This window comes from Bos grunniens, chromosome 18 (genome assembly GCF_055505025.1).
Source record: "Bos grunniens cultivar Pamir isolate PY7600 chromosome 18, Bosgru_T2T1.0, whole genome shotgun sequence".
In the NCBI taxonomy this organism is placed as follows: domain Eukaryota; kingdom Metazoa; phylum Chordata; class Mammalia; order Artiodactyla; family Bovidae; genus Bos; species Bos grunniens.
In genome coordinates this window covers 45,713,719-45,785,807 of record NC_141182.1, presented here as the reverse complement: position 1 = coordinate 45,785,807, position 72,089 = coordinate 45,713,719, and the positions used below count along the sequence as shown (strand labels likewise).

General features: G+C 42.9%; 1 long non-coding RNA gene and 1 pseudogene across 2 annotated transcripts; one reads left to right on the top strand and one right to left on the bottom strand.

Annotated features, from left to right (window-relative positions):
* Nucleotides 1–39,297: 39,297 nt before the first annotated feature.
* Nucleotides 39,298–40,707, top strand: LOC147353631 (histo-blood group ABO system transferase pseudogene; annotated as a pseudogene).
* Nucleotides 40,708–45,427: 4,720 nt separating this feature from the next.
* On the bottom strand, nucleotides 45,428–57,015 carry LOC147353630 (uncharacterized). 2 transcript variants are annotated; one of them, XR_015145880.1, is made up of 4 exons: nucleotides 56,885–57,015; nucleotides 56,211–56,473; nucleotides 53,907–54,023; nucleotides 45,428–49,984 (listed from the first exon to the last, which is right to left on the bottom strand). It is a non-coding gene; the product is annotated as an uncharacterized LOC147353630 (long non-coding RNA). The 2 variants fall into 2 exon arrangements; XR_015145879.1 differs by lacking the exon at nucleotides 56,885–57,015 and having other exon boundaries at nucleotides 56,211–56,544.
* Between the last annotated feature and the right edge of the window lie 15,074 nt (nucleotides 57,016–72,089).

The window sequence follows — 72,089 nt, the reverse complement described above, 5'->3', positions numbered from 1 at the left end:
GTCTGCTTTGGCTTTTGTAACCTTTTTTTCCCCTATAAAGTCTGTTTTGTTTGCTATTAGTATAGCTATTCTTACTCTCTTTAGTTATTATTTGCTTGGAATATGTTTTTCCATCCTTTCATTCTCAATGTACTATAGTTGGTTCATTTTAAAAAAATCCATTCTGTCAATCTCTATCTTTTGATTGTATAGTTTAATTTATTTACATTTAAAGTAATTACTGATGAAGGATTTACTTCTGTCATTTGCTATTAGTTTTCTATATGCCATATAGCTTTTTCTTGGTCCCCCATTTCTTGTATGACTGTCTTTTTAAATTTTAATGTGAATTATTTTAATTCCCTCATTTCATTTTACATATATTCTATAGCTATCTTCTTTGTAGTTATCATGTGGTTACCATCCTAAAGTTATAACACTATAATTTGAATTTATACCAGCCTAACTTCAATAACATATAAGAACTCTGCTTCTATACAGTTCCATCTCCAACCTTTTCAGTTACTGATGTCACAAAATTACATCTTTATATTTTGTATATACAAAAACATAGACTAATAATTGTTCTTTTTAATGCATTAGTTTCTCAAATGTACAAATTTTTAACTGGAGTTACAGACCAAAGTTACAATAATAGTAGTTTAAAAAATTGCCAATGTATGTACCTTTACCAGAGATCTTTATTTCTTCATATAGCTTTGAGGTATTCTAATGTCCCTTTATTTCAACCTGAAGGGTTCCCTTCAGCATTTCTTGCCAGGCATGTCTAGTGGTAACAAACTCCCTTAGCTTTTTTTAATTTAGGAATTTATTAATCTTCACTCCCTTCTGAAAGACAATTTTGTCAGATATAAGATTCTTGATTAACAGGTTTCTTTCCTTCAGCAATTTCAACATAACATGCCCATTGCCTTCAGGCTTCCAAGTCTTCTGATGAAAAAACTCTTGTGTATAATCTTATTGTGTATCTTTTGAATGTGACAAGTCACTTCTCTATCATTTCTTTCAAGGTTCTTCATCTCTGTTTTGACTGTGGTTTCTTTTTCTTTTTGGCTGTGCTCATCTTTGTTGTGGTGCTAGGGCTTTCTCTTCTTGCAATGCATGGGCTCTAGAAGGCGTGCGTTCAGTAGGTTTGGTCCGGAGGTTTGTGGGATCTTAATTCCTCGACTAGGGATTGAATCCCAGCCCTCAGCAGTGAGAGCTTGGAGTCTTCACCACTCGACCACAAGGGAATTCCTGAAAGCAGTTCACTGTAGTGATCAAAGGGCAATCTTTCACCATGGTAAATGATATAGATGAAAGATCAAAAGCTAAGATTATATTTAATGGTAAAGAACTATATGTTTTCTTCCTAAGATTAGACAAGAGCCAAGATGTCCATGCTCATCCCTTCTATTCTACAGTATACTAAATGCCCTAGGAAATGCAGTAAAAGAAGGAAATTCAGACTAGACAGGAAGTAGTAAAAGTATCTTTATTCACAAATGACATGGTTTTGTATGCATAAAATTCTAAGAAGTCTAAAAAACCTATTAGAACTCCAGTGATATCATAGGAAAGAAAGTCAATATGCAGGAAAATTATATATATAATTTTCCAGTTATTCAGCAATAGAATTTATCATAATATTAAAAATTATGATATACTTAAGGCTAAGTTTAACAAAATATGTAGAAAACCTGAACACTGAATATTACAAGACATTGCTAAGAAAGATTAAAGGCCTAAATAAAAGGAGATATGTTTATGGACTTGTGGACCTAACAGTGTTAACATATGAATTACCTCCATATTGATCTATAGATTCAGTGCATTCCGTGTTATAATCCTTAAATCCATTGTGCCCTATAGAAATTGACAAGCTAATTTTAAAATGTGTAAAAAGGACCTTCAACAAAGCAATTTGAGATGAGCAGCAATTAATATTTTTTGGTATTAGAAGAATAAGAAACACATGGTACCATGGCATTGGGGAGTTTTCTGAGATATGAGTTTATATTTTGCTAATTTTGAACAAAGCAACTCAATAGAGAAAGGTAATCTCTTCAAGAAATGGCCCCAGAATAAATGAATATTCCTTCTTTTAACAGATATATTGGTTGCATACACTATGACAATTATTGCACAAGTGGTAGGGATAAAGAAGTGAGCTATCAAATTCTGGCTTTTAATCCTGGTTTCCTGTAGGCATTATTTTTCTAATTAATTTTGTTATTTTAAAATTAATGTTCCAATTACAGTTCTTTCTTCATAGAAAAAGTTTTGATACATAGGTATCTCATTATTATTCTTTCCTGAATAGGCTACCATTTCAAATTTATACATACATACATGTGATCACTTCCCAAATGGAGATGTTAAAAATATCCCTATTCAGATCACTAATTACAAAACAGGAGCTGTATGATAGAAAACTCCAGCAGTGACTACCTCGACCAATTCCAATTAGTATTACTAATTACTATTAGTAATTTAGCAATTAGTATTACTAATTATGGGAAACTCTGATAGTAGGTGTTTGCAAATATATGCAGTATTACCTTAGAAGTGTTCTTCAGAATCCACTGAAATCTTTTAAACTTACAATATAGGAAAAACCTGGGGTTGAGGAAAAAGTTAAATGACAGAGTGAGGAAGCAAATCTAGAAAGTGAGGCATTCGGTAAACAACTTCCTTCAAGAAAAAGGTGGGGTTTAAGTGCAAAAGATTAATATTCAGGGGCAAAGTCTACAGCTTCTTCTTCAGTTCAGTTCAGTTGCTCAGTCGTGTCCGACTCTTTGCGACCCCATGAATCGCAGCACGCCAGGCCTCCCTGTCCATCACCAACTCCCGGAGTTCACTCAGACTCACATCCATCGAGTCAGTGATGCCATCCAGCCATCTCATCCTCTGTTGTCCCCTTCTCCTTCTGCCCCCAATCCCTCCCAGCATCAGGGTCTTTTGCAATGAGTCAACTCTTCGCATGAGGTGGCCAAAGTATTGGAGTTTTAGCTTCAGCATCAGTCCTTCCAATGAACACCCAGGGCTGATCTCCTTTAGGATGGACTGGTTGGATCTCCTTGCAGTCCAAGGGACCCTCAAGAGTCTCTCCACCACCACAGTTCAAAAGCATCAATTCTTCAGCGCTCAGTTTCTTCAGTCATGTCCAACTCTTCATGACCCCAAGGACTGCAGCATGCCATGCTTCCTTGTCCATCACCAATTCCCGGAGCTTACCCAAACTCATGTCCTTAGAGTCAGTGATGCCATCCAACCATATCATCCTCTGTTGTTCTCTTCTCCTGCCTTCAATTTTTCCCAACACCAGGGCCTTTTTCCAATGAGTCAGTTCTTCATATCAGGTGGCCAAAGTATTGGAGTTTCTGCTCCAGTGTCAGTCTTTCCAATGAATATTCAGGACTGATTTCCTTTAGGATGGACCGGTTGGATCTCCTTGCAGTCCAAGGAACTCTCAAGAGTCTTTTCCAACTGGTTTTTAAAAATTAAGATGAATTACCTGACGTTCCAAATGATTTAAAAGCAATTGGAAGGCTTTTTAATTCACTTATTCAATCATATTAGAACATGTCATAAATGCTGTCAATATTATGAGCATTAATAATGTTTCCCACTTTTCTCTGAATTGGCCACCAGTATGATGATGATATTCTGATAATTTAAACACAGGAATGACAAGTGAAGGCTTTCTTACCTTTTCTGAATTGAATATGAATTCTCTAATAAAAGATGAGAATATTTTCTAAAAGCCTACCAACATATTTTATATTCAAAAGATTCTCACCAGCACAAATTCTCTGATGTTAAACAACGTTTGAACCATACATAAAGGACTTTCTAAATTCCTTAAATTCTTAGGGTTTGATAGCCATGTGGTTTCTCTGATGTGCTCTAAGGCCTTTATGTCTAAAGGCCTTTATGTCTAAAAGTCTTCCTGTATTTTTTACATTTAAAAGGTTTCTCAACAGTGTGTATCCTCTGATATTCAGTAAGGAATGAATTAAGTCTAAAAGTCTTTCCACATTTCCTTACATTCAAAGGGTTTCTCACCTGTATGAATGCTCTGATGTCCAATAAGTTGTCCATACACAGTAAAGGCTTTGTCACATTTGTTACATTCATAAGATTTCTCACCAGTATGAATTCTCTGATGCTGAACAAGGTAAGAGTCAGAACTAAAGGCCTTCCCACATTCCTTACACCCATAGGGTATCTCACCAGTATGGATTCTATGTTGTACAATGTATGAGGCATGACTAAAAGTTTTGCACATGCTTTACATTCATAGGGTCATTAGTGTGAATTTTCTGATGTTGTATAAGATGTACATGTACTCTAAAGGCCTTTCCACATTCCTGACACTCAGAGGGTTTCTCACTAGTATAAACCTTCTGATGTACAGTAAGTTGATAACAACTAATAAAAACCTTGCCACACACCTGACATTCATAGAGTTTCTCACCTGTATGAATTCTCTAATGCTGAACCAGCTAAGCCAGTACTAAAGGCCTTACCACCCTCCTTACACTCATAAGGTTTCTCACCTGTATGAAGCCTTTCATGTTGAACAAGGTATGAGGCTTGACTAAAGGCTTTTCCACATTCTTTGCATTCATAGGGCTTAACTCCTGGATGAATTCCCTGATGTGCATTAAGAAATGAACTAAGTCTAAAGGCCTTTCCACATTCCTTGCATTCAAAGGGTTTCTTATCAGTGTGAATACTCTGATGTCAAGTAAGCTGTCCATAAACAGTAAAGGCCTTCCCACATTCCTTACACTCATAGGGTTTCTCACTTATATGAATTCTCTGATGTTTAATAAGGGGGAGGGGGGAGCTAGTGCTAACGGTGTTCCCACATTCTTTACATTTATAGGGTTTTTCACAATATGAATTCGCTGATGTTGAATAAGGTATAAGAAGGTACTAAAGGCCTTTTCACATTCTTTACAGACAAAAGGTTTTTCCAGTGTGAATCCTCTGATGCCAAATAAGTTTTCATGCACTATGAAAGTTTTCCTTTCATTCCTTACATTCACAGGGCTTCTCACAGTTATGGTTCTTTGATGTTGAACAAGGTATGAGCTATTATAAAAAGCTTTCCCATATTCCCCACATTCATAGCGTTTCTCACTAGTTTGCAGACTCTGATGTACAGTAAATTGATGGCAACTGCTAAAGGTCATCCCACATTCCTTACATGCATTTGGTTTCTCACCAGTACGAGTTCTTCCATGCTTAACAAAGGCTGAAGTGAAGTGAAGTCGCTCAGTTGTGTCCGATTCTTTGCAACCCCATGGACTGTAGCCTACCACACTTCTCCATCCATGGAATTTTCCAGGCAAGAGTACTGGAGTGGGTTGCCATTTCCTTCTCCAGAGGATCTTCCCAACCCAGGGATCGAACCTGGGTCTCCCACATTGTAGGCAGACGCTTTACCATCTGAGCCACCAGGGAAGTAAGCTTTCCCACATTCCTTACATTTTTAGGATTTCTCACCAACATGCAACCTCTGATGTACAGTGAGCTGATTTCTTTTGCTAAAGTTTTCTCCACATTCTTTACACTGGTAGATTTTCCCACTAGAACATGTTCTCTCATGTTGAACATGCATTGAGACTTGACAAAAACTCTCCCCATATTCCTGACATTCACTTCATTTCTCTCTATTAAAATTTCTCTGATGCAGAGCAAAAGATGCACATTTTTTCATAGGTGAGAATTTCTTTATAGCTGATTATTTCATCCTTCAATGAAAAAATCTGAAAGAAAACAAAAACTTCCCAAATATTTTATTTTCCTATATGAGAAAAATTGGATTTCAATGGAAGGAACAAATTGAAAAGAGTGTCCATTAAAAATGGGTAACCTAGATAATATTAAAATACTGTTATGAAAATTTTAAAAAAGGTCAAAGAGGAATGCAGAGATGAATGAGAGTATGTAAAATAGAAAGGCTGGTGATTAGCAACAAAGGTTTCATTTCTGATACTTAGATATGGATAAGAATCTCTAAAAGAGCCTGTTAAAAAACTGATACTCAAGCACCATCGCAGACCCCATGAATCAAAACATGCAGGGAACATTCCTGGGCACTAATATTTTTTTTTTTTTAACATTTCAAACAGGTTTCTGGTATAGATGAAATTTCATCCCCCACCCCCTTTTATACTTGACACTTAGAATAGAATCCACATATCTTTCCATTAATAATATGGTCCCTGCTTACCTATCAGGCCTCATATCAAGTCATAATTCCCTTTGTTCCCTATTTACCTCACTTGCCCCTTTCAGCACCTAGAATGTGTCACAAATTTTCTCATCTTTGGTTCCATCTGCTGGTGGCTTCAACTCCCCCAAACCCTTTGGCACATGTTGTTTTCAGACTGGATCTTTCTCATCCTATATATGGTGGTGGTGATTTAGTTGCTGAGTTGTGTCCAACTCTTATGATCCCATGGGCTGTAGCCTGCCATGCTCCTCTGTCCATGGGATTCTCCAGGAAAGGGTACTGGAGTGGGTTGCCATTTCCTTCTCTAGGGGATCTTCCTGACCCAGGGATAGTTTAAGGTAAAGCATCACTTCATCAGGAATACTGAAAACTGCTAACCTTGTCTAAGGATGTCCATGCTTTTCTGTTCTAATGCTTCATTCTTGTCATTCCTACCTGTTTCAGTTACACAATTATTTCTCTTTGTTATGATTTTTATTTCCCCCAAACCTCCCTCTAGTAGGTAGTATTAAGGCCTTCATGACCTTTGCTTTCATCATGCCTATGAAGATACTGCATCACATGGAAAAAGGTATATAATCAAGTTTACCCCATTAGCTGATATATCACAAGGTGATGATCCTGGATTCTCTGGGAAAGCCCTTCAAAGAGATTTCTCTTGTCTCAGGAAAGAAGGGGAATCAGAGACATTCAAAGTGAGAGGACGAGACCTTGCCGGCTGTTGGCTTGAAGACAGAGGGGGCCACATGGAAAGCTGAGAAAAGAAATTCTGCCCAATAACCAGAAAGAGGTTGAAAGAGGACTCCATGTGCTGAAGAACTGCAGCCACAGCTGGTACTTTGTTTAGCCATCACATGCTGAACTTCTGACCTGCAGAACTACGTGATAATAAGTAAGTGTAGTTTTAAGCTACTAGTTTCTGGTAGTTTGTCACATAGTGGTAGAGAGATAATATACTTCCCAAGAGCAAGCCCAACCCCTGTTTCATTCAGCACTGAGTGGACAGATAATGCTCTAGCATGAAGTAGGAACTGATTACAAAACAACAACAAAAAAATACCTAGACTGAAGAAATGAATTAGGATATTATTAAAACATACTATTATAAAAATAATTAACTGATAATCTATTAATATGAAATAGGGAATCCTTGAAAAAATAAACAGTTTATGAATGAGGCAGGGAAAATACAAGGTGAGCCTGAGAAAGTAAGGAAAATTTCAAAGATTCATGGCTTGGCCAAGAATCAGAGAAGACAACATGGAGCTCTGTGTGGCAGATACAATAACAAAGGGAGCATACATGATTATTTTGAATTATACATTCTTAGGTGGCTGTGCGGGTGCAGGAGGGCCGAGAGGAGCTACTCCATGTTCAAGGTCAGGAGGGGCAACGGTGAGGAGATACCCCTCGTCCAAGGTAAGGAGCAATGGTGGCGCTTTGCTGGAGCAGCCGTGAAGAGATACCCCACGTCCAAGGTAAGAGAAACCCAAGTAAGACGGTAGGTGTTGCGAGAGGGCATCAGAGGGCAGACACACTGAAACCATACTCACAGAAAACTAGTCAATCTAATCACATGGACCACAGCCTTGTCTAACTCAATGAAACTAAGCCATGCCGTGTGGGGCCACCCAAGATGGGCAGGTCATGGTGGAGAGGTCTAACAGAATGTGGTCCACTGGAGAAAGGGAATGGCAAAGCACTTCACTATTCTTGCCTTGAGAACCCCATGAAGAGCGTGGAAAGGCAAAATGATAGGATACTGAAAGAGGAACTCCCCAGGTCAGAGGGTGCCCAATATGTTACTGGAGATCAGTGGAGAAATAACTCCAGAAAGAACGAAGGGATGGAGCCAAAGCAAAAACAATACCCAGTTGTGGATGGGACTGGTGATAGAAGCAAGGTCTGATGCTGTAAAGAACAATATTGCATACGAACCTGGAATCTTAGGTCCATGAATCAAGGCAAATTGGAAGTGGTCAAACAGGAGATGGCACGAGTGAATGTTGACATTCTAGAAATCAGTGAACTAAAATGGACTGGAATGGGTGAATTTAACTCAGATGATCATTATATCTACTACTGCGGGCAAGAATCCCTTAGAAGAAATGGAGTAGCCATCATGGTCAACAAAAGAGTCCGAAATGCAGTACTTGGATGCAATCTCAAAAATGACAGAATGATCTCTGTTGGTTTCCAAGGCAAACCATTCAATATCACAGTAATCCAAGTCTATGTCCCAACCAGGAATGCTGAAGAAGCTGAAGTTGAATGGTTCTATGAAGACCTACAAGACCTTTTAGAACTAACACCCAAAAAAGATGTCCTTTTCATTATCGGTTCAGTTCAGTTCAGTTCAGTCGCTCAGTCGTGTCCGACTCTTTGCAACCTCATGAATCGCAGCACGCCAGGCCTCCCTGTCCATCACTAACTCCCAGAGTTCATTCAGACTCACGTCCATCAAGTCAGTGATGCCATCCAGCCATCTCATCCTCTGTCATCCCCTTCTCCTCCTGCCCCCCAATCCCTCCCAGCATCAGAGTCTTTTCCAATGAGTCAACTCTTCGCATGAGGTGGCCAAAGTACTGGAGTTTCAGCTTTAGCATCATTCCTTCCAAAGAAATCCCAGGGCTGATCTCCTTCAGAATGGACTGGTTGGATCTCCTTGCAGTCCAAGGGACTCTCAAGAGTCTTCACCAACACCACAGTTCAAAAGCATCAATTCTTTGGCGCTCAGCCTCTTCACAGTCCAACTCTCACATCCATACATGACCACAGGAAAAACCATAGCCTTGACTAGACTGACCTTTGTTGGCAAAGTAATGTCTCTGCTTTTAAATATGCGCTCTTGGTTGGTCATAACTTTCCTTCCAAGGAGTAAGCGTCTTTTAATTTCATGGCTGCAGTCACCATCTGCAGTGATTTTGGAGCCCCCCAAAATAAAGTCTGACACTGTTTCCACTGTTTCTGCATCTATTTCCCATGAAGTGATGGGACCAGATGCCATGATCTTCGTTTTCTGAATGTTGAGCTTTAAGCCAACTTTTTCACTCTCCTCTTTCACTTTCATCAAGAGGCTTTTTAGTTCCTCTTCACTTTCTGCCATAAGAGTGGTGTCATCAGCATATCTGAGGTTATTGATATTTCTCCCAGCAATCTTGATTCCAGCTTGTGCTTCTTCCAGTCCAGCGTTTCTCATGATGTACTCTGCATAGAAGTTAAATAATCAGGGTGACAATATACAGCCTTGGCATACTCCTTTTCCTATTTGGAACCAGTTTGTTGTTCCATGTCCAGTTCTAACTGTTGCTTCCTGAAGTGCATACAGATTTCTCAAGAGGCAGGTCAGGTGGTCTGGTATTCCCATGTCTTTCAGAATTTTCCACAGTTTATTGTGATCCACATAGGGGACTGGAATGCAAAAGTAGGAAGTCAAGAAACACCTGGAGTAACAGGCAATATTGGCCTTGGAATACGGAATGAAGCAGGGCAATGGCTAATAGAGTTTTGCCAAGAGAACGCACTGGTCATAGCAAACACCCTCTTCCAACAACACAAGAGAAGACTCTACACATGGACATCACCAGATGGTCAACACTGAAATCAGATTGATTGTATTCTTTGCAGCCAAAGATGGAGAAGTCAACAAAAACAAGACCAGGAGCTGAATGTGCCTCAGATCATGAACTCCTTATTGCCAAATTCAGACTTAAATTGAAGAAAGTAGGGAAAACCACTAGACCATTCAGGTATGACCTAAATGAAATCCCTTATGATTATACAGTGGAAGTGAGAAATAGATTTAAGGGACTAGATTTGATAGAGTGCCTGATGAACTATGGATGGAGGTTCATGACATTGTACAGGAGTCAGGGATCAAGAGCATCCTCATGGAAAAGAAATGCAAAAAAGCAAAATGGCTGTCTGGGGAGGCCTTACAAATAGCTGTGAAAAGAAGAGAAGCAAAAAGCAAAGGAGAAAAGGAAAGATATCAGCATCTGAATGCAGAGTTTCAAAGAATAGCAAGAAGAAATAAGAAAGCCTTCCTCAGAGATCAATGCAAAGAAATAGAAGAAAGCAACAGAATGGGAAAGACTAGAGATCTCTTCAAGAAAATTAGAGATACCAAGGGAACATTTCATGCTCACTTGGCAACCGGCATCTGTAAGCTGCCAGCCTTTCCCCTAGGTCTCTGTCTCCGGAGGCGGAGGCTGGAGCCACTCTGATCCTCCCAGCACAGGGAGCCCCTGGTAGCAGGAGGGCAAGAGCTGTAAAGCTCCTGGGGCAACCAGCGTCCGCTCAGGTAGCCCTGAAGGCCACAGAGGGTGGGGGGCTGAGGTGGAGAGGAGAGACCAGAGCAGCAGGGGCCTAAGACCCCTCAGCGTCTTCCTTTCAGGCAGCTGCTATAAAGGACATGTTTTTCCTTCCTCTCCTCCTCATACAGTAGTTCAGAGCTCCCGATGCTACCTCCTCCCTGGCCATATCCAGCCCCTCTCCATGCCCTGGTGCCAGGGAAAGGTATGAGCCAGCAGCATTACCATCTGGGCACTGAAGCTTTCTGAGGTGAAACCTGGGACGCTGCTTTCCACAGAATCTTTTCCTGGTAACCATGTTCTCTTTTCCTTCCTTCAAATTTGGTAAAACAGCATATAAGCCTTATACTTATTTTCTAGGTGGTATAGATGATAGCAGCAGCCCAGAACTTTTTTTTTAAATTATTATGATTATTTTTTAAATTTAAATTTATTTATTTTAATTAGAGGCTAATTACTTTACAATATTGTATTGGTTTTGCCATACATCAACATTAATCTGCCATGGGTGTACACGTGTTCCCAATCCTGACCCCCCTCCCCCGCCCCCATACCATCCCTCTAGTTCATCCCAGTGCACCAGCCCCAAGCTTCCTGTATCCTGAAGCAGCCCAGAATTTGAACCCAGTCCATCTGATTCTAGAGCTCCTGAATTTAACCACCTGGGTTGTGGCACCTCATCATGCCAGCATCACTTACAATTAAAAAAATTAGTCTTTATGGTACTTATTGCAAAATTCAGGCTTAAATTGAGGACACTAGGGAAAACCACTAGGCCATTCAGGTATGACCTAAATCAAATCCCTTATGATTATACAGTGGAGGTGACAAATAGATTCAGGGGATTAGATCTGGTAGATAGAGTGCCTGAAAAACTCTGGACAGAGGTTCATAACATTGTACAAGAGGCAGTGACCAAAATCACCCCAAAGGAAAAGAAATGCAGCAAGGCAAAATGGTTGTCTGAGGAGGCTTTACAGACAGCTGAGAAAACAAGAGAAGCAAAAGGCAAAGGAAAAAGGGGAAAATATACCCAACTAATGCAGAGTTCCAGAGAATAGCCAGGAGAGATAAGAAAGCCTTCTTAAGCAAACAATGCAAAGAAATAGAGGAAAACAGTAGAATGAGAATGACTAGAGATCTCTTTAGGAAAACTGCTGATACCAAAGGAACATTTCATGCAAATAATGGGCATGATAAAGGACAGAAACCACAAGGACCTAACAGAAGCAGAAGAGATTAAGAAGAGGTGTCAAGAATACACAGAAGAACTATACAAAAAATATCTTCATGACCCAGATAACCATGATAGTATGATGTCTCACCTAGAGCCAGACATCTTGGAATGTGAAGTCAAATAAGCTTTAAGCATTACTAACTACTAACAAAGCTAGTGGAGGTAATGGAATTCCAGCTGAGCTATTTCAAATCCTAAAAGATGATGCTGTGAAAGTGCTGCACTCAATATGCCAGCAAATTTGGAAAACTCAGCAGTGGCCTCAATACTGGAAAAGGTCAGTTTTCATTCCAATTCCAAAGAAAGGCAATGCCAAAGAATGTTCAAACTACTGCACGTTTGTGCTCATTTTACATGACAGCAAGGTAATACTCAAAATCCTTCAAGCTAGGCTTTAATGTATGTGAACCAAGAAGTTCCAAATGTCCAAGCTGGTTTTAGAAAAGGCAGAGGAACCAGAGATCAAATTACCAACATCCAATGGATCATAGAAAAAGCAAGGGGATTTCAGGAAAACATCTATTCCTGCTTCATTGAGTATGCTAAAACCTTTGATTGTGTGGATCACAACAAACTGGAAAATTCTTAGAGATGAGAATGCCAGACCACCTTACCTGTCTCCCAACAAACCTGTATGCAGGTCAAGAAGCAATAGTTAAAACCAGACATGGAACAATGGACTGGTTCAAAATTGGGAAAGGAGTACATCAAGGCTGTATGTTGTCACCCTGCTTATTTAACTTATATGCAGAGAACACCATGCAAAATGCTGGGCTGGATGAAGCTCAAGCTGGAATCAAGATTCCCAGGAGAAATATCAATAACCTCAGATACGCAGATGACACCACTCTACTGGAAGAAAGCAAAAAAGAACTAAAGAGCTTCTTGATGAAGTGGAAAGAGGAGAGTGAAAAAGCTGGCTTAAAACTCAACATTCAGAAAACCAAGATCATGGCATCTGGTCTCACCACTTCATGACAAATAGATGGGGAAAAAATAGAAACAGTGAGAGACTTTATTTTGGGGGGCTCCAAAATCACTGCAGATGATGACTGCAGCCATGAAATTAAAAGATGCTCCTTCGAAGAAAAGCTATGACAAACCTAGACAGCATATTAAAAAGCAGAGACAACATTTTGCCAACAAATGTCTGTGTAGTCAAAGCTATGGTAGTCATGTACAGATGTGAGAGTTGTACCATAAAGAAGACTTAGCACTGAAGAATTGATGCTTTTGAGTTGTGGTGCTGGGAAAGAGTCTTGAGAGTCCCTTGGACAGCCAGGAGATCAAACCAGTCAATCCTAAGGGAAATCAACCCTGAATATTCATTGGAAATACTGATGCTGAAGCTGAAGCTCCAATATTTTGGCCACCTGATGAAAGAGCTGACTCATTTGAGAAAACCCTGTTGCTGGGAAAGATTGAAGGTGGGAGGAGAAGGGGACGACAGAGGATGAGATGGTTGGATGGCATCACTGACTCAATGGACATGAGTTTGAGTAAACTCCAGGAGTTGGTGATGGACAGGGAGGCCTGGCATGCTACAGTCCATGTGGTTGCAAAGAGTTGGATGCAACTGAGCATGAACACATGCAAACATATGATCTCATATATTCTTCTTTTAGGTTGTAATTAGCTGATCTTTACTACAAACATTGCTGAGAGAAAAGTTTTGCTGCTCTTCAGTTGCTAAATCAAGTCCGACTCTTTGAGACCCCATGGACTGCAGCACACCAGACTTCCCTGTCCTTCACTACCTCCCAGAGTTTGCTCAAACTTATGTCCATTGAGTCAAAGATGTTATCCAACCATCTCATCCTCTGTTGCCCACTTCTCCTCCTGCCCTCAATCATTTACAGCATTTGCCGTTTCCTTCTCCAGGGGATCTTCTGGACCTAGGGATCGAACTTGGGTCTCCCACATTGCAGGCAGATTCTTTACCGTCTGAGCCATGAGGAAATCCCAAGTTTGCTGAGTTCTGATTTCAAATGGGTGTCAGAGTTTGTCCAGTGCTTCTTCTGCATCTATGGATCTGATCATTTGATTTTTCTTTTTTAGCCTGTTGATGTGATGGATTGTATTACTTGATTTTCATCTTGCTGCTGGACTGGTTGTTGCCATCTCTCCCGTCACAACCTCTGCTGTGGCTGCTCTGCTGCCACCTCCTTTGCTCTGTCACCTGCTCCAGTCTACCCACTTTTGGGTGCACAGATGGATGGATTGCTCAGATGTCCTGGTATGCTGGACAGAAGCATTTTTTCCTCAGTTTTAGAGATCTGATGAGTTGTAAATCAAAGGGGAGAGAAAAAAAGAACAGCTCTCACAATCATGATGCTGATGTCACTCCTTTAAATGTTGAACCAGCCTTCCATGATTGGGCTAAATCCCACTTGGTCATGGTGTGTAATACTTTATATGCATGTTAAGTTGCTTCAGTCGTGTCCAGCTCTTTGCAACGGCTTGGAGTGTAGCCCTCCAGGCTCCTCTGTCCATGGGACTCTCCAAGAAAGAGTACTGGAGTGGGTTGCCATGTGCTCCTCCAAGGGATTTTCCTGATCCAGGAATCGAACCTGCATCTCATGTCTTCTGCATTGGCAGGTGCTTCTGCACTAGCACCACCCGGGACGTCCAGTACTTTATATACATTGTTGAGTGTGGTTTGCTTCTAGTTTGTTGAGGATTTTTAGGTCTATGTTCATGAGACATTGTTCTGAAATTTTCTTGTCATAGGTGTCTGATTTTGGTGTTAGGGATGCTGACATCAGAGAGTGGGTTGAGGAAGTCTTTTCTCTGCTTCTGTCCTCTAAAATAGATTGTAGAGAATTGATATAATTTCTTCCTTAAATGTCTGGTAGAATTCCAAGTGAACCCATTTGGGCTTCAGGCTTTGTGTTTTGGAAAGTAACTAACTATTGAATTCATTTCCTGAAGAGATTTAGGCTTATTCAAATGGTCTGTTTCTTCTTGTGTGAATTTTGGCAAACCGTGTCTCTGTCCATGTCATCTAGCTTATCACATTTGTGGGCATAGATTTGTTTATGGTATTCGTTTATTATCCTTTTAATGACCATGTAATCTTAACAATGTTTCCTCTTTCATTTCTGGTATGTCTCTGGGGAGGCCTCCTTCTGAATGGGTCTCCATAGAATTGTTAACTTTTCAGACTTGTTCACACTGAGCTTCCAGAAGCTTGTCAATGAGAGTTCAGGTTTTCCTTCTCTGGCACTGGTTCCCACAGTGGTTTCTGCTCCCAAGTCTTTGTTCCGGTAAGCTGTGACTCCTTGGGTTCACCTGTCTCTCCAGTCTTAGGGGTAACAGTTTGCCCTGTGTGCTCACCCCTTTCCCAGTTTGAAGAAGAGCTGTTGATTGTTCAGTCTGTTTAGCTCTTTCCTTGTTAGGACAGAGTGGCAACCCTTAAATGTGGAACTTGAAGTCTCCTTGTCTTTTTCTTCTTCTTCTTCTTTTTTTTTTAATATTCCATAGTCTGGCCATCCAGGCATGGACTATGGTTATTTTATTATTTTGCTGCACCAAATGGCTTGTAGGATCTTAGTTCCCCAACCATAGATCAAACCTGGGCCATCAGCAGTAAAAGTGCGGAATCCCAAACACCCAACCACGACAGAATTTCCTTGTCTTCGTTTTTGGAGGAGATTCTGAAGAATTGCTTATTAATTCTAAGTTTTATCTGCTCTTTATCTGTCCTTATCTGCTCCCACATCCCTAATAAGTCCTTCAGCTTTAACATATAGTCTTTGTCTTTCCTTCTGTATTGTAAATTCCTTTGGGGCAAGAGATGTCTTTAAACTCTGTATCATTCGGCCCTAGCAGAATGTTTAGTATAGAATCATCACTGGATAAATGTTTAACAAAACATATAACAGCTGAGGAAAATGTTGGTGTTTTTCTTTTTCTCCCAGCTTTAGATAGCTCTTATAACAGATAAATTGTCTTAGACAAGAAATATTTCAAGAAATAAGTCTAGTGGAGACAGCAGGATTATACAGTCAGCCAGATCTGGGTGTCATTGTTCAGTCGCTCAGTCGTGTCTGACTCTTTGTGACCCCATGGACTGCAGCACGTCAGGCTTCCCTGTGAAATTATTACTATTGGGATTTGCTATTTTAGGCCTTTAGAGTAATGCCAGAAACCAATTATTTTTCCAAATTGGTCTTTTCCAGTTATTTCCTTGAAAGAAGGAACTTTTCTTGGAGCATGGAAACATTTCCAATATAATATGTGATATCCTAAACCTAAAACTGCAATGCTTACATGTCGGGAGCCGCATTAGGCATTACTGACAAAATGGAGGCACAGCCCCAGACCCCTCTCCTCATTCTGCAGGCACGGCCCCAGGATGAAGGAGTTAGGCCCAGTAATTCTGACTTGTCTTTTCCTCTCCTCGGCTGAGTTGACCGAAAAGGAATATTAAGGTGCTTATTGTTCTTGAGAGGAGCATGAGAAGGCACAAAGCCTTCTGCAGCTGTGCTCAGAAAATAATTCATAAAGTTAATCATTGACATTTGTTCAAGGACTTTTACAAAAGAGTGTTCCAGGATGAGCACATAGACTGTAGCTTGAGGCCATGGGAGGGATTGCTATTTGAAGCCTATTTGTGAGGAGAATGTTTATGGCAAAGGAGTTTGCTGAATTTAGGGCTTAGAAATAATTAAAACAGTTAGAAGTTAAAGTTAAAGATTTAAGGAATGTTGTAAAGTTAGCATATTTTACTATAGCTTATAGAAGTTAGGAATTTTTAGAGATACTATAGCTAGAAGCCTTTTTAAGAGATAGTGAGCTCAGGATGTTAGGGGCAAACAGGATTTAGGAAGATAAGTAGTAAACTGAGGAATGTAGCATAAGTTACTATGTAATCACAAGTTAACTATAGGACATGTTAGAGGAGGTAGATAATAGATGATAAGGCTGATTCCGAGAGAATCACTGAAGCAGGAACTCTGAAGAGCAACAGTGATTTATGGAGATAATAAATCTGGGAGAGGGGGAACTGAAATGTCAAACCTCTGGCCTAATGTTTTTGTAAAAGTATAAAAGATAATCTTAAACTTGAAATAAACAGGCAGTCCAAAAGAAAACTGAGAGGCTGCCTCATTTTTCTCACCGACACTGTTTGTCTTTTCAGGTTGAATCCCTGGCTGCTGGGGTTGGACTTCGGCACTTACAGAGTGGCTGTGAGAGCCTAGATGCCACATCCATCCTCTCTGGTAGAGTTATGAATACGTGGGGATGAATTGCCTAAGTCTAAATGAAAGAGAAAGACACAGTTGAGACATTTGATTATCTTTAGAAGGCCAGAATTGTTAAGTGTGTTCCCCTGAAATACGCTTCAGTGTGATTTCACACATCAGTGAAATCAGAGGCTTGGATGCCGTGTCTGAAGAGGTGCTGGTTATTGGATTGAGGTGACTGTAGAATCAGTGGTAGGTGAGCCAGAAAAGACAAGGGACACTGGGGAGAGTGGCACCTTCTGCTGCCCATATAGATCCCCAGCTAAACAATGGTTCCTGCCCCAAAGGGAAGGTTGAAAGTTCAGGTAGGGATGCAGACCATAAAAGCAGGTGGGCAAGTGGTGACTGGCCTTTGCAGGGCATATCTGCTCCATACTGGGATAGACCTGGTAAAATGCCAGGGAGCTCACACAGGATCCTGATGGGACCTGAAAATGAAAGCTTGGGAAGGCAGAGTGGTGTCCATGTCAGTTACACCGAAGTCCAAAGGCCCCTGAGAGGTCTAGGCTGCAGATGGGCTGACGGATAGAGGAAGTGATTGCAGAAGCAGTGATGGGCTGGCTGACAAAGTCTGGGATGCTCATGAAAGGGATTTGAAGAGAAGTCTGTAAAGAGGGAGGAGAATCCACCTACCTAGGTGAAGGTGATTCAGTTCTACAGAAGGTAAGCTTTGAGGAGAGAAGGGAGGTTCCAGGCGGTATGGTGAGAGCAGAAGATCCTGCGAAACTATGACTGAGGGACTGGATTGCTGATAGCATCTATTCATTCTCCTTAGTACATGGAACCCCAAATATGGTTGGAATCTGAAGTGAGGAACAGCAGCAACAGCAGAAGGAAAGTTTGAAATTGTACATCTCATTTCATGACTGATATCTGGTGTGGGGGATAGGCATGGGAGCAGACAGGTCAGTCAAATCAGTGGTTACTAATGGGGTAGTCTCTGGAATCTGCAAGGGGAGAGTGGCCAGTGGCAATGGAACTACAGTCCCTGGCAACTACCAGGGCAAAGGAACAGGCAGGTTGAGTGGCGCTGCTATCAGTGGTGGCCTCAGTTTTATCCTCTAACCTATGGTTTTGTTGGTGCTGCGTTCTTCTCCAAGCTCAGGTCTTCAGCAATGACCGTACACTGGAAGGTAGGATGCAGGGCCTCTCACTTGATCCCATGACATGGGTAGTAGCAGCAGCGGTGGCAGCAGTAGTGGCATTGCTGTGTTCTGTTTACAGAGCCCACAACTGACAGGTGTGGGTGGAGAATTTCTCCTTGACAACGTATCTGAAAGCCCTCCTCTCTGAGTCTACTTTGACTTCGGTAAGGCTGAAGAACTGATTCAGTGGTTTTCATCAAACTCTTTCTCAACCACTCCAGCTGTAGGAAGCAGACTGTGGCTGGGCCAGACAGGCCGGCTGCACTTGGATCACTCTTGCAAAGAGGCCAGACACCTCCAGTAGGGCTGTGTGAGCTGCTGATGGTAGGTCCTTTGGGAAATGAGCTCATAAAGCTGCCAGTGATATCTTACCTAAGCTCTCTTCTTGAAATAGAAGTTTCCCTTCAGAGGCTCAGGACTGCTCCCAAATACGTGACAACTTGTCACCAGGAGCCTAGGTCCTGGTGGTATACTTTCATTGCTGTAAGGACCCCTTTTCTGAAAGTCCTGCATTTTGGAAACTTTGTGACTCCTTCCTCCTTAGATATTCCCTTCTTTCACATTTCCAGTGTCTTCAGCTCAGTCTTCTCTAAGTCAGGCTTTGGAGGGTGATCGGATAGCCCAGAAGGAGAGTAAGTTTGTGCCCCTGAGGGAGAATATTGACCATTTCTCAGTGGCTAGACTCTTTGAGATACAGCAGACACCAGAGGCTTCTTCAGAGAGCACTCTCCCACCCAATTCAGGACCCTCAGAGAGGAGCACTCAGGCTGTCTCTCTGATACTGCCTCTTAAGTAACATGGAGGGGCAGAGGCACTGGATCCATATAGAACTGCCTAAGAAAAGGGCCAGGAGAGAGACAGGGCAGTGGGATTCCTTCAGCCAGAAGGGAAACACAGATGTAACCAGGGGTGGGGAAGGGGCCGGAGTGAAGCTTGTTGAGCAGGTTGCCCACAAGGGGCAGTTCGTGCACTGTCTGATCCCGGGAGTGTAGAGTTGCGACTTGGGAGAGTTCTCTTAGCGACCTGCTCCTCCAACGTAAAGCATGCAGTGTTTGGTCTGATGCTTGAGACACAGCACCGGAACATGTGAGAGAGAAAGAGCACCAGCTGGGCACACACCAGCAAACAGCATAAGGGAAAAGTGCCAAAGGCAAAGAATGAGGCCCAGAGGCCAAACCCCAGCAGGACCTTTTAGCGCTTTCTGACTTTCTGCTGCTGGTTATGAGTGTTTGGTTTGACAAGATTGTTCAGTACTGTGACTTCCAAGAGCCTGCATACCTGTCATCCCTAGGTACGTGTCCCCGCGTCGAGGGCAGCAGAGGCCGCCTGTGCCTGAAGGTCCACCAGCCCTTTCTCTGTCATCACTAGTGAGCGGAGTCTGCTCAAAGCCAGAGCAGGAGAGGAGCCTAGATCCTGCCAGTGTGGGGGCCTTGTTTGTGGGAGGATGGGGCAGAGAGACCGAGGTTGGGGAGATGGGGGTGGGGGCAGGGTGGGAGGGCGGAATGCTCAGCCCTAGCCTTGTTTCATGTGGTTACTGTGTACCCAGACACTGTGGGATGGCTACAGCAGGGCACATGCTGAGATGTGTGTGTATTGGGGGGGGGGGCGGGGCGGTGAATTTACCCCAGCCTCTTCCTTTTGGATGCCCCCAGTTGACTCCTGCAACCCCGCCTGCCCACTCTGTGATGGTAGGTCAAGGCTCTGAATACTGCCTCCTCCAGAGGCCACTCCAGCTCCACTCCAGCTCCTGGAGTCAGGTGTGCCTTTTCTGTGGCCACCCTGGAGAGGCAAGAGTCATGAGGCTCACCAGCTGGACTATGAAGGTTTCTCATGCAGAAATGTGGCTGTTGCACAACACATTCTCTCCTGGCAGGCAGTTTCTCTTAGTTTTACAAATTTGGTAAAACAGCATTTAAGCCTTAGACTGTTTTGCAAGTCACACAGGTGGTTAGTAGCTCAGCCAGAATTTGAGCTCAGGCTGTCGGATTCCAGAGCTCTCAAACTTAAGCACCAGCCTGTGGTACCTCCTCTGCAGGTACGCATCATATATTTCCATTTTTGATACTTAACGTACAGTTACATCCCTGTAATGAACACTGTCACTGCCTATAACAAAGTCTTCTTGGGCTCACCTCATATGTCAGTCATTGGCCACACTGAGCTCCAGTCTCTCAGATGTAGGACAGCTACTGTCAGTTGGTAACACAGCCGCATGATGCAGTTGTCTTTTATATGAGCCTGGCAGCAAACTCTACAACTGTGAGAGATCTTCTCCCATGTGCATGGACACCGGGCACACCAAGTGGGTGGTGGACCCACCCTAGCTACCTACAAGCCTTAATGCCCCAAGGGAACCAGTCACTTATAATTTATGATTCCATATGCTAGCTTTCAGGGTCTTAACTGAGATGAACAACTTAACTAATTTTTCTAGTCCACAAGAGTATGGTATAACCTTCCCTATACTTCAGCTCAGTTCAGTTCAGTCGTTCAGTCATGTCCAACTCTTTGCAACCCCATGAATCACAGCACGCTAGGCCTCCCTGTCCATCACCAACTCCCAGAGTTCACTCAAACTCACATCCATCGAGTCGGTGATGCCATCCAGCCATCTCATCCTCTGTTGTCCCCTTCTCCTGCCCCCAATCCCTCCCAGCATCAGGATCTTTTCCAGTGAGTCAACTCTTCACATGAGGTGGCCAAAGTATTGGAGTTTCAGCTTCAGCATCAGTCCTTCCAATGAACACCCAGGACTGATCTCCTTTAGGATGGACTGGTTGGATCTCCTTGCAGTCCAAGGGACTCTCAAGAGTCTTCTCCAACACCACAGTTCAAAAGCATCAATTCTTTGGCACTCAGCTTTCTTCACAGTCCAACTCTCACATCCATACATGACCACTGGAAAAACCACAGCCTTGACTAGATGAACCTTTGTTGGCAAAGTAATGTCTCTGCTTTTGAATATGCTATCTAAGTTGGTCATAACTTTCCTTCCAAGGAGTACGCGTCTTTTAATTTCATGGCTGCAATCACCATCTGCAGTGATTTTGGAGCCCCCCAAAATAAAGTCTGACACTGTTTCCACTGTTTCTGCATCTATTTCCCATGAAGTGATGGGACCAGATGCCATGATCTTTGTTTTCTGAATGTTGAGCTTTAAGCCAACTTTTTCACTCTTTTCTTTCACTTTCATCAAGAGGCTTTTTAGTTCCTACGAAGGTCTTTTAAAATACTTATTTTGCTGCACAGGGTCTTAGTTGTGGCATGTGGACCTTAATTCCCCAACCAGGGATTGAAACCAGGCCCCCTGCATTGGGAGCATGGAATCTTAGCCACTTGACCACCAGGGAAGTCCCTCCCTATATTTAGGTCTTTTGAAAACATTTTCTCTCAGATATTTTGTAGCAGGGTTCCATAAATTACAGCTTGTGGGTCAAATTTGATCCACAGCATATTTTGTTGTCCCCATGAGCTTAAAATGGTATTAACATTTTAAAAACATTGTGAAAACAAAGTAAAACAGAGGAATGTGCAACAGAGACCATACATAAACTGCAAAGCCTATACTAATTCCTATTTGGTCCTTTAGAGCAAAAGATTGCCAACCCCTGTTTTGTATTAATGGTTTTGGGTGCATAGGTCTTGTACAGTGTTTGCTAATTTGTACTTTAGTACTTCATGAGGTCTTAAAAATGCTGTTGTAAATGGTATCTTTTAAATTTTGGCTTTCAATTGTTTACTGTTAGCATAGAGAATATAGAATTGGCTTATATATTGATTTTGGTATGCTGGAAACTTGTTAAAATCACTCTGTACTTCTGGTAGTATCTTTGTAGATTCCTCATGATTTTCTACATACACATTCATGACTTCTGTGAATAAAGAGAGTTTTTAAAATCTTTTAAGTCTGTATTTTATTACCTTTATGTTTTTTTCTGACACCTAGTAAAATATCAAATATTGATGGAGAACAATGGACATGCTTTCCAGGTCCCAGATCTTAAGGGAAAAGTTTTCAATATGCTGTTAGCTGGGCTCTTTGTATATTTGCTTCATCACATGAAGGAAATTCCTCCAATGTATGTCTGGCTGAGAGATTTTGATAGGGATTGGTATTACTCTGCATACACATTTGAAATAATAATATGGCTTCTTCCTCCTTATTCTCCTAATATGGTGAATTACACTGACTGGTTTTTGAATGTTAAACCAACCTTGATTCCTGAGACAAACCTCATCCAAAGGGCTGGTCATGCTAGATCACCCTCTTGTATTTGATTGGATTTGATTTCCTAAAATTTCATTGAAGATTTTATGCCTATGTTCCTGAGAAATACTAATTTTTACATTTCTGTATTATGTTTTTATTTTAGGGTAATGCTGTCTTCATTGAATAAGTTAGGAAAAATCTCTTCCATTTTCAGAGTTTGTGTAACATTGGGAAAATATCTTAACTTTGTAATAGAATTCATGGTAAAACCCTACAGAAGTGAAATTTTCTTCATGGAAAAGTGCTCATAGTCACTTGTTACCCCTACAGTAACTGTACAATCCATAGTAGTGATGCCTCCACTTATGCCTAGTGGTGTAAGTGATAATTAGTGATCACTTCCGTTTTCTCCTTTCATTTCCTGGTCAGTCTTTCTAGGAGTTTGTCAGTTTTGTTAATCTTTTCAAAGTCCATTTTTTTGATGTTAATTTTTCCCTACTGTATATTTTCTATTATCATTTCTTTAGTTCTGTCTACTTCAGATTTATTTTTCTATTGCTATACTCTTAAAATGGAAGATTAATTCACTGCTTTACAATGTTTTAAAAAATTTTGTAGCCCTATTTAGTGTGAAAAAAGCCCAACACTTCCTGACAGACAAAACTGGGCCTATTCTACTTAGCTATTGATGAGGCAGAGCGCGGGCAGCTGTGACGGTGCACAGATTCCCACGTCTGAGGTCAGGGGCAGAAGCCGGGAGGACCCCATGCTCGAGGGGTGGCGGCTGAGAGGAGCTACCCCAAGTCCAAGGAGTGGCGGCTGTGCGGGTGCCGGAGGGCCTAGAAGAGCTATTCCATGTTCAAGGTCGGGAGGGGCGGCGGTGAGGAGATACCCCTCGTCCAAGGTAAGGAGCAGCGGCTGCACTTTGCTGGAGCAGCCTTGAAGAGATACCCCATGTCCAAGGTAAGAGAAATCCAGGTAAGACGGTAGGTGTTGCAAGACAGCATCAGAGGGCAGACACACTGAAACCATAATCACAGAAAACTAGTCAATCTAATCACACTAGGAACACAGCCTTGTCTAGCTCAATGAAACTAAGCCATGCCTGTGGGGCCACCCAAGACGGGCGGGCATGGTGGAGAGGTCTGACACAATGTGGTCCACTAGAGAAGGGAATGGCAAACGACTTCAGTATTCTTGCCTTGAGAATCCCATGAACAGTATGAAAAGGCAAAATGATAGGATACTGAAAGAGGAACTCCCCAGGTCAGTAGGTGCCCAATATGCTACTGGAGATGAGTGGAGAAATAACTCCAGAAAGAATGAAGGGATGGAGCCAAAGCAAAAACAATACCCAGTTGAGGATGTGACTGGTGATAGAAGCAAGATCTGATGCTGTAAAGAGCAGTATTGCATAGGAACCTGGAATGACAGGTCCATGAATGAAGGCAAATTGGAAGTGGTCAAACAAGAGATGGCAAGAGTGAATGTTGACATTCTAGGAATCAAAAAACTTAAATGGAGTGGAATGGGTGAATTTAACTCAGATGACCATTATATCTACTACTGTGGGCAGGAATCCCTCAGAAGAAATGGACTAGCCATCAACAAAAGAGTCCAAAAATGCAGTACTTGGATGCAATCTCAAAAACAACAGAATGATCTCTGTTCGTTTCCAAGGCAAATCATTCAATATCACAGTAATCCATGTCTGTGTCCCAACCAGGAACGCTGAAGAAGCTGAAGTTGAACGGTTATATGAAGACCTATAAGACCTTTTAGAACTAACACCCAAAAAAGATGTCCTTTTCATTATAGGGGACTGAAATGCAAAAGTAGGAAGTCAAGAAACACCTGGAGTAACAGGTAAATTTGGCCTTGGAATATGGAATGAAGCAGGGCAAAGACTAATAGAGTTTTGCCAAGAAAATGCCCTGGTCATAGCAAACACCCTCTTCCAACAACACAGGAGAAGACTGTACACATGGACATTGCCAGATGGTCAACACCGAAATCAGATTGATTATATTCTTTGCAGCCAAAGATGGAGAAGCTCTATACAGTCAGCAAAAACAAGACCAGGAGCTGACTGTGGCTCAGATCATGAACTTATTGCCAAATTCAGACTTAAGTTGAAGAAAGTAGGGAAAACCACTAGACCATTCAGGTATGACCTAAATGAAATTCCTTATGATTATACAGTGGAAGTGAGAAATAGATTTAAGGGACTAGATAGAGTGCCTGATAAACTATGGATGGAGGTTTGTGACATTGTACAGGAGACAGGGATCAAGACCATACCCATGGAAAAGAAATGCAAAAAAGCAAAATGCCTGTCTGAGGAGGCCTTACAAATAGCTGTGAAAAGAAGAGAAGCAAAAAGCAAAGGAGAAAAGGAAAGATATAAACATCTGAATGCAGAGTTCCAAAGAATAGCAAGGAGAGATAAGAAAGCCTTCCTCAGTGATCAATGCAAAGAAATAGAGGGAAACAACAGAATGGGAAAGATTAGAGATCTCTTCAAGAAAATTAGAGATACCAAGGGAACATTTCATGCAAAAATGGGCTCGATAAAGGACAGAAATGGTATGGACCTAACAGAAGCAGAAGATATTAAGAAGAGGTGGCAAGAATACACAGAAGAACTGTACAAAAAAGATCTTCACGACCCAGATAATCACGATGGTGTGATCACTCACCTAGAGCCAGACATCCTGGAATGTGAAGTCAAGTGGGCCTTAGAAAGCATCACTGAGAACAAAGCTAGTGGAGGTGATGGAAGTCCAGTGGAGCTATTTCAAATGCTGGAAGATGATGCTGTGAAAGTGCTGCACTCAATATGCCAGCAAATTTGGAAAACTCAGCAGTGGCCACAGGACTGGAAAAGGTCAGTTTTCATTCCAATCCCGAAGAAAGGCAATGCCAAAGAATGCTCAAACTACTGCACAATTGCACTCATCTCACACGCTAATAAAGTAATGCTCAAAATTCTCCAAGCCAGGCTTCAGCAATACATGAACAATGAACTTCCAGATGTTCAAGCTGGTTTTAGAAAAGGCAGAGGAACCAGAGACCAAATTGCCAACATCCGCTGGATCATTGAAAAAGCAAGAGAGTTCCAGAAAAACATCTATTTCTGTTTTATTGACTATTCCAAAGCCTTTGACTGTGTGGATCACAATAAACTGGAAAATTCTTCAAGAGATGGGAATACCAGACCACCTGACCTGCCTCTTGAGAAATCTATATGCAGGTCAGGAAGCAACAGTTAGAACTGGACATGGAACAACAGACTGGTTCCAAATAGGAAAAGGAGTTCGTCAAGGCTGTATAATGTCTCCCTGCTTATTTAACTTCTATGCAGAGTACATCATGAGAAACGCTGGGCTGGAAGAAGCACAAGCTGGAATCAAGATTGCTGGGAGAAATAGCAATAACATCAGATATGCAGATGACACTACTCTTATGGCAGAAAGTGAAGAGGAACTAAAAAGCCTCTTGATGAAAGTGAAAGTGGAGAGTGAAAAAGTTGGCTTAAAGCTCAACATTCAGAAAACAAAGATCATGGCATCTGGTCCCATCACTTCATGGGAAATAGATGGGGAAACAGTGGAAACAGTGTCAGACTTTATATTTTTGGACTCCAAAATCACTGCAGATGGTGACTGCAGCCATGAAATTAAAAGACGCTTACTCCTTGGAAGGAAAGTTATGACCAACCTAGATAGCATATTGAAAAGCAGAGATATTACTTTGCCAACAAAGGTCCATCTAGTCAAGGCTATGGTTTTTCCTGTGGTCATGTATGGATGTGAGAGTTGGACTGTGAAGAAAGCTGAGCGCCGAAGAATTGATGCTTTTGAACTGTGGTGTTGGAGAAGACTCTTGAGAGTCCCTTGGACTGCAAGGAGATCCAACCAGTCCATTCTAAAGGAGATTGGTCCTAGGTGTTCTTTGGAAGGACTGATGTTGAAGCTGAAACTCCAGTACTTTGGCTACCTCATGCAAAGAGTTGACTCATTGGAAAAGATTCTGATGCTGGGAGGGATTGGGGGCAGGAGCAGAGGGGACAACAGAGGATGAGATGGCTGGATGGCATCACCGACTCGATGGATGTGAGTTTGAGTGAACTCTGGGAGTTGGTGATGGACAGGGAGGCCTGGCGTACTGCAATTCAAGGGGTCGCAAAGAGTCGGACACGACTGAGCGACTGAACTGAATACTATGGTACTGGCACAAGACAGAAATATAGATCAATGGAACAAAATATAAAGCCCAGAGATAAATTCATGCACCTATGGACACCTTATCTTTGACAAAGGAGGCAAAAAAATACAATGGAGAAAAGACAATATGTGTAACAAGTGGTGCTGGGAAAACAGATCAATCACCTATAAAAGAATGAAACTAGAACGCTTTCTAACACCATACACAAAAATAAACTCAAAATGGATTAAAGATCTAAATGTAAGACCAAAAAATATAAAATCTTAGAGGAAAACATAGGCAGAACACTCTCTGACATAAATCACAGCAAGATACTCTATGACCCACCTCTCAGAGTAATGGAAATAAAAACAAAAATAAACACTTGGGACCTAATTAAACTTAAAAGCTTTCACACAACGAAGGAAACTATAAGCAAGGTGAAAAGGCTGGCTTCAGAATGGGAGAAAATAATAGCAAATGAAACAACTGACAAAGAATTAATCTCCAAAATTACAAGCAGCTCATGCAGCTAAATAGCAGAAAAATAAACAACTCAATCAAAAAGTGGGCCAAAGAGCTAAACAGACATTTCTCCAAAGAAGACATACAGATGGATAATAAACACATGAAAAGATGCTCAACATCACTCATCATCAGAGAAATACAAATCAAAACCACAATGAGGTACCATTTCACACTGGTCAGAATGGCTGCGATTCAAAAGTCTACAAGCAATAAATGCTGGAGAGGATGTGGAGAAAAGGGAACCCTCTTACACTGTTGGTGGAAATGCAAAATAGTACAGCCACTATGGAGAACAGTGTGGAGATTCCTTAAAAAACTGGAAATAGAACCTCCATACAACCCAGCAATCTCACTGCTGGGCACACACACCAAGGAAACCAGAATTGAAAAAGACATGTGTACCCCAGTGTTCAATGCAGCACTGTTTTCAATAGCTAGAACATGGAAGCAACCTAGATGTCCATCGGCAGACAAATGGATAAGGAAGTTGTGGTATATATACACAATGGACCATTACTCAGCTATAAAAAAGAATGCATTTGTCATTTCTAATGAGGTGGATGAAACTGGAATCTATTGTACAGAGTGAAGTAAGTCAGAATGAGAACCACCAATACTGTATATTAACACATATACATGGAATTTAGAAAGATGGTAATGATGACCCTATATGCAGAACAGTGAAAGAGACACAGATGTAAAGAACAGACTTTTGGACTCTGTGGGAGAAGGTGAGGGTGGGATGATTTGAGAGAATAGCATTGAAATATGTATATTACCATGTGTAAAATAGATGACCAGTGCAAGTTTGATGCATGAAGCAGGGCACTCAAAGCCAGTGCACTGGGACAACCCAGAGGGATGGGATGGGGAGGGAGGTGAGGGGGGGCAGTTCAGGATGGTGGGGGGATACATGTACACCTGTGGATAATTCACGTTGATGTATGGCAAAAACCACCACAATATTTTAAAGAAATTAGCCTCCAATTAAAATAAATAAATTAATTTTTAAAAAAGATTATCAGTGAAAGTCTCAGCAAAAATCTTTCAGATGAGAAGGAAGTGGGATGATATATTCAAAGTGCTAAATAAGAAAATAAACAAAAAAAAACTGCCAAACACAAAAGTTATATCCAGAAAAACTGTCCTTCAAAACTGAAGGAAAAACTTAGGTGTCATTGATAAACAAAAGCTGAGGAAGTTAATCACACTGGACCTGAACTAAAGAAAAGTAAAGGGGATGTCTTTAAATTGAAAAGAAAGTTGATCACACAGCAGTATAAAACCATACGAAAACATAAAGCTTTCTGATAAATAATAACTCAGACAAATATAGTCTTTTAGTATTATAATGACGTGTAAACAACTTTTAATTTTGGTACAGAATTTAAGGGACAAAAGCATAAAAAACTATAAACTTATATTAATAAATATACACTATAAAATATATAATTGTGATTGCAATAACATAAAATGGGGGTGGAGAAGCAAAGGAGTAAAGTTTTTGTGTTCCACTGAGATTGTTATCATTTCAAAATAGATTGTTATAACTCTAAAATGCTCATCTTATCCCTATGGTAGCGAAAAAGAGAGTATCTACAAAAGATACTTGAAAGGAAACAAGAAGGGAATGAAAGCATGTCACTACAAAAAAAAAAATCAATGAATACAAAAGAAGACACTAAGAGAAGAACACAGGGAAAAAATGGATGGAGATTAACAAAATGGTAATTAAATTCCCTATGAGTAACTAAGTGTAAATGGATCTAACACTCCAATCAGAAGATACAGATTGGCTGAATGAGCTTAAAAATAAAACAAACAATCCAACTATATGCTGCCTACAAGACTCTCTTTAGATCTAAGGAAACATGTAAACTGAAAGTGAAATATTGCAAAAATATATTCTACACATATAACCAATAGAGAGCAGGGCGGCCACACTGTACAACACAAAATAGGTTTTAAGTAATAACAACATGGAGAACAGTGGAGAAATAACTCCAGAAAGAATGAACAGACAGAGCCAAAGCAAAAACAACACCCAGTTGTGGATGTGATTGGTGATGGAAGTAAAGTCCGAAGCTGTAAAGAACAATATTGCATAGGAACCTGGAATATTAGGTCCATGAATCAAGGTGAACTGGAAGTGGTCAAGCAGGGGATGGGAAGAGTGAACATCGACATTTTAGGAATCCCTGAACTAAATGGACTGGAATGGATGAATTTAACTCAGATGACCATTATATCTACTACTATGGGCAAGAATCCCTGAGAAGAAATAGAGTGTCCCTCATAGCCAACAAAAGAGTCCAAAATACAGTACTTGGGTGCAATCTCAAAAATGACAGAATGATCTCTGTTCATTTCCAAGGCAAACCATTCAATATCACAGTAATCCAAGTCTGTGATACTGTGATATCACAGTATATACTGTGTATCACAGTATACTGTATACTATATCACAGTATATATTGTACATATACTGTGATACTGCCCTGACCAGTAATGCTGAAGAAGCTGAAGTTGAACGGTTCTATGAAGACCTACAAGACCTTCTAGAACTAACAGCCAAAAAGATGTCCTTTTCATTATAGGGGACTGGAATGCAAAAGTAGGAAGTCAAGAGATACTTGGAGTAACAGGCAAATTTGGCCTTGGAGTACAGAATGAAGCAGGGCAAAGGCGAATAGAGTTTTGCCAAGAGAACGCATTGGTCATAGCAAACACCCTCTTCCAACAACACAAGAGAAGACTCTACACATGGACATCACCAGATAGTCAATACTGAAATCAGATTGATTATATTCTTTGCAGCCAAAGATAGAGAAGCTCTATACTGTCAGCAAAAGCAAGACTGGGAGCTGACTGTGGCTCAGATCAACTCCTTATTGCCAAATTCAGACTGAAATTGAACAAAGTAGGGAAAACCACTATACCATTCAGGTATGACCTAAATCAAATCCCTTACGATTATACAGTGGAAGTGAGAAATAGATTCAAGGGTTTAGATCTAATAGAGTGCCTGAAGAACTATGGATGGAGGTTTGTGACATTGTATAGGAGGCAGTGATCAAGACCATTCCCAAGAAAAAGAAATGCAAAAGGCAAAATAGTTGTCTGAGGAGGCCTTATAAATAGCTGAGAAAAGAAGAGAAGTTAAAGGCAAAGGAGAAAAGGAAAGATATACCCATTTGGATGCAGAATTCCAAAGAATAGCAAGGAGAGATCAGAAGTCTTCCTCAGCAATCAATGCAAAGAAATAGAGGAAAACAATAGAATGGGAAAGACTAGAGATCTCTTCAAGAAAATTAGAGATATCAAGGGAACATTTCATGCAACGATGGGCACAATAAAGGATAGAAATGGTGTGGACCTAACAGAAGCAGAAGATATTAAGAAGAGGTGGCAAGAATACTCAGAAGAACTATACAAAAAAGATCTTCATGACCCAGATAACCACGATGGTGTGATCACACACCTAGAGCCAGACATCCTGGAATGTGAAGTCAAGTGGGGCTTAGAAAGCATTACTAATAACAAAGCTAGTGGAGGTGATGGAATTCCAGTGGAGCTATTTCAAATCCTAAAAGATGATCTTGTGAAAGTGCTGCACTCAATATGCCAGCAAATTTGGAAAATTCAGCAGTGGCCACAGGACTAGAAAAGGTCGGTTTTCATTCCAATCCCAAAGAAAGGCAATGCCAAAGAATGCTCAAACTACCACACCATTGCACTCATCTCATATGCTAGCAAATTAATGCTCAAAATTCTCCAAGCCAGGCTTCAACTGTACATGAACCATGAACTTGCAGATGTTCAAAGTGGATTTAGAAAAGGCAGAGGAACCAGAGATCAAATTGCCAACATCCTCTGGATCATAGAAAAAGTAAGTGAGTTCCAGAAAAATATATACTTCTGCTTTATTGACTATGCCAAAGCCTTTAACCGTGTGGATCACAACAAACTGGAACATTCTTAAAGAGATGGGAATATCAGACCACCTTAGCTGCCTCCTGAGAAATCTGTATGCAGGTCAGGAAGCAACAGCTAGAACTGGACATGGAACAACAGATTGGTTCCAAATTGGGAGAGGAGTACATCAAGCCTGTATATTGTCACCCTGCTTATTTAACTTATATGCAGAGAACATCATTCGAAATGCTGGACTGGATGAAGCACAAGATGGAATCAACCTTGCCAGGAGAAATATCAATAACCTCAGATATGCAGATAACACCACCCTTATGGCAGAAAGTGAAGAAGAACTAAAGAGCCTCTTGAGGTTGAAAGAGGTCAGTGAAAAAGTTGGCTTAAAACTCACCATTCAGAAAACTAAGATCATGGTGTCCAATCCCATCACTACATGGAAAATAGATGGGAAAACAATGGAAACAGTAACAGACAGTGGAGACAAAAAATAACATAAGGATTAGAAAGTCAACTTACTAGGAAGATATAGCAAATATAAATATGTATGTATCTAATATAAGAGGTCTCTAACGTGAGACAACAGACAGAAATGAAGAGAGAAATAGTAATGCAGTCATAGTGAAAGTGTTAGTTGCTCAGTTGTGTCTGACTCTTTGCAATCCTATGGATTGTAGCCCACCAGGCTCCTCTATCCATAGAATTCTCCAGGCAAGAATACTGGAGTGGGTTGCCATTTCTTCCTCCAGGACATCTTCCTAACCCAGGGATTGAACCTGCATCTCCTGAGTCTCCTGCATTGGTAGGAGGATTCTTTACCTTTGAGGCAGCCAGGAAGCCCAAACCAACAGCTAGGGATTGGGCAAAATAACTTGCTTGGACCTCTGGATATTAGTCAAAGATCTATAGCAACCAAGCGAATGCCCTATCAAGAAAAAGTCACTCTCTGGGAATTCCCTGGTGGTCCAATGGTTAGGACTCTGTGCTCCCATCTGTGCTCCATTGCAGGGAGCACAGAGTTCGATTCCTGGTCGGGGTAGGAAGTTTTGTGCCATCTGCTTCTGACTCTTATACCATCTCCTCCCCAGCACATCACGATGCACTTTAAGGAAGTGATGGTCAGTTCCCAGTTCCCTTGTGTGATGCACAGAGAGTAGAGTGGATCAAATAAGCAACATTCGAACCTATCTGGGAATTGCCTGACAGACTATTTTCTGGGTCACCTAACTCAGACCTCATACAGTCAAAAATGGCATAGCTAATACTTCAGGCTAGAAGAAGCATAGGGAATCAGTGGGCATGGCTTGTGAAAACCACAGGGACTGCACACCTTCAAACACTTAGGGCAAGAGATTATTAATTGATGGATACAGTAGAATAGATAAGAACCCAAGAAGAAGCAGGAGTGAGAATCTGAGGGAAATTAAGACATTGAGATGCAGCTATGTATATGGAGCAATCAGACAAAAAGCATACAGCTGAGCCCAGAGAGGGTGCAGGCTTTGAAAAGGTCTGAGAAAACCTTAAATTTTTATACCAGGCTGATTGGAGGTCTTACCCAATACCTGACAAACTGCCAACACAAAGGGAGGTGACTATTTTTACAAATTAACGTTTTTCAACAAAAGATTACAAGGCGTATATAAAAAATGACAAAACACAGCTCATTCAAAGGAACAATTTAAATCTCCAGAAACAGTCCCTAAAGAAATACAGGCATCAGACTAACTATAAAAAAGACTTTATAACAATCATTTAAAAAAAATAGAAGCGCTAAAAGAAAGACACAAAAAATTAAAGTATATTTTTTAAATAAAATATACACATAATTGGAGTAACAAGAAAGTATAAAAAAAGACCTAAACAAAGTCTTGAGTTAAAAAATAAAGGCATTGAGAAAACGCACAAATGGTTTAATAGTAGACTCCTTTCTAAGGCGGAGAAGGCAATGGCACCCCACTCCAGTACTCTTGCCTGGAAAATCCCATAGACGGAGGAGCCTGGTAGGCTGCAGTCCATGGGGTCGCTAAGAGTCGGACACGACTGAGCGACTTCACTTTCACTTTTCACTTTCATGCATTGGAGAAGGAAATGGCAACCCACTCCAGTGTTCTTGCGTGGAGAATCCCAGGGACGGCAGAGCCTGGTGGGCTGCCCTCTGTCTATGGGGTCGCACAGAGTCGGACACGACTGAAGCGATTTAGCAGCGGCAGCAGCCTTTCTAAGGAAATAAAGAATCAGCAAACTTGAAGATAGATAATTTGGAATGAATAAGTCTGAGTTATAAAAAGAAATTTAAAAAAATTTAAGAAGAAATTAAAAAAGAAAATTTAAATGAACAGAGCCTAAAGGTCTAATGGGACTCTGTCAAGTGGAATCGTGTACACATTATGGAAGTCCTAGAAGGAAACGAGAAAAGGACAGAGGGCTCATTTGAAGAAATAATGGCTAAAAACTTACTAAATGTGATGGAAGTCCTAATCTACAAATTCAAAAAGCACAACATATTCCAAATAGGATAAACCCAAAGAGAATCACACTGTCATTATAATCAATTGTCGCATATTATAATCAATCACACATTATAATTAAGTTGGTAAAAGACAAAGAATTTTGAAAGCAGCAAGACAAAAGAAATTTTTCATGTACAAGGAATCATTAATAAAATTACAAGAGAATTTCTCAGGAGAAACCTATCCAGCAAGACTGTCCTTCAAAAATGAGAAATAAACACATTCCAAAATAAAGAGAAACTGAGAAAGTTCATTACCACTAGATCTGCTGTATGAGTAATGCTAAAGGGGGTCCTTAAAGTTGAAATATAAGAATGTAAGACTACCTAGAAGACATAAAAAATATAAGGTTCTTCTATAATGATGAACAGACAAATATAAAAGCCAGTATTATTAAAATGAGTGAGTGAGTGAAGTCTCTCAGTCGTGTCCGACTCTTTGCAACCCCGTGGACTGTAGCCCCCCAGGCTCCTCCGTCCATGGGATTCTCCAGGCAAGAATACTGGAGTGGGTTGCCATTTCCTTCTCCATTAAAATATTAAATATTAAAATCTCTCTTATTAAAATATTAGATTATAATGCCAGCTTTATTTATTCATGTATTGAAGTGCAATTCATTTACAAAGTTTTATTAATTTCAGGTATACAAAAGAGTGATTCAATATTTTTATAGATCATGCTTCATTTAAAGTTATGAAATATTAGTTATATTTCTGTCCTATAACATAACTTCATTTTATCCTATGTATTTTATACCTAATAGTGTGTACCTCTTAATTCCCCTTCCCCTATCTTGCCCCTCCCCACAAACCTCTCTAGACCAGTAACCACTATTTTGTTTTCTGTATCTATAAAGTTGCTTCTGTTTTGTTATATTCATTTGTTTTATTTTTTATATTCCATATTAGCAAAGACAGTGTTTGGCTTTCTCTAACTTAAGTCACTAAGTATAATACTCTTCAGGTATATCCATGATGTTCCAAACGACAAAATTTCATTCTTCCTTATAGCTAAGTAATATTCAATCATGTATGATTGTTATATTTTTCTTATCTATTTGTCTGCTGATGGGCCTGGTTGTCCATATCTTGGCTATTGTAAATAATGTTATGAACGTTGGGGTGCATATATCTTTTTGAATAACTGTTTTTATTTTCTTAGAATATACTCAGGAGTGGAACTGCTGGATCATATGATAATTCTGTTTTTATTTTTTAAGGAACATCCATACTGTTTTCCATAGTGGCTGTACCAATTTACGTTCTCACCAATATTGTTTTCTTCACTGTACAAAAGCTTTTACGTTTAATTAGGTCCCCTTTGTTTATTTTTGCTTTTCTTTCCCTTGCCTGAGGAAACAGATCTGAAAAAAAAAAAAAAATGTTACTAAGACTTAGGTCAAATAGTATACTGCCTATGTTGGCAGGTAAGTATTGGAGTCACATTCATTAAAACAGCTCCAAATAGTAGCAGATGCTTCTTGTAGTTTATCAGATCATACCTCTTTAGTCTATCAATTCAAGGAAAACATCCCCGTTAACCTTGGGTGATGGGATGGTTGTAGGAGGGTTAGATGCCCAGTATCCCTAAAAGATGATGCTGTTATTATGCTGCACTCAATATGGCAGCAAATTTGGAAAACCTAGCAGTGGCCACAGGATGGGAAAAGGTAAGTTTTCATTCCAGTCTCAAGGAAAGGAAATACCAAAGAATGTACAAATTAACAAACAATTGCACTCATTTCACATGCTAGCAATATTATGCTCAAAATCCTTCAGTCTAGGCTTCAGCAGTATGTGAACCAAGAACTTCCAGATGTACAAACTGGGTTTAGAAAAGGCAGAGGAACCAGAGATCAAATTGCCAATGTCTGCTGGATCACAGAAAAAGCAAGAGAGTTCCAGAAAAACATCTACTTCTGTATTACCGAGTAGGCTAAAGTCTTTGACTGTGTGGATCACAACGAACTCTGGGAAATTCTTAGAGATGAGAATACATACCACCTTACCTATCTCCTGAGAAACCTGTATTCAGGTTAAGAAGCAACAGTTAGAACCAGACCTGGGACAACAGACTGGTTCAAAATTGGGACGACAAGTCTGTTTATGGTCATCGGACTTAGCAACTGAACGACAAAAATCTCCCTCATGGCACACATTGCGCCCAACCACTAGGTGGCAGTACAGCCACACCTCTTCTCATTCCTCTTGAATAAGACAGAAGCTCAGTAATGTGTTTACATCAATGTGTTCACTGCTTGTTTAACACAGTGACTTGACCAAGCCCTTCCTTTCAAACTCCACCCTTACCGAATGCCCCAGTCACATGAACCAAACTCTCAGTGACAAATTAACATACCACACACCTCTATTAATAGATCCCATCCTTGATGTGTCATCCTCTGTGCATTTCTCTTACTTTAGGACTCTTCCTTGGTATGCAGAGCTAATATAAATCCTGCTCTTCTGCAAGATTTAAGTCCCAACCCATCAACCTACTCCCATGTGCCATCACTAACTAGGCTACCAAGGCAAAAAGCATTATGGTTGGCAATGCAGCCATAACACAATTATTGGACCAATAACACATGATAGAACTTTTAATGTATTAATCCTGTAAATGAAAAGTATGAATAAATATTATGGGCTATTTGAGCCCAGGAACGTTTTTTAAGCATGGATATTTTGGACCAAGGACCATTTGGTATACAACAGAGATGCTCATGGACACTTTCAACAGGTCCCACTTCTGGGTATATATCTAAAGGAAATAAAAATAGGATCTTAAAGAGCAACCTCTATTCATGTTGCAGCATTATTCACAGTAGCCACAAATGAAAACAGCATAAATTGCTCATTACTGTATGAATGGATAAAGAAGATGTGATACACACACACACACACACACACACACACACACACATAATGGGATGTTATTCAGCCATGAAAAAGGGTAGTAGGGTAAAGAAACAGGGGTTTGAACAATGACAGTGGCCAGCGGTAATGGCTTGAACAAGATCCAGGTACTTGTGTTGAACAGGCTGGAGTCAGGGAGGTTACAGCCCAGGGCCTGACACATGGGCCAGTGGTGCCATGGAGACATGAAAACCTGGAGGTTCTCAGGCTAGTGCCCTGGCAGATCTGTTAGGTAGTCAGGACCTACTTAAGTGGTCAAAAGCTACACTGAGTCTCTCTCCCTGGTTCTATACCATTGGTGACTACTCCATCCTCTCTACGTCTTCATCTGTAATGTTCTTTAACCTCCAGGATTCCCAGAGAAGTGCTATGAACAAACTCATGGATTCCCTCTTCCACTGCCCTGGGATAAGCATATCTCCCAGACAGTCACCAAAGCCACAGATACAGGGCTAGACCCACAAGCACATGAAGCCCATGCTCCTTATGACTAGAGAGTGTCATAACTAGACAGGCTTAGAGACACTATAGAGTGTCATTTCCTCATCAAAGCAGTTGTTCAGTCTTCTGGCATTCACAACACCACAGTGTTGTCTACAGGTCTGCCACTACATCAGCATTATGACTAGGCATGACAATCAAGATCGTACTAACATTCTTATGCACACTGGGCAAATGTCACAATCTGGATCACAAAGGCAATGTGTCAGTCCCTGAAAAGACACTTATTAAAATTCACTCATCTTTGCCTCCTAAAATGCTAAGAACAACCCTGAGAAGGTTTCAGAAACCATGGCTCCAGCCACCTACTTCTATGGGAAGGCAGAAACAAGGTATCACAGAGTAGCACAAGAACACCAGGCAGCTTCAGGGTGCAGACGGCAGATGATCCCTACCCACCATGGGACTTTTATACCCACTGTTAGTCTCATAGCAGGCGGGCAGGAGTGTGTTTTAGAGGAGACATATGCTTGGAGCAGCCTAGGACTGCAAAGCAAAGTACATGTGTTGGCAACACGAGAAGCCAAGAGTCAAAAATGGCATTGGATCAGGTTCCCATACCCATCTTAAGGACTCTGCCTCAACTGCTATTGGAAGCATATGGGAGAGACCCAAAGGCACTTGACTGAGAAAAGAGCCTGAGAAAAGGAAACTGCAAAGAACACACAAATGAAGCCATGGATCAGAAAACAGAGTAGCTAAGAACCCAATCCTGGAGTCTGGCTACTTAGCTGGCTTCAGCACTTAGCAGCCGGTCATGCGGTCATGGGCTAGTCACCCACCTCTCTGAGCTTGTCTTACCATCTGGACCATGAGGATAATGTAGCATCCACCTCCCAGGATCACTGTAAGGAGTCAGCAATATAATGTACACAAACTTCAGCAGCATAATCCTAACTGTAACACAAGACCTAGGATCTCCATAGTAAATGTCCAGCGTAATTTTAAATGATTATTAGAGTGATTATTAGAGTAAATCAAGGCTGTATATTGTCACCCTGCTTATTTAACTTATATGCAGAGTACATCAGGCAAAATGCCAGGCTGGATGAATCACAATTTGGAATCAAGATTGCTGGGAGAAGTATCAACAACCTCAGATATGTAGATGATACCACTCTAATGGCAGAAAGTGAAGAGGAACTTAAAGAGCCTCTAGATGAGGGTGAGAGTGCAGAGTTAAAAAGCTGGCTTAAGACTAAACATTCACAAAACTAAGACCATGTTATCTGGTCCCATCATTTCATGGCAAATAGAAGGGGAAAAAAGTGGAAATGGTGACAGATTTTATTTTCTTAGCCTCCAAAATCACTGTGGATAGTGACTGTAGCCATTAAATTAAAAGACACTTGCTCCTTGGAAGAAAAGCCATGACAAACCTAGACAGTATATTAAAAAGCAAAGACATCACTTTGCTGACAAAGGTCTATATAGTCAAAGCGCTGGTTTTTCCAGTAGTCATGTATGGATGTGAGAATTGGACTATAAAGAAGGCTGAGTGCCAAAGAATTGATGCTTTCTAACTGTGGTGCTGAAGAAGACTCTTGAGAGTCCCTTGGACTGCAAGGAGATACAACCAGTCAATCCTAAAGGAAATCAACTCTGAATATTCATTGGAAGGACTGATGCTGAAGCTGAAGCTCCAATACTTTGGCCACCTGATGCGAAGAGTGGACTCATTGGAAAAGACCCTGATGCTGAGAAAGGTTGAGGGCAGGAGGAGAAGGAGGTGACAGAGAATGAGATGGTTGGATGGCATCACCAGTTCAATGGACATGAGTTTGGGAAAACTCCGAGAGATAGTGAAGGGCAGGGAAGCCTGGTGTGCTTCAGTCCATGGGGTTGCAAAGAGTCAGACACGACTTACCGACAGAACAACAAAGAGTAATACAGGAAAACAATCCTTGATCTAAAGATCTTTTATCTCTTCCACTACAATTACCAAATAAAGCCTCCTGAATGATTGCCCACAACAGCCTGTATGCATGTGACCTTGAAGACAGTCTGTTATCAACTTTATTGACTTTTCAGGAAATTAGTGCTTATGTAAATTTCTCACAGTCAGTAAGTATCAAGAGAAGGCCAGAGCACAAGCCCTCTGAGGTCCTGGTCAGGTCCTCTGGTGGCTGCTGCCCTGATCTGCTTTCATCACAATCTCTGTCCTTGACCTGCTCAGTGGCTGCCCTTCGGCTAGTCTCCTGAGCCTGTTTCAGGAGCCCTGCCTTTTCTCCTACAAGCTGGCCTGGAAGTTCTAGTAGACAGTCGACCGAATCCTACCACCTGGTTACTTTGACATGATCTTATATCAAACTTGAATTTATCAAGATTCTGCCAGTCCAGAAGTCTTACTCAGTTTGGTGGTCCTAAACACCCAACTCCCAGGAGCCCCTGGCAGGTAGAATCTCAAAAGGACCAGGCAACATAAGCACCTTGTGGTCAATGCATTCTGCCTTCCTGTGCCCGGGAGAGACCGCTGTGAGTGGAAGAATGAGAAGGGGCAGCTTCTCAGCAGCATTTGGTGATCCTGGCTTTAACAGTCTGAAGTGGAGGCATGGCCCGGCTGGTCAAGACATTGTCAAAGAACCCAATATGTTACTTCATCGAATGAACTTTCTTCTTTTAATAGCTCTTGCCTTGGCCTTCTTTGGCTATTGTTACCCGAATCCAAGAAGCCAGATGTTGGAAAGCATCCTAACCTGGGCAAGCAAGGTTCTTAGAAAAACCCATGGTGAACAAGGTGTAAGATTATCAAACACGTTGAATCTCCAGCCAGATGTTCTAATACTCCCTAGGAAAGATGTTCTTCCTGTGACCCCCTGCCTGGCTCCCATCATCTGGGACAGGGCTTTCAACACTGACATCCTGAATGAACAGTTCCAGCTTCAGAATATCACCATTGGATTAACTGTGTTTGTTGTAAAAAAATACATTTCCACCTGAAGCTGTTCCTGAAGACGGCAGAGATGTACTTCATGGTGGGACACAGGGTGAACTACTATATCTTCACTCACTGGCCAGACTATGTTCCTCGCATTCCCCTTCAGAAAGGACAGCAGATTGTCATTCTCAAGGTCCAGAGCTGTGCCAACTGGCAGGAGATCTCTATGCACCGTATGGAGGGGATCAGAAATTTTACTGAGCAGCGCTTCTATGAGGAGGTGAATTACCTTATATGTGCAAATGTGGACATGAAGTTTAGTGATCATGTGGGCATGGAGATCCTCTCCTCCTTGTTTGGCACCCTCCATTCTGACTTCTATGAGCTTAGTCAAGAAAGTTTCCCCTATGAACGCCAGCCTCAGTCACAGGCCCATATTCCTGATGATGAGGGGGACTTTTATTACACAGGGGCCTTATTTGTGGGGTCCATGCCAGAGGTTTACAAACCCACCAAGGCCTGCCACGAGATGATGGTGGTCGACCAGGCCAATCACATAGAGGCCATGCGAAATGATGAAAGCCACCTGAACAAATACCTGCTTTACCACAAACCCACCAAGATCGTCTCCCCTGAGTACATGTGGACTGAACAGAAATCAAAGGGTATCTGGGATGAGCAAAAGCCAGGCTTGCCTTACAACATAAAGAGGATTAGATTTAAAACTGTCAATTTAAAATTGCCACGAAATCAGGACTTACCAAAGGAAGCTTCCAGAAAGGACTCAGAGAGAGGCGATGGCCAGGCAGTCATCTTCCTCCGGACATTAAATTAAAACCAGTTTTATGAGAAAGGGTGTAACTCTACTTCCTCCCCCCCACCCCTTTTTTTGAGAGAAACTGCAAATGCCTCTCACAGTCCCCTGCAAATTCAGACAGGCCTGTCCTCTCTCCCCAACTCTTCATACACCAAACACACACATTTAGGCTGGCCTGATTCCAGAACTCAAGCACAGTTCCTGAGTTGGCACCACCTTTAGCTTCTGTGTGCTCCTGGCACCCTTCAGGATGGAGGAGGCCGAGGTCGGAGGCTGGGGTGGGGGGATTGGGGAGTCTTAGCCTGCTCTGGTGTTTCAGGGATCAGAGATGAGATTTTTTTCCAGGACAAGTAAAAATGCTCCTAGACACAAAGGCTCTTGTTTGTGTCTAGACAGGAGTCTGTTGTGGTCTGTGCATGAGTTGGAAAAGAATTTCCAGATGTGAGGCAGAATGAAAGGAGAATAAAGTTTATTAGAGTCAGAGACACAGAAGAGTGGGCCAGCTCAAAGGAGAGCTGAACCCTTTTGCAGGCTAGCAGCCAATTTTTATGGCCTCAAGACAGAGAAAATTCCTATTGGAATGGTGGCATTAGGTGATTGGTTAGGATGCTATAAGGTGGGTAATATGGTAGGCATTTTACCTAGTATGAGGTCAGGGAACTGGCTGGCTTAGATCCAGAGGCTCATGGCAATGGTTGCTATGGGGCTTGGTCAGTTCCAGAGATTTTTATCCTGTAGCCTTTGTATAGGGCTCCAGACACCCCTCTTTGGCTACTGCTCTGGTCCTGACCTCATGGTTACTCTTGGATACAGGCCAGCAACTTTTTCTCAGGATCTCCCACTTTCACTCTCATTACCACCCCCATGTCCACTCTACCCTAAGCTGCCTCTGGGAACCTTTTATCTTTTTAAATGGGGTTCCCCCCAAATGTTTTAATTGCTTTTAGAATGAGAGCTGATTTTTACTGTATACTTTGTTGCATTTTCTTTTCTTTTTTAAAGAAAAAGAAGAGAGTGAAGTCGCTCAATGGTGCTCAACTCTTTGCAACCCCATGGACTGTAGCCTGCCAGGCTCCTCTGTTCATGGGCTTCTCCAGGCAAGAATACTGGAGAGGGCTGCCATTTCCTTCTCCATGGGATCTTGACCCAGGGATCAAACCAGGCCTCCCGCATTGCAGGCAGACTCTTTACCTCCTGAGCCACCAGGGAACCCTTTAAAAAAAAAAAGTGTATAATTGCATTACAATGTTGTGTTAGTTTCTGCTGCATAATGGAGTGAATCAGCTACATGTATACATATACCCCTTCCCTTTTGGACCCCCTCCCACCTCTGGGAACCTTTTAAAGCCCTAGCTCTAGGTTCAAAAGCCTCCATGTCTACCATCACATTCAGATAAAGCCCTAACTGCTCAACATGCCAAGCCACTCCAAATCTGTTTCCCGTAGACAGGAGACTTGATAGGAGACTGGCCCCAGGTTTCCCAAATACTCCACTCAAATGCACTTCCAAGCCTTTGCACACCATGGTCCCTCTGCCTGTAACATTATTTCACTTTAATCACATCCAAGTATCTGAAACGGGGGACACCCCCTGCCCCCCGGGACACTCCCACCCCCACCACCACCATGTGTCAAGTCCTGCAGAAACGGCCTGACTTGAAAGTGAAGGGGCAGGCACCACCCATTTGGGTCTTTAGGATTCAGAGGTGGCAGTTCCCATGGGTGAAGTTTTGGAGAATGCAATTTATGCAATTTCCATCAGGGAAAACACCACCAGCCACGCCCATTGGCAGAGCTGAGCGGGGAGGGGCGGGTCACCAGGCCTGGGTGCTCAGCCAAACTCTCATCCCCGCCTGCCTCAGCCAAGCAGCCGCCTGCCTCAGCCAAGCAGCCACCACAAGCAGCACTCTCACCAAGTCCTGAGGTTCTGAAACCACCTCTGTCAGCGGGGACACATTCATTTTCATACCTCCAGTTCACTTTATCTTGGGCCCCACAAAGAATGCTCAAACTACCACACAATTGCACTCATCTCACACTCTAGTGAAGTAATGCTTGAAATTCTCCAAGCCAGCCTTCAGCAATACATGAACCATGAACTTCTAGATGTTCAAGGTGGTTTTAGAAAAGGCAGAGGAACCAGAGATCAAATTGCCAACATTCGCTGGATCATCAAAACAGCAAGAGAGTTCCACAAAAAAACATCTATTTCTGCTTTACTGACTATGCCAAAGCCTTTGATTGTGTGGATCACGATAAACCATGGAAAATTCTGAGAGATGGGAATACCAGACCACCTGACCTGCCTCTTGAGAAACCTGTATGCAGGTCAGGAAGCAACAGTTAGAACTGGACATGGAACAACAGACTGGTTCCAAATAGGAAAAGGAGTACGTCAAGGCTGTATACTGTCACCCTGCTTATTTAACTTCTATGCAGAGTACATCATGAGAAACGTTGGGCTGGAAGAAGCACAAGCTGGAATCAAGATTGCCGGGAGAAATATGAGTAACCTCAGATATGCAGATGACACCACCCTTATGCAGAAAGTGAAGTACTAAAGAGCCTCTTGATGAAAGTGAAAGAGGAGAGGGAAAAAGTTGGCTTAAAGCTCAACATTCAGAAAACGAAGATCATGGCATCCGGTCCCATCACTTCATGGCAGTTAGTGAAGTGAAGCAGTGGAAACAGTGTCAGACTTTATTTTTTTGGGCTCCAAAATCACTGTAGATGGTGATTGTAGCCATGAAATTAAAAGACGCTTACTCCTTGGAAGGAAAGTTATGACCAACCTAGACAGCATATTAAAAAGCAGAGACACTACTTTGTCAACAAAGGTCCATCTAGTCAAGGCTATGGTTTTTCCAGTAGTCATGTATGGATGTCAGAGTTGGACTACAAAGAAAGCTGAGTACCGAAGAATTGATGCTTTCGAACTGTGGTGTTGGAGAAGACTCTTGAGAGTCCCTTGGACTGCAAGGAGATCCAACCGGTCCATCCTAAGAGAGATCAGTCCTGGGTGTTCATTGGAAGGACTGATGCTAAAGCTGAAACTCCAATATTTTGGCCACCTGATGCGAAGAACTGACTCATTTGAAAAGACCCTGATGTTGGGAAAGATTGAGGGCAGGAGGGGAAGGGGATGACAGAGGATGAGATATTTGGATGGCATCACCGACTTGATGGACAAGAGTTTGAGCAAGCTCTTGGAGTTGGTAATGGGCAGGGAAGCCTGGTGTGCTGCAGTCCATGGGGCTGCAAAGAGTCAGACACGACTGAGCAACTGGACTAAGCTGAGACTAAAGCTTAGAGTTCAATTTTGTAAGCCTCAATTTATTTGGTCAATGACAAGAGAGAAAGAGCTCCAGACAATGTCAGGAAAACATTTTTAATTTAAGCACACCAAATTAAAACTTGTGGGATGCAGCCCAAGCAGTACTTAAGGGAATGTTGCTGATTTAACTGCTCATATGAAAAAGGAAGTGAGCTTGAAAAACAAGGATTTAATTTTCAATTCTAAGATTAGAGACAAGGAGAACAAATTAAATCCAAACTATAAATAAATAATAAAGGAGTAGAAATAGAAAGTATACCTTAGAGAAAATTAACAAAATGGATTTTTAAAAATATTAATAAAATTAATAAAACTCCAGCAAGTTGGATCAAGAAATAAAAAGGGAAAAAAATCAAATGGCCAGTATGAGGAATAAAGAAGGGAGCTTCACTACAGTTTTGACAGATGTTGCTTCAGTCATGTTCGACTCTGTGCGACCCCATAGATGGCAGCCCAACAGGATCCCCCGCCCCTGGGATTCTCCAGGCAAGAATACTGGAGTGGGTTGCCATTTCCTTCTCCAAAAGGATAACAAGTGACCTTAAACTCCTTTTGTTGATGAAAATTGCAGATCCAGATTAATTTTATTAAACATGTAAGGATGATACTTTCAGTTCAGTTCAGTTGCTAAGTCGTGTCCGACTCTTTGTGACCCCATGAATTGCAGCACGCCAGGCCTCCCTGTCCATCACCATTTCCCAGAGTTCACTCAAACTCACGTCCATCGAGTCGGTGATGCCATCCAGACATCTCATCCTCTGTTGTCCCCTTTTCCTCCTGCCCCCAATCCCTCCCAGCATCAGAGTCTTTTCCAATCAGTCAACTCTTCTCATCAGGTGGCCAAAGTACTGGAGTTTCAGCTTTAACATCAGATACTTTACCAGTGTTATATAAACTCTTTCAGAGAGTATAGGAGTAAACATTTTCTACTCATTCTACAAGGCAAACATGACACTAATATCAAAGCCCAACAGTAAAGAAATTAACAGTTTAATATCCCTCATGAACACAGACATTAAAAATCTTTAACAAAACTTTAAAATTGAATCCAACCAGAGAGCAAAGGTTGATCTAGGGGTACCAGTGGGATTTGTCCCAGGTATGCAAGGTTGGTTTAACACTCAAAAACCAATCAAAGCAATTCATCATATTAAGAAAATAAAGAAGGAAAGTCATGTGATTATCTTAAAACTGTGGGCAAGGTAATTGACAAAATACAAGGGCCTCTTCAGAAAAATCTTTTGACAAAATAAGAATTGGAGGAAACTTCCTTTAAGTGATAAAATGCCTCTGTTAATATAACAGATTTCATTTAATAGCACACTGAACACTTTCCTCTAAGACCAAGAAAATGATGTCTCTTTTTTCAATATTTTAGGTTGTAGCAAATGAAGACGGTAAGCAAAATAAAGGCATACAAAGTAAAGAGGAGGAAATAGAACTATCTTTATTCATTGACAACATGATTGTGTAAATACAAAATCCTAAGGACTCTGCAAAGAATCTACTAGAAGTAAAGAATAAATTTAGTAAGGTTCCCACATACAAGGTAAATACACAAAAATCAATTGTATTTTCTGCTAATGAATGACTGAAAATTAAAATTTAAAAGTAAAATTTATGATACCTTATAAAATGCTTAGGAATTAGCCAATGTTGTATAATACCTATACACTACAAAAGAGTTGTTGGCAAATTTTTCTGTAAAGAGCCAGATAGTAAATATTACAGGCTTTACAGGTTACATCTTGTTGTATTTTCTTCTGTTTTTATTTATTTTTTAAATTTAGTAACTGTTAATACTATTTTAAGCTCACTGGCATTACACACCCACATTTTACATCCACAAAAACAGGCTGTGGACAAAACATGGCTCATGGGCTATCATTTGTCACCTCCTACTACAAAACATTCTGAAAGAAAATTTAAAAGTCCTAAATATAAAGAAAATATGTACCAATCTGGTAGAGTGGAAAAATTAATATTGGTAAGTTATCAATTCTGATCATGACCCTTAAACTGAATCTATAGGATTATTACAAGAGATACTGTGTCCTTGAGTAATAAGACTTTTCACCCAAGGTGAATCCTGCAATAAATCTGTCCTGCACCCAGGAGAAGACAGCTCACAGCTGCTTAGTTTGCTGCATGGCTCACTTGGCAGAGAGATGCCTGAGGGGTAATTCTGACAATTTCTGCTCTCTGTCCTCTCTGTTCTCTCCTTCTCCCAGAAGATTCTGAAGATACTAGAGCCCACTGTGGCCTGTGGGTACCTTGAGTCTGAATTGGTTGAGTTGAACCAATTCAGACCTCCTACTATGCATTGCATGTGCTCATCAGAGGTGTGCCATGGTGCTGAGTCTCCTAAGGACTATAAAAATGGTCACCCACAATGCCTACATGAAGAGGAGGCACCACAGTCAAGTGGATAACGCATGAGCTCTGGAATCAGACTGAGTTCAAATCCTGGCTTCTCCACTAACATGCATGTGAGCTGAGGAAGGTTCTAAGGGTTAAATGCTGTTTGCAATCTGTAAAGTATACGAAAAGAATTGAAGAGAATTTGCCTGCCTGGAAAGTTATGTTGCAGGGTGCAGTGTCTATCTGGTCAGGTCAGGTCTGGGTGCCCCATCTCAGAAAACTCCCCAGCTCAGGATGCTGGGGACTTGCTCCTTTCCAAGGCGGCCACAGAGAAGGCATGCCTGCTCCTGGACTTGGAACAGTGATAGAGAGGTCCCCCAAGGAGGCACATCTGGTAGCCCTGAGCTACTAGCATGAAAAGTGGAGAGTGTGGAGTAAACTGTGGTGGGTGGTGACCACCTGAAAGGAAGAGGCTGGGACAGAAGCTGCTCATCCTTTCCTCTGCACCTTAGCACCCATTCTCTTGCAGCTATCCCAGGCCTCCTGGACAATGACTGGAACAGAGCTGAACCCTGGTCCCCCAAACCCCCTTTCTTTTACCCTGACTCCTTCCTGCAAGCCAGTCCTGACCCTGGCAGGATCCAGGTTGCTCTGGCACTTTGGCCTCTGGCTTTGGCAGGCTCTGCTCGGCAGTGACCATGGGGAAAGGGCTGAGGGACTCATAGGGACTGGTTGCTGAGCCTTGGTGTGGAGGAACCTGCACACCTGGGGGTGACAGTTGTGTAGGCTCTGGGAGTTCACAGTCCTGAATAGTCCTCCAGACCACAGGGCACATGTGGTGCCAAATACTTGCAAAGGGCTGCTTTGAAGAGTTAAAACACTCCTCTGGGACTGGGCAGCTGGGCTTCGCCCTCTGCCCTCTCGTGCTTTTCCATCACTCCCCTTTGCTGGAGGGCCCTTTCTCTGTCAATGCATTTCAGCACTATGTCACAAGCATCAGGCTGATCTGTGCACACCGTACCTTGGAGGAGCTGGTAGTGAGGACAGCTCAAGTTGCGTACTAAACTCTCAGGTTCAACTGCCCTCCATGGGCAACTTCCTCAGCAAGTTTCACTCCTTCCTGTGCCAGCCCAGCTCGCCCTCCCCATTCCCGCTTTGGGCAGGGATCTCTCTGGAGCACCTGTGCCCTTCCTCCACCCTGTTCCCAGCAGGTTCTACCCAGATCTAGGGTTGTTACCTCCTCAAGTTTTCTATCACCCTGAAGAGGTGTTACCCAGTCCAGTAGGCTCGGGGCTCCTCTCCAAGATCTTTCCCTTGGGATCCTGGTGGCAGTGGTCTGTGGTGGTTTAGTTGCCAAGTCATGTCCAACTCTTGTGACCCCATGGACTGGAACCTGCCAAACTCCTCTGTCCATGGGATTCTCCAGGCAGGACTACTGAAGTGGGTTGCCATTTCCTTCTCCAGTGGATCTTCCTGATCCAGGAATTGAACCTGGGTCTCCTGCTTTGCAGATTCTTTTTTTTTTAACTTTTATTTATTGGGCTGCATGGGGAGTCTTCTGTCTTCCCTGTGGCATGCAGGATCTTCAGTTGCAGCATGTGGGATCTAGTTCCCTGACCAGGGATTGAACCCAGGCCCCCTGCATTGGAACTCGGAGTCTTAGCCTCTGGACCACCAGGGAAGTCTCTGCAGACAGATTCTTTACCGAATGAGCTGTGTCCTGGTAAGACTCTCCAAGTGACAGTATTGTGTGCTTACAGTTCAAAGATGTGTAGCCACTCGAGAATAGTAAAGAGCCCTCCTCCAGGGCCAGAGGGACTCCCCTTGCTTTTCTCCCTGAGCAGGCCTGCCTGTATGAGGCCTGGGCCATCCAATCCATCCCTAGATCCTTGCCTAAAGGAGATCAGGTTGATGGCACTAGGAACTCATGGAAAAGGGACAGCATAGGAGGATGATCAAACAGTGATCAAAAGGCAGACTGTCAGGAAGGAGCCACCACAACAGGGGGAATATCCTGTCAGCATCTAGACCCCTTTGGGTGGTGGCAGTTTTGGGGTCACTGTGTTCATCCCAAACGCCAGTACCATGTCTGGGGCAGGCACCCAGCTTTGGAACTAGGCTTGGGAGAACACCCAGCACTACAGCTCACACTGTATAGGCTTAGACTTGCTACCTGTCAGCCTACAGCACCTGCCACTGAGTTTACAGCGACCAGGTTGTATGGAGTGAAAACTGTCCTGGGAGACCTTTCCTTCCTGCCTACAGTCAGAGCACCTGAGGCCCACTCTGCCCAGTGCACCTGTTCCTACTGAAGGAGACAGCAGCCCTGAGAACAAACTCACTTCTGAGGCATGGCTGCTCCTGCTGAAGTCTGGGTCACCTGGGTGCTGGGCTGCTGGAACACAGCAGATGCAGTAGGAGGGGCCGGCATCATAACAGTGCTTGGGAGATGCCTCGGTTCCCACCCACAGTCAGACCACCTGGGACACACCTGACCAGAGGACATCCGTGGTGCTGAAAGGTCCAAAACCACACCTGTGTCAGAGGCCCTTTTGTTCCCCTACAGTCAGAGCACCTGGTCACTACCAGAACACACGTGTCCCAACAAGCAAGGACAGCACAATACCTATGATGGAGGATGATCAAATAAATGGCTGAAAGGCAGGACTATCAGAGGGTGGGGCACCCCATCAGCATCTAAGCCCCTTTAGGTAGTGGTAGTTTTGGGGTCTTTGTACCTGTCCCCAGACCCACTTCCATCTTTGAGGCACCTGGTTCTCTTCCCACAAATGGACAGAGCATTGGGGGCCCATTGAGCCAATAAACACTTCCAGCCTTCTGTGAGACACCCAGGGGAGCCTGGCTGTTACTATCAGAGGGGCTGGCACTAAACCTGTGGCTGGAGATACTGCTGTTCATGAATCCAGTCAGAGCACGAGCGGCTTTCCAGTCCGGAGTATAGGTGCTGCAGTGGGAGGAGACAGCATCATACCTGTGTTTAGAAACACTTCTGGTTCCACCAGTATTCAGGGCACCTAAGGTACTGATGGCCAGAGCATGTCTGTTACCGCCAGAAGGGACAATACTGTACATTTTAAGGAAGATTCTTCTATTCTCGCCTTCAGTCAGAACACCTGGGGCCTAGCCAGCCAGGGTACCCACTTTTGACTTTGTAGGAGCTGACACCACTGAGAAAATACCCATAATTCAGGCACACTTGTTCCTACCTAAATGTGCCTCTGAGGTGGGCAGAGTCAACAGCGGCCTGCCTTTGAGGCTTCCTCGTCACCTGCCCAGGTCTTCACTGGAGATGCAAACTGTTGAATCACCAACCTATTCATTTTCTTCTAGTGAAAGAGCCAGGAATTCAACAACCAAGAGGCCAAAGCTTCCTGTGGAAAAGGCAGCAGACGACCACTGTCCACCATGAGCAAACCTCCCTCTGCTGGGAAGAGGCTCAGCACAGACCATGCCAGTGATGACGACACATGGAACCGCCGGCTCTTTTTCCTCCTACAGAAAGCTGGAGGCTCATTGCCTCCAGGTGCTTTTGTACAAGCCGTAAGGTATGGATTCAGATGAGCCAGGTCAGAGGTCAATTCTGGCTTGAGAAGTTCACTGGGGAGAGGAGAGAGAGATTTGTAAGTTTCAACTATGCTGCATTTCATTCTTAGCCTGGAATACCCAAGCCCTGGGCCAGTTTTCCTCTAGTCTTGATATTGGTGAGACAATCCCTTCCCCTGCTGCCTACAGATGTCCCCTTTCCCTTTACCCATTTTGCTTCATGGTTCTTTCACTTTTCTTTCCAGATTAAATATATAAAGCCTTCTTTTAAAACTTATTTTTTTAAAAGGAGTATAATTGCTTTACAATGTTGTGTTAGTTTCTGTTGTGCAAGTACGTGAATCAATTATAAATGTGTACTTATCCTCTCCCTCTTGTGCCTCCCTCCCCCCACCCCCATCCCACCACTCCAGGTCATCCCAGAGCACCAGGCTGAGTAAAGCCTTCTTCATATTAATTTATCCCATGTCTATGAGCCTTTGTTCTTTGACCAGTCCGTGGAAGAACTGACCTGTATGAGTGGCAACAGGTGGAGCCTGACTTAACTTTTTCAAGTTTTCTAGGTCTCAGCAAATATAGCGACATTTATGACTTAATGTGCTGACTTCTGAAGTCCCAAGGGGAAGACAGGGTGACTCACCCTTGCTTCTTTCCTCTATGCTTTTCCCTAACATCTGGCCTGTTTGCCAGATCATCCCCACTGTGCAAAGCACATTTTACAATTCTAGTCTTTTTAAAACATTTGAATATCTCTTTTGTATCGTTTTCTTTAAATTAGACTTAGGTCAGGCATTCTACCACATTCACACTGCTCAGAGAGGATGGGCTTGGCATCTGCCTTCCTGGGCCTGGAATGGAAGAAGGAATTCATGCCACTCTGTAATTACTGAAAATGTTAAGTCTAGGATAAAATACGTGACTCATCAATGATTTTTGGTCACTGGAACTATGGAAACAAACTAGGGAGGAATTCATAGACGGGGAAGATAAGAATGGAGAATATACAGGGATGATGCAATTCTCAGTGCATATGGTTGAGATCGTTGGCTCTGTGCATGGGGGTGACATCCTCACCTCAGATCATCACAAAAAACAGATTCTAGAAGGATCCAAGATACCAGATATTAAAAGTGAAGTTATGAATGTTTTAGGACAAAATGTAAGAGACCCTGATTATAGCCTTGGGATATGAAGGAGTTCCTTTTTAAAATAGTTTTTCAATTTTTAATTGAAGGATAATTGTTTTACAATATTGTGTTGGTTTCTGCCATACAACAGCAAGAATCAGCCAGGGGTGTATGTATGTCCCCTCTCTCTTGAACCTCCCTCCCACCTCCCACCCAACCCTCTAGTTTGTCACAGAGCACTAACTTGAGATCCCTGTCTTATACACAAATTCCCACCAGTGATCTATTTCACATATGCTAGTGTATATGTTTCCATGTTACTCTGTCCAGGAGTTCTTTTTAAATTTTTTAAAAAATGTATTTACTTTTTTTTTTGGCGATGTAAGCAGCAAATGGGATGTTAGTTCCCTGACCAGGGATCAAACCTGAGCCCCTTGCACTGTAACCTCAGAGCCTTAACCACTGCACCACTTCAGGGAAGTCCTGAAGGAGTTCTTAAGAACAAAAAGATCATAAAATAAACCAAGAAATAAAATTTAACCAAAACAAAAACCTTTTATTTAAAAACCATGTGTTGTTGTTGTTTAGTGGCTAAGTTGTATCTAACTCTTTTATGATCCTCTGTCCATGGGATTTCCCAGGCAAGTATATTGGAGTGGGTTGCTATTTCCTTCTCCAGGGGTTCTTCTCAACCCAGGGATCCAACCTGCGTCTCCTGCATTGGCAGGTGGATTCTTTACCACTGAGCCACTAGGGAAGCCCTTTAAAAACCATACACAAAACTAAAGGACAAAACATTGACTTAAAAATACTTTTCCAAAAAGATATAATTCAAAAGATGAAAAAGTAGGGCACAGATCAGGGGAAATGTTTATAAAATATATATCTAACAAAGGACTGGTATGAATAAGCATATGAAAAGATGTTCAACATCACTTATCATTAGGGAAAATAAAACCAAAACCAGAATGAGATATTTCACACCTATTAGGAGGGCTCTACCAATGAAGCAGAAAATAACAAATGGTGGCCAAAATGTGGAGAAATTGGAATGCTTGTACATTGCTTGTGGGAGTGCAGATGCTATAGAAAACATTATGGAAGTTCCTCAAAAATTTAAGCATATAGTTACCTATGATTTAATAGCTCAGTTTGGTAAAGAATCTGCCTGCAATGCAGGAGACCCCAGTTCGATTCCTGGGTTGGGAAGATCCCCTGGAGAAGGGAAAGGCTACCCACTCCAGTATTCTGGCCTGGAGAATGCCATGGACTGCATGGGGTTGCAAAGAGTTGGACACGACTGAGTGACTTTCACTCTCACTTTCTTTCAGCAGTTTCACTCCTCGATATATACTTAAAACAATTGAAAGCCAGGACTTAAACAGGTATTTGCACACCCATGTTCATGTGGCAGTAGTCACAATAACCAAAAGGTGGAAGTAACCCATGTCCATCAACTGATGAATGGATAAACAAAATGTGGCATATACATCCAATGGGATATTATTCAGTCTCAAAAAGAAATTCTGATACATGCTACAACATAGATAAACCTTGAACACCTCATGCTAAGTGAAATAAGCTAGACAGAAGGACAAATGTTGTACAATTCTACTTATATCAATCAGGTAGTTAGAATAGGCAAATTCATAGACAAAATAGAAAGTGGTTGCCATGGGCTTGAGGGAATAATGGGGAACTATTGTTTAGCAGGGACACAGTTTCTGTTCGGGATGATGAAAAAATTCTAAAGATGGATAGTGGTAATGGTTGTACAACAATGTGAATGCACTGTGTTACGATTTGTTAAAATGATAAATTTTGTTATTAACATATATATATATATATATATGTTAGTACAATTTTAAAAAAGCTTTATGGTAAATGAGAGAATTCAGATACAAAGAACCACATATTCTATGATTCCATTTACATGAAATGTCCAGAATTGGTAAATCCATAGAAGTTTTCATTCAGAAAGTATGTTAGTGTTTTTTTGGGTCAGGATCATTGGGAGGTAATAGGGGTACAAGGTTTCTTGGGGTGATGAAAATGTTCTAAAACTGATTCTGTTGCTATTTGCACACCTGTGGATACCCTTATAGCCCTTGAATTCTACACTTTAATGGATGGATTGTTTGGTACATAAGTTATATCTTTAAAAAGTTATAACAAAAGTCAATGTAATTCATCATGCTCAGAAATTAAAGGAGGAAAGCCATGCAATCATCTCAATAGCTGTGGACAAATTAACTGACTCAGTTTAACATTCCTTTAAAAAAATCTTTTAACAAAGTTGGAATTTGGAGTGAATTTCCTTCCTATGGTAATGTGTACATCAAAACAAAACACAACAACCTCAGCTAACAGCATACTGCTCACACTTCCCCAGAGACCAGAACTGGAAAATGGTGTTCATTGTCTACTACATTTTACTGGAGGTTGTGGCAAATGTCGTATGTAAGAAAAGTAAATAAAATCATACAGATTAAAAAATAAGAAGTAAAATTGCCTTAGATTCAGAGAAGTCATGATTGTGTACATAGAAAATCTTATGGAATCTAAAAAGAAACCAGAGGAAGAAAGGAGTGAATTTAGCAAAGCTCTGGCATAGAAGATATATACATATATAAAACATTTTTTTCTGCCTACTACCATATGCCAGTACATGTATGTGTTTGTTTATCTGTGTGTATATGAGTGTACATGGGCTAGTGGAGTGGAAAACTAATATTGGTAAACTGTCAATTCTGATCATGACTCTGAAAGCTGGTCTATTCTGTTATTCAAAGAGATATTGGTACCCTTTGGGCATAAGACTTTTCAGCCAGGGTGAACCTTGCACCCACCTTATATGCATCTCCTGTTCTTGCACCTGGGAGAAAAATCACTCACAGACAGCTGTGTGATCTGCAGCAAGACGGCAAGACTCAATCACCTGATGGTGCTATGTTGACAATTGGTGCCTGCAAATGTAAAGGTAAGGAAAAGAAATTCAAGGACATGCAGATTAAAACAGAAGAAATTAAAATGACTTTAATTCTATGAATGCAATTCATAGAAAACCTTCTTGTGGGTGTAGAAAATCCTAAAGAATCAAAGAAGAAGCTATCAGTAGTCAAAAGGGAATTTACCCCAGGTCTCAGCATGCAAATCAATATATTTTTAAATGTATTTTCTATATACCATCAAAGAACTACCGAAAGCTAAAATTGAAAGGATATAGTATTTGAAAATCTCATAAATTTCTTAAAGATAAATTAACAAAATCTCTGCAAGATCTAGTTACAGAAAACTACAAAACAGCAGTTGCAAATTTTCTCTTCAAGGGCCAGATAGTGAATATTATAGGTTTTATGGAACTGATGGTCTCTTTTAAATATTCTTTCATTTTTTAAAACTCTTTAAAAATGTTAGCACAATACTTAGTCATTGGCCTTATTAAAACAAACGGGGGCCTAATTGAGCCTATAGGTCATAGCTTGTGGACACTGCTACAAAACATCGCAGAGAGGAATATATATGCATACGACTTCCCTGGTTGCTCAGACGGTAAAGCGTCTGTCTACAATGCGGGAGACCGGGGTTCGATCCCTGGGTTGGGAAGATCCCCTGGAGGAGGAATGGCAATCCACTCCAGGACTACTGCCTGGAAAATCCCATGGACAGAGGAGCCTGGTAGGCTATGGTCCATGGGGTCTCAAAGAGTCAGACACAACTGAGCGACTTCACTCTCTCTCTCTCTCTCTCTCTATATATATATATATAAAGACACACACACACACACACACACACATATATATATATCACATGGTGCTATGCTGTGCTTAGTCACTCAGTCATGTTTGACTCTTTGCGACCCCATGGACTGCAGCATGCCAGGCTCCTCTGTCCGTGGGGATTGTCCAGGAAGGAATACTGAAGTGAGTTACCATGCCCTCCTCCAGGGAAGCTTCCTAACCCAGGTCCCCACACTGCAGATGGATTCTTCATTGAGCCACCAGGGAAGCCCTCATGTATCATGGTACTCTACTGTAAAAATTAATATTGATAAATTATAAATTTTGGCCAGAACCCTGAACAACAAGAGATACTGGTACCCTTAGGGCACAAGGCTTTTAGGGCAAGATGGACCCTTGACCCACCTCATGTACCATCTCCTATCCTTGGCCTTAGAAGAAGACAGGTCATGGAGATCATCACTGTTTGCAGAGCAAACACTTAGAAATGTCCTAAGGAAAGGTGCCAACAACAATGATGCCAACTCTACATCTTCTGGGGAGACCGAGGCCCCCTTGTAGCTAATGGTGACATCTGAGTTGAACTAAAAGAAAGACTTTCTAGTAAACTCTGTGTGTGTGTGTGTATTCAGTCATGTCTGACTCCTTGATACCCCCATGGACTGTAGCCCGCCAGGCTCCTCTGTCCATGGGATTTTCCAGGCAAGAGTACTGGAACAGGTTGCCATTTCTTGCTCCAGGGGATCTTCCCCGCCCAGGGATCGAACCTGTGTCTCTTGGGTCTCCTGCATTGGCAGGTGGATTCTTTACAACTGAACCACCTGGGAAGGCCAGTAGACAGTGTGTGTGCTCATTATATTAATAAGTGTGCCATGGGGCTAAGATTCCTATAGGTTATGAAAAAAATGGTTACCCAGGAGGCCTCCATGATGAGAGGGCACCACAGTCTGGCCACTCCACCTGTGTGAGTGAATAAAGTTATAGAACTAAATGCTGTTTTACTAAATTTGTAAAAATAAGCAAAGAAACCCTTCTTCCCAGAAAGGAATGATGTGTCATTCAGGCAGGTCAGAACTCAGTTCCTCACCTCAGACACCCAGAAAGCCTAGATGGTGAGGCTCCAGGCTCAAGTCTCTCCAGGGCAGCTTCAGAGAAGTTGCCTGACTTGAGGATTTTGGGAGCTGACTTCAGAGGAGGGAAGAGAACAGGGTGCAGGACAAGGAGAGCAAAATGATGACATCAGTGGCAACTGCCAAAAAGAAAAAGGCTCCAGCTTCTTGTGCCCCATGGCACTCTGGTGTCTCCTTCCTCAGCACCTGTCCTGCAGAAGCCTCCCTGGCCCTCTGGGTGGGTAGTCACCCTAGGATACAGCGCAGCCCTCCTACCCTCCATCATCGGGCTTCTCATACTCACCTATCCCAGTGAGCTGGGTCGCCATCTGGATCTGGGCTGCTCCTCAGACTCGGGGGCAGCTTCTGTCTTCCCCGGTGACCCCGGAGAAAGAGCTGCAGGAAGCTCCGCCACTGACTACAGAAGCCACTGTCCCCAGACCAGGCGCTATGGGCCTGCAGACCCGCGCACCTACGCAGGATGAACGGACGCTGGCCTGAACGGTTCTTAGGCTTCCTCCCGGCGCACTGGCATGTCTGAGTCTGCGCACCCGCAACACTTCGTACCTGCGTGGAGTTCCAGAGGGGCAGAGGCCCGTTGGGGTTGGGCCGTTGGACCTCGCCCTTTGCCCTCTGTCACTACTTCACGCCCTTCTCTCGCGCACCTTCCTCTGTCACGTGTCCCAGGGGTGTTACCCTCGTTGTCGAGTAATCGGAAGCCAGGAGACCTCTCTGAGCTTCCCAGCCCGCTCGGAGGATCCCTCAGCGCGCAGACTTCTCTTCACCGGCAACTTCCTCAACTAGCTCCACACCCCGCTCCCCACTCTGATGTCCCGCCCCCGCATCCCCTTGTCTGGTCTGAATAAATCTCCACCTGGGCTGTTGACTGAGATTATCACCCCAGTTTGACATCACAGCTAAGAGGCTAAGCTAAGACCTGATCTGGCAGGCTCAGTGCTCCTCTCTGTGGATCCGTACCTCAGTGTGGTGTGTGTGTGTCTGTTCTTCTGGTCTCAGAAGCTATCACTGTCTGCTTGCTCTTCCAAGATGTTCCTCCACTCAGGAACACTGAAGACTCCTCCTGCAGGGTGCAAAATAGCTCTTGAGCAGGCCTCTGTGAAGCCTGGGCCATCCAGTCAGCCCTAGATCTGTGCCTGAAGGAAACTGAACTGAACGCCCTACAAAAGGAAGGGCGGAGGAGGACACAAAATAGCATAGGACAGATGATCAGAGAAGGGCTCCCGCCCTGGCTCAAAGCAGTGGGAGTGTACCAGCACCATGCAGGGCCCTGGAGACCAAGAGGGTCTTCACCTGCTTCTGGTAGAGCCTGGGCTTCCTAAAGGAAACCTCTATACCCAGAGCCCGGAAGACAAGTTGAGTAAGAAAGTGAAGACAGGGACTTCCCTGCTCATCTAGTGGTTAAGAATCCACCTTGCAATGCAGAGGCTTCGAGTTTGATCCCTGGTCAGAGAACTGAGAACCAACATGTCATGAGGCAAACTCAGCAGCATGCTGCAACTGCTGAGCCCAGGCTCCAAAATGAAAGATCCTGCATGATGTAAGGAGGATCCTGCATGCCTCAACTAAGACCAGATGCAGCCATATAAGAAAAAAAAAAGTGGAAACACAGTCTATGGGTCCATCACCAGAGGCCATCTCCAGCTCTTACAGCCCTGCTGAAGACTTTATCTGTCTTTGGAGGACTGATCTGGGTGCAGCAGGACTGTCTGGCCCACTCTCATCCTGCCCCTGCTGCCAAAGAGGTCAGCAAAGAAAGAGCTTGATGAAGGCTTTACACCCAGATGTCCAGGCTCTCTTAAGTCAGAGAAGATACAGGGAAGAAAGCTTCCAGATGCTCCATCCAAAAAAACCTCTCTACTCATAGCTGCCAGTTTTAGGCTCTGTACACAAAAATTCCCAACCCCTGCTGCTGCCACTGCCACTGTCTTTGGAAGAAGGAGTGCTCTCTCTCCCTCCCAGGTTCCCTGCATACTAATTGGTGAGGCCCTAGGCTTTTAGGAGAAAGCTGAGCTCCAGTAGAACCACATGGTGTCTGGAGATAAATCTGAGGCCACTGCAGACTGTACTGCCACCTAGCCTGCCTGTTCTCTCTTCCTTTCAGTGGCAACTGCAGACACTCCTGCCATTGGTCATTTTCACCTCACAGATTCTAGCTATTGCCTTATTATGAGACACTGACCTACTGTCCCAACTGCCAGGCTTCCACCTGTCTGCCCCTGTACCTGTCTTCACACAAAATACTGATCATGAAATGAGATGCCTAAACCCTAACTCTCATTTTACTTGTCTTGCTGAATCTCTTTTCCCTTAAGGATAATAATTTAAAATAATAATAATAAGACAAACCACTCGCTATAAAATGGACAAACCATTTGAACAATCTCTTTCCAAAAGGTGATTCACAAATATTCAATAAACCCTTTAAAAAATTGCTCAACACCATTAGTCATCAGGGAAATTAAAATTAAACCACAGTGAGAGATACCATTACACAACCATCAGAAAGGATAAAGGTAACAAGTTGAATACCTCCAAATGTGCTCAGGGGTGTGAAGCAGCTGAAACCCTTCTCACTTCTAATCAGAATATAAAAAGGTACAACCACTTGGAAAAAAAAGTCATGCGGTTTCTCATAAAACTAAACATACATCTATTTTGACACCATAATTTCATATCTAATAATTTAACCAAAAGAAATGAAAAAGTGTGTACACAAAAATGCTTGCACTTTTGCAAAGAGCTTTATTTTTAATAAAATCTGGAAATACCTCTGGTGCCAACCCACAAGAGGATAGAAAAGCAAATCACAAAGAATTCATACTGCTCAACTATCAAGGAAAGAACTCCTGATAACAGGCAACAAACAACAGGGATGAATCAAAATAACAGTTTACTAAATGGAAGATCATGGCATCTGGTCCCATCACTTCATGGGAAATAGATGGGGAAACAGTGGAAACAATGTCAGACTTTATTTTTTTGGGCTCCAAAATCACTGCAGATGGTGACTGCAGCCATGAAATTAAAAGATGCTTACTCCTTGGAAGAAGAGTTATGACCATATAGCATGTTGAAAAGCAGAGACATTACTTTGCCAAAAAAGGTTCGTCTAGTCAAGGCTATGGTTTTTCCAGTGGTCACATATGGATGTGAGAGTTGGACTGTGAAGAAAGCTGAGCGCCGAAGAATGGATGCTTTTGAATTGTGGTGTTGGCGAAGACTCTTGAGAGTCCCTTGGACTGCAAGGAGATCCAACCAGTCCATTCTGAAGGAGATCAGCCCTGGGATTTCTTTGGAAGGAATAATGCTAAAGCTGAAACTCCAATACTTTGGCCACCTCATTCGAAGAGTTGACTCACTGGAAAAGACTCTGATGCTGGGAGAGATTGGGGGCAGGAGGAGAAGGGGACGACAGAGGATGAGATGGCTGGATGGCATCACCGACTCGATGGACGTGAGTCTGAGTGAACTCTGGGAGTTGGTGATGGACAGGGAGGCCTGGCGTGCTGCGATTCATGGGGTCTCAAAGAGTCAGACAAGACTGAGCGACTGAACTGAACTGAAATGGAAGAAGCCTTACATAAGAGTCCATACTTCATGTCCCCATTCATGTGGAAATCTAGAGCAGCTAAAACTAACTTATATTGGAGCAATTTTTGAAGGACTAGGGTGGGAGGGGTTGACTGAATCCAGAGACACAGCAGTGAGCAGATTGGGGAACTGCCAGCCATGAGGAGCCAGGATAGCCCACCCATGAGTGATCCTCCCCAAGGGCTAAACTGCTCTTTCTCTGTGCTGACCTGCCTGCTGATAGGGGAGGGGTGTGTGTGTGTGTGTGTCTGATTGACCTGGCTGAGATCAGATTCCTGAAGTCTAGACATGGGTCCTAGGAGTTTCGGGTCTCATGGCCCATGAAGTTTTTATTAGAGGATGTTGGCATGGCTCTTAAAAGAGCCTGTGGCTCTTGCCTGTATAGTCATTCACCAAGTCTTTCATCCACTCAAGATTGCTTGCTGATTTGCTTCTTTCTTACCTTGTTTTCCCCTGCTTTCCATCTTCCTATTCTCTACTACACCTCTACATTAACATTATTAACTTCATTGCTCAATAATTTTTTAATGTTTGAAAACTTTTGTAACAGTTATGAAGAAAATTTAGCCTTCTCTGCCACAACAATGGTCGATTTCATCTGTGTAGTAAAAATCTACTCATAAAACAATGACTTTAGGATGATACTCCTTACTCTTGCTTCAATTTTTTCCAGTTAAGTCTTCGAGGTAAAATGTATGTAAAATAAAATGTAGTTATTTTAAATATAGAGTATGGTAAGTTTTGACAAATATATTCACTGGGGTAAATAACAGGGTATTTAAGATACAAATCTAGTCATGTTTAATCTTCTTAAAAATTCTCTTTTGCTCTTTTGCTGTCAGTCCCTCCACATATCTAGCTTGATCTGATTTCTGACATTATAGTTAGTTTTTCCATTTCCATTTCATACAATGGAAGCATACCTTAGGGTAGCCTTCTGTGTTCCTCTCTTTTGGGTCAGTATAATGATTTTTAGATCAATCTAAGTTGTTACCTAAGTCCATCATTCATTCCATTTTATTTTGTTCTGGTGACTCGTTGTATGGATATACCAGAGTTTGTTTATCCATTTTCCTGGGAGGAGGGACCAACTGCCACAGGAGTCTGTGAGGAGTCCCAGCCCTGGCATCACAAAGCAGATTATAGAAAGGAAAGTTGGGAGGCCCACAATAATAACTAAATAATTAACACGACAACTTTAGAGCTTTCTTGTAACCTTGTTTTTGTGAGGTGTTTTCCTTTGCATTATTTTGTGTTTGGTTTGCACAAAAAATTCAATTTAGGAATTTCCCCTTTGATCTGGAGGTTGTTCATGAGTGTTTAAAAATTTCCAACTGTGTGGATCACAACAAACTGTGGAAAATTCTTAAAGTGCTGGGAATACCAGACCACCTTATCTGCCTCCTGAGAAACCTGTATGCAGGTCAAGAAGCAACAGTTAGAACTGGACATGGAACAACAGACTAGCTCAAAATTGGGAAGGGAGTGTGTCAAGGCTGTGTGTTGTCACCCTGCCTATTTAACTTATATATACAGAGTACATCATGCCAAATACGAGGTTGGATGAATCACAAGCTGGAATCAAGATGGCTGGCAGAACTATAAACAACCTCAGATATTCAGATGATACCACTCTAAAGGCAGAAAGTAAAGAGAACTAAAGAGCCTCTTGATGAGGGTGTAAGAGGAGAGTGAAAAAGCTGGCTTAAAACTCAACATTCAAAAAACCAAGATCATGGCATCTGGTCCCATCACTTCATGGCAAATAGAAGGGGAAAAAGTGGAAGCAGTGACAGATGTTGTGTTCTTGGGCTCCAAAATCTCTGTGGAAGGTGACTGCAGCCATGAAATTAAAAGACACTTGCTTCTTGGAAGAAAAGCTATGACAAACCTAGACAGTGTATTAAAAAGAAGAGACATCACTTTGCTGACAAATGTCTGTCTAGTCAAAGCTATGGTAGTCATGTATAGATGTCAGAGTTAGACCTTAAAGAAGGCTGAGTGTGGAAGAATTGATGCTGTTGAAATACGGTGCTGGAGAAGACTCTTCAGAGTCCCTTGAACAGCAAGGAGATCAAAGCAGTCAATCCTAAAGGAAATCAACACTGAATATTCATTGGAAGGACTGATGCTAAAGCTGAAGCTCCTGATACTTTAGCCACCTGATGGGAAGAGCCAACTCATTGGAAAAGACCCTGATGCTGGGAAAGATTAAGGGCAGGAGGTGAAGGGGGCAACAGAGAATGAGGGGCTTGGATAGCACCACCATCACCAAAAAAACAAAACAGTAGCAGTGACAGCAGTAGAGGCATCGGGATTTTTGTTTACAGAGCTAACAACTGGCAGATGTGGGAGAAAAGTTCCTTCTTAACAAAGCATCTGGAAGCTTTACTCCCTGTGTCTTCTTCTGACTTCAGGGAGGTGGGAGAGCTGGGTGGCCTTCACCAAACTTTTTAAAATACCTGTTTAGCAGCATGAGCAGGATGCATGTGTGCTCAGTTGTGTCCGACTCTTTACAACCCCATGAACTGTAGCCCACCAGGCTCCTCTTTCCATGGGATTATTCCAGCAAGAATACTGAAGTGGGTCGCCATTCCCTTCTTCAGGGAATCTTCCCGACACAGGAATTGAAAAAGCATCTCCTGAGTGTCCTGGGTTGCAGGCAGATTCTTTACCACTAAGCCACCTGGGAAGCTGAGAGCAGGCCAAACAACCCTGCTACATTCAAGACTGTTACTGACTAGGGTTCTTGGCCTTCTTCAACCAATAGAAATTGACTAGAGGCCAGACAAGTAATTCAGGCAAGGCTTTACCGGGGCTACCACTGTAGCAGAGTGGAGTGAGAACAAACAGCAGGTCCCCTTGCTTGCTTGCTCCCTGAATTTGTTCCTTATACGGGGTGCAGGGGACCTGGGTTCAATACTTGGGTGGGGAAGATTCCCTGGAGAAGGGAATGGCTACCCACTCCAGTATTCTTGCCTAGAGAATTCCACGGACAGAGGAGTGTGGCAGGCTGCAGTCCATGGGGTCGCAAAGGACACGACTGAGCAACTAACACTTTCAGTTTCACTGAAAATACCCTGCTTTTGCTACCGACTCCCTGCTTCTGTTCCAGGCTCTTCAAAAGTGGTGAATTTTCTAGGCACTCTTTTTGTGTTTTGCCGCGAATTTGTCCCAAAGGTGCATGCATGAAGTTGTTTTTAGTCCCATACTGTTTCTTTGTATTTTGCTGCTTGAAGAGAGCTGTGTCTAAGTTCAAGCATTTCAGCAAAGAGTCCCAGGTCCTAGCCTGTCTCAAGATCAGTCCTCTAAAGGAGAGGTGAAGCCTCCAGCAGGGCTATAAGAGCTAGGGATGGCATGACCTTTGGTGATGGGCTCTCTTACTCAGCGTCTTCTGGGCACTGGAAATGGAGGTTTCTCTTAAGGGGTGCAGGACTCTACCAGAGAGAAATGGTCTCCAGTCTCCAAGGACTTAGATGCTGATGGTACTCCTCCTGCTTTGGGGCGGGGACGCTTCTCTCACCAAGCTTCTCTGTCATTTTTCATTCTCCTCCTTATACACCCCTTTCCTCCCCTATCCCTGGGATCTCAGGTCAGTCTCATTTGGACAAGGTCTGGAAGGGTAACTGGATTGCAAAGACTTCACCTGCTCAGGTGGCAAACAGGAGAGGATTTGCGCCTTTCTGGAAGGATCTTTATCCCTCCCGTGTGACTGAACATGTGGGTGGTGCAAGTGGACAGCGGCTGCTTCTTCCGAGAGTCCGGACCCAGAGAAAAGGGCCCCAGGGAGGAGCACTGAGGCTGTGGAATCGGACACGGCCTCCTAGGGGCGATGAAACACCAAGAGGTGAAGACCTGAAATTGCCATAGAGGAATCTGCAAGCAGAGCCGAGGTGAGAGACAGGGACGCCGTGTGGGTGGGGGTTGATCCAGGCCAGATGCGAAACACCGGTGAGCAGTGAGCGGAGGCGGGGAGCGAGGCTGGCTAAAGAAGTTGCCCTGAAGAGCACTGTGGCTGCCGGCAAATCCTTGGAGTGGAATAAAGAACTGCGAGAGGTTTCCTAGCTTCAGACCCCTCCGCGGCCAGGCACGCGCCCAATGCTTATGAGATACCACTGGAAAGCGTGACAGCGGCGCGCGAGTAGAGCGCGCGCGCGAGCCGAGCGCACACGAGCCATGGGCTCGCAGAAAAGATGACAAAGGGCAAACGGCGAGGCCAACGGCCCCAACGGGACTCTCCGTCGCGTCAGAGGTCCAGTACGTGCTTGCAGGTCTCTGGTACTAGATGTACCCCGGCGCTATATAGGGACTGTTCAGGACTGTGGATGCTCCGACGCCAGCAGAACTGGGTCTGCCCACCTACCCGGGGCCCGGGGTTCGCAGCCTCAGCGACTGGCCAGGCGCATCACTGCCTCTGGATCTTCCAGCTCTTTCCCTCCGGGTAGCTGGAGGGCAGTGTCAGCTCCAAGCTAGAGTCCTGGAGCCGCCCAGACCCTCCTGGAGTCGGGGACCAGGCTCACCGGGAGGGCTAGGTATAGGTGCCCAGATTGGGAGGGGGAAAGGGCCGCGTTGTCTCCCGGGTGACTGATGAAAGCAGGGGGCAGGGGAGGCTGCCGCAGAGCAAGTGCTGAGGCGTTGAGAGACACTGGACAGAGCAGCACCGGGCGAGAGCCCCCGATCCCCAGCCTCCTCATTGCAGTCGACCGCCACAGAAAACCCCAGTTTATGTCAACGTCCCACACACCGCCCCCAAGCTTGCCCCCCACCCACATGCAGGTAGCTTGGGGCTCAGGACACCACCAACCTCTAGGAACCTCTGTATGTATATGTATGTTAGTCACTCAGTCATGTCTGACTCTGCCACCCTGTGGACCAGTAGCCAGCCAGGCTCCTTTCCATGGAATTCTCCAGGCAAGAATACTTGAGTGGGTAGCCATTTCCTTCTCCGGGAGTCTTCCCCACCCAGGGATCGAACCTGAGTCTCCTGTGGATTCTTTACAGTCTTTCCCCACCAGGGAAGCCCTAGGAACCTCTGCAGTGCCTCTCCAAACCCTGAAGGTGAGCACCTATGTGGCCACCCTGGAAAGGTGCCAGCCTAGAGTAGCACCAGCTGGGCTGGGATGGTTTCTGAGGTAGCAACCAGGTATTCTGACCTGCCGGGATGCCACACTCCACACCAGCCCTCCCTGGAGGGCAGGGTCTCTTATTTTTACAAATTGGATAACACTATTTAAATCCTAGAACTTTCTTCAGCTCACGTAGATGGCAGTAACCCTGGTAGGACTTCACACAAGCTGACTAATTCTGTAGATCATAATACCAACCATCAGACTAGGGTGCCTCCTTGTCATGTACATGTCATGTATTACTTTTCACTTTTTAAAATACTTTTCTGAGACTTATTTATTTTTGGTTGGACTGTGAGGCATGTGGGATCTTAATTCGCTGACCAGGGATTGAACCTGTACACCCTGCATTGGAAGGCAGAGTCGTAACCACTGGACTGCTGGGGATATCCATATATTATTTTTTAAGTAGTCCTTTGGATGCTTAGCACTATGATTCACCTGTAACAAGTACATGCACTGCCCACTAGGAGGTCAGATTTGGTTCAACTTGTGAGTGAACCATTGGCTACACTGGGCCTCAGTCTCCTCAGATGATGTAGTGAGGGACTACTAATTGTCAGTGCCTCCCCATGGCAAATTATTTCTTCTAATTGACTCTTGCAGGAAATCATGCAGCTGTCTGGGAGTTATCTTCTTCCAGGAGATGCACATTAGGTAGGTACAGGATCTACTTGTCTTAAAAACCCTTATGTCCCAAGGGCACCAATATTTCTTACAATAATTCCATAGACTAGGTTTCAGAGTCTTTGTCAAAATTGGCAACTTACCAATATTAACTTTTCCAGGGCACAAGGATGGTATATGTCTCCATATATTTAGGTCTTTTTTCTTTCCTCTCAGCAACATTTTGTACTAGGGGCTCACACCAAGGCCGTTGGGCCAATTCAACACATAGCCTGTTTTGATAAGAGCTAAGGATCGTGTCAAAATTTTAAAGAGTTTTAATACACACAGAGAGGAGATTATGTGACAGAGAACATGTGATCCATGAAGCCTATAATATTTACTATCTGGACTTTTAAGAAAAAGTTTGCAACCACTGTTTCATAGTTTTCTGTCTATAGCTCTTCCACGGTTGTTGTTTAGCCACTCAGTCGTGTCTGACTCTGCGACCCCATGGACTGTAGCCCACCAGGCTCCTCCGTCCATGCGGATTCTCCAGGCCAGAATACTGGAGTGGGTTGCCATGCCCTTCTCCAGGGGGATCTTCCCAACCCAGGGATGGAACCCCAGTCTCCCGCATTGCAGGCAGATTCTTTATTGTCTGAGCCAGACATGTATATGATCTTGTATACTGAGACCTTGCTAAAATCACCTCACTTTTGTAGTTTCTTTGTGGATTTCTTAGGATTTTCTACATACCCAACAATGTTTACTATGAATGAAGCTAGTTTCACTCATGCTTTAATCTCCATGCCTTTTATTTTTCTTTCTTACCTTCACATTTGCAGAGGCCAACAGCTGTCAGCATAGTACCTTCAGGCATTTTTTTTTTTTTTTTCTAATTAAGACATGCAGCCGACTCTGTGAGTGATCTTCTCCCAGGTACTTGGACAGGAGACACACATCAGGTAGCTATGGGGTGTAGCGCAGGATCATTGCAGGCAGTTTCTTTACCATCTGAGCCACCAGGGAAGCCTGGATATCTATGAATACATATAACTGATTCACATTGTTGTACAGCAGAAACCAACACAACCTTGTAAAGCAATTATAGTCCAATTTTTAAAAAAAAGAGCAAAAACACCTGAGCTGAGAACCAATTAACAAAAACAATTTATGTATAACATTATATCTGGGAAAGAAAGATAACAACCCATTGAAGCCAATGGGTAAGAGGAAAGGGGGACAGTTGTAAGTAGCAATGGCTGTCCTCTCAGTTCCAAGACTAGAGGAAAACTGACCTAGAGCTTAAGTCTTCCAGGCTAACAGTTGAAACCAGTATTGCATAGTTGATACATACAGATCTGTCTCTTCTTTCTAGAGTGGAACTTCTCAAGCCAGTGTGCTGACTTGTAACAAGTACACCTGGATCCACAAACCTTTGATATAGACACAGACATCACCCTGAGATGTCTGGCCTCTAGCTGGTTCTCGGAGAACACAGAATAGGTTATGTTTGTTTGACATAACTAGAAGGACTGAGACTGTTCCCGGCAAAGCAAGATCCATTTATGGGGAACAGAGTTCACCTGCCATTCTAGAGGAAACTTTCACTTCCTAGTTGCTGAGATCCTAGTTCTTGCACGAGAAGAAATGGCTTTGTCCACCACACTTCTGTTCCCAGAGATCCCTGGGTAGGTGATTAAGATGCCCCATAGGCAAGACGACTGCTTGCTGGATCCACCAAAGAGGCACATTTGATCTGGTCAAAGGTAGGTGAAAAAAATGCCTGAAACTGGTATCTTCTCAGTGATTTCAGCTCCTACAAAGTCAAAGAGGGTACCCTGGCTGGATAGACCCCTGGTATTCTGACTGAGGGCAAGACTAGAGGTGTCTTTCTGAAGGTGTATGATGTTGTCCCATCTGATTGCAACAGATATGCTCTGGTCAGGAGTATACCACCCTCTCCCCCCACATGCCGCCACAGCTCTGAATGATGATGGAACTAGAAGTGTGTCCAAATGCAGGTGTGGTGCTGTCTCCTCCCATTGCACCACCTATACCCTGGACTCATGCACCCCAGATGCTCCGACTGTATTCATGGACAGTGGTTTCTTCAGCTACAGATGTGGCACCAGCCCCTCACATTGCAATGGATATTTCGTGGCCATTGGCCCTGAGGTATCTGACAGAAGGCATGAAGAAAAGTACCTCTGGGTACGTGTTTCCTCTCAGTGGTGCAGGCTTCTCCAGGAGTAACAGGTTTGCCTTGGCCCTATGGGTCTGAAGCACTCTGACCAGACACAGCAAGAGAAGGCTGACTGCATCACAGTTACTGTTCTGGCCTCTTCCGTTGCAACGCCTGTGTTCTCATTGTAGGGAAATGTAGGGCCTCCAAATACAGGCAAGGTGCTGACCCCACCCACTGCAACTGATGTACTTTGGCTGCATGGTTTCTGGGTGATTTGAACGCAGGAAGGAGGCTGATACATGCTCCTTCTCAGTGATGCTATCTCCTCTAACAAGAACAGGGGTGCTTTGGCTGGGTGAGTCCCAGGTGGTCTGACTTTAGGCAAAAAAGAAAAGTGTCTCCCAGGAAAGTTTTGCTTTTAGTAGTGCTGGCCTCTCTAATTTGAACAGAAGTGCTATAGGCTGGCAAAACCCTGTTGTTCAGGTCCTAAGCCTTCCCCCAACAAGAGTGGTGGTGCTCAGCTCTGTCCTAAAGCTGAGTGCTTCAGACATGGAGCTGGGGCCTGGGGCAAACACAATGACCCCTGAGCTGTCATTACCCGAAGGAGCTGTATGTGCCATGAATAGATTTGAGTCTGGAGTGGTGTTAACTAAAGGTGAGCTGTGCCTGGTGCTGGGCATCCTGCTGATGGCTTGGGGCAAGAAGTAGCAGGTGGGCAAATGGGGAAAAACACCAGATGTACCAGCAAAGGCTGGCTGGGTGTTGACAGTGATGCCAAAGATGGAACATAGGGATGTCATATATGCAAAAACTGAGTTAAGTCCCCATGGGGTACCTGGGCTGCAGTAGAGGTTAAGTTTTGAACTTGTAATGGGATTTCTATGTTTCCTAAAGGGGAAGTGATATCAAAACTGTTCAGGGGGCAGTCTGTCAGGAGGAGCCTGGAAAGGGGGCATTGTAGCCATACCAATTTAATCAGAGTCAAAGGTGGGCTTGGATGCCCAGTTGGCTGACTCCTTGTCTGCTGAAAGAGCAACTGCAAAAGCAGTGATGGATAGGCTAGTAAAGTCAGAGCCAATGGGGAGAGGGACTCCCTGCTGTAGCCTGTCAGGGACTTCAGATGTGAACGAGGTGACTCCTGAGCTAAAGGAAAGGTTCAAAGTTGGGGACAGGGGTCCTGGCGGAAATGCAGGTGGACTGGTAGAGGCTAGAACCTGTTCCACACTGGGTTGGGCCTGGTCAAATGGGAGGGAGCTGACACTGGATCCTGGGGGCAACCAGGAGATAAAAGCCTGGAAGAGGAGAGCTGTGTCCTTGTTGGTTATACAATCCCAGAGCAGGTTGAGTCTGCAGACTGGCTGACTCCAGCAGAGGAAGTGATGAAGCAATGAGTGGCTGGCCAGTGGAGTGAGGGAGGAACATGGTCAACTGGGTGACAGCTAGTCTGGAACAGGAGTTGGCAAGGGGGAGGGCAGAACCATGCTAAGAACGTTACCCTTGGAAAGCACTGTGCTTGCTATCTGATCCTGGGGGTGCAGGACTCAGTTTGGAGCTGCCTGCTAGATACTTGCCCTACCAAGCCAAACCATGCATTGTTTGCCTTGATGCTGTGACACAGCATTGAAATGGGTAACTGAGTGGGGTCATGCCAGCAGAGGATGGGGAAAAGGTGCCAGAGGGCAAAGGGCAGGACCCAGTGGCCCTTCCCTTGTCCCTTTGAGATTCCCATTCCTGGTTGCAGTTGTTTGGGACCAGATGCCCTCTGTGCTAAGTGGGAACTGCTCAGGACTGCTGATGCTTGATGCCAGTAGAACGGGGACCACCAGGGCACGGGGTCTTCAGCCTCTTCAGCACTTGACCTGGGACAGTAGTCACTGCCTCTGGGTCTGCTGGCCTTTTCTCTGTGAATCATAGGAAGGCAGAGCCTGTGTAGAGCCAAGTGCTGGAGCAACCTGGATCTTGCCAAAGTGGGACCTGGCTTACTTGAGGTCAGTGTAAGAGATACAGTGATGGACAAGACAGGGGTGGGCTCTGTTTCCTGCGGATACTGCAGCACCCAGGTGGCCCAGGATGGCTGCAGCAGGGCACGTGCTAAGTTGGGGAAGGAGTGACCAAGCAGCATGGCGTGCAATAAACTCCAGTCTTTACCTTTCAGTTGGCCACCACTAACCACACAGTTTACCTCCACACCCTCCCAGTCTCATGCTAGTAGCTCAGGGCTACCAGATATCACCCCTTTCTGGGACCTCTCTAGATGTGCCACCTCCATGGTCACCCTGGAAAGCTACAAGTCCCTAGCATCCCCAGCTGGGGAGTTTTCTGAGCTGGGGCTATAGCACCCAGACCTGACCTGACCAGATGCTACACCCCACAACATCCTTTCCAGGTAGTCAGGTTCTCAATTCTTTTTGCACAGTTTACAAATTAAAACAGCATTTAACCCTTAGAACCTTCCTCAAGTCACACGCATGGTAGCAGAGAAGCCAGGATTTGAACTCTGTCTGATTCCAGAGAGACGGTGGTGCCTCATCTTCATGTAGGCATCATGAGTGACCATTTTTATAGTCTTCAGGGGACTCAGCACCATGGCACACCTCTGATGAGCACATGCAATGCACAGTAGGAGGTCTGAATTGGTTCAACTCATAAGACACCCACTGGCCACCTCTTCTCTGCTCTTCTCAGATGTAGGACAGAGATCAACAATTGTCAGCATAATCCCATCAGGCCTTGTCTTCTGTTTGAGTCCTTTGGCCAATGACATAGTTATCTGTGAGCGATCTTCTCTCACATGCAAGGACAAGATGCACAGCAGTTTAAAAGTTTTATGTTTCAAGGCATAATCTCTTGAAATTTGTGATAACTCCACGGCCCTGCTTTGCTCTGGGACAAAGGAAATCCTTCCAATTGCTACTTTCCTGAGAGAATTTTTTTTTTTTTTTGCAAGGGATGTTAAACTTTGTCAGTCACTTTACACATATTTGAGATATTCACTTGGCTCTTCTCCTTTATTCTCTTAAGATGGTAAATTACACTGATTTTAAATACTAAACTAACCTTGCATTCCTGCTACAAATTTCATTTGGCCATGGTAGATCATCTTTTCATTTTTGGTTACATTTGATTTCCAAAAATGTTAAAAGACTTTTTATATCTATGTTCATAATGTACATTAATCTGTATGTTTTGTTACTGTGTTTTAGTATTAGTCTAATGCTAACCTCATTGAGTTAGGAAAAGCTGCCCCTTTCCCTATTTTCTGAGAGTTTATGTAACACTGGTAAAATATCTTCCTTATATATTTGATAAAATTCACCAGGAAAATTATCTGGACCTGTAAGTTTCTACCTGGAAGAATAATCACTTGTTATGCTTTTAATCCTCTAGATCGGTAGCTATGCCCCCCCTTTTCTTCCTTGATGTTGGTAATTTGAATTTTCTTTTTATATCTTGATCAATTTTAGTAAATATTTATAAATTTTATTAATCTTCAAAAAAATCCAGCTTTTGCTTGTTAATTTTCTCTAGGTTTTCTTCTACTTTTATATTTGTTATTTCTTTATTTCTACTTTGGATTTAACTTGATTTTCTGTTTTTAAAATGGAAAATTAAATAATTGTTTTTAGATCTTATTTTTAATATAAATACTTAAAGTTTCAACATTCCCAGGACTTCTCTGGTGGTCCAGCAGTTAAGACTCTGCATTTCCAATGCAGGGGGTGCAGGTTCCCTGTTTTGGGGAACTGAGATCCCACAGGCTGCATGGGTGGCCAAAAAAAAAAAAGCTGCAACATTCCCTTAAGCACTGCTCTAGCCACACTCCACAAATTTTGATATGCTGTTTTAAATTATCATTCATTTCTAATTTCCTAATTTTCCTTGTTATTTCTTTGATCCATTGGTTATGTAAAAGCATATCTTGCTTGATTTATAAAGGATTTTCTGGATATGTTAGCTTTTGGTTTCTACTTTCATTCCATTGTATGTATTCTGTCTTTTGAAATTTGCTGACTTATTTTTTCACCCACCTTTGTGAACATTCTATCTTTACTTGAAAAAGAATGTATGTTCAGGTAATGTTGATGAATTGTTTATATAAGCCATTAAGTCAAGATAAAATTTTTGTACTTTTTTTTTGTCCACTTTTTTTTTTTTTTGGAGAAGCAGCAGAACAGATCTTTATTCAACACTGTTAGCACGAGGCCAGTCCTGGAGCCCCCTTGTGTTGGAAATTTCAATAATCCTTTAGTGCTCAATGGAAATCTTACTCCAAGAGCAAATTGTCCACTTGTTATAACTGTTCATGAGAAAGAAATGTTAGCATCTCCAATTATGGTTGTAATTTGTATATCATCCTTTGGTTTGGCCAGTTCTTGCCTTATTATATTTTGAAGCTCTGCTATTAAGTTCATAAATATTTAAGATATTTATATCTTCCTTATGAAGATATAAACAGCTATAAAAATACATTTTGTAAACTGGAGAGTTTGTAAAATGCTATAAAAATACATTTTTATATGCATTAGAATTCATGGACAGAAACTTTCACAGTAGCATCATTATGATTACTGGTAACTGAAAGCAATACAAAGGTGCATCAGCAGTAGAATGGATAGTTATTTGCTTGCTCAACAGCAGTGAAAATGGA